General features: G+C 40.4%; 3 protein-coding genes across 3 annotated transcripts; 2 read left to right on the forward strand and 1 right to left on the reverse strand.

Annotated features, from left to right (window-relative positions):
* The first annotated feature begins 16,779 nt into the window (after nt 1-16,779).
* On the forward strand, nt 16,780-17,873 carry LOC109216588. The gene has a single exon (XM_019380751.1). It carries the CDS (start codon nt 16,866-16,868, stop codon nt 17,793-17,795), a length of 930 nt encoding a protein of 309 aa, XP_019236296.1. The 5' UTR covers nt 16,780-16,865; the 3' UTR covers nt 17,796-17,873.
* Nucleotides 17,874-23,638: 5,765 nt separating this feature from the next.
* On the forward strand, nt 23,639-24,641 carry LOC109216589. Its single transcript, XM_019380752.1, has one exon. It carries the CDS (start codon nt 23,710-23,712, stop codon nt 24,580-24,582), a length of 873 nt encoding a protein of 290 aa, XP_019236297.1. The 5' UTR covers nt 23,639-23,709; the 3' UTR covers nt 24,583-24,641.
* Nucleotides 24,642-34,833: 10,192 nt separating this feature from the next.
* LOC109216590 (NADH dehydrogenase [ubiquinone] 1 beta subcomplex subunit 2-like) lies at nt 34,834-39,159 on the reverse strand. Its single transcript, XM_019380753.1, has 4 exons — nt 38,960-39,159; nt 35,712-35,757; nt 35,575-35,622; nt 34,834-35,052 (listed from the first exon to the last, which is right to left on the reverse strand). The coding sequence occupies exons 1-3, from the start codon at nt 39,061-39,063 to the stop codon at nt 35,575-35,577; spliced, it is 198 nt and encodes a 65-aa protein (XP_019236298.1). The 5' UTR covers nt 39,064-39,159; the 3' UTR covers nt 34,834-35,052.
* Nucleotides 39,160-72,089: the final 32,930 nt, after the last annotated feature.

Consider the following 72,089-nt stretch of genomic DNA (forward strand, 5'->3'; position numbering starts at 1 on the left):
CTTCCCTAATCTCCCCCTATTGCACTTACACTTACTCCTAGACTCTAAGTTCTACCCCCCTCCTTTGAGCCTTGCTTTGGGACCTTGAGCTCCCTCTGAACTTGGACATTTGAGGGCTGGCCCTTCCACACTGCACTATGATTCTGTAATGGTATTTGGGGTGTGAGCATTGCCTGGAGTTCGTGAAGCTCCTTGGAACTTTGACACATCCCAGATAAGAGAAAAGCTTTGGAAATCTGCTCTTTGGAAGTTGGTTTATTTCATGTATCAGACTAGGAGTCTGAATTAGGCTCTCCTTGGTTGGAATTTTAATTTTTGATGTAATTTACTTTTTCTGGATTCATTCAAGTTGTAATAACTTTGTAATAACTATGGGGCGTATAGTAAAATGGGGAGGGTCTCTCATGTTATGCATGTGGGGCAGATATCATGTTTTAGGTTTTATTCCTGCAATCACATCATCTTCGTTTGTGTATCTGCATATAGATATCCTACTTATAGGTCATTTCATTATACATTTAGAAATCATGTCTATAAGTTACTCACATCTACATTTAGAAATCATGTCTATAAGTTTATTCACATCTGTATTTAGAAATCATGTATGTAAGTTTATTCACATTTGCATTTAGAGATCATGTCCATAAGTTTATTCATGTCTGCATATAGAGACCATGACTATAGGGTTTTCTGCACTTCTACACATCATTTATCACTAGGCAAACGGTTTGGAGGCCCAAATAACAAAATGCACTCTAGATACCATGTCTATAGGAATCCTGCACTCTTACAAATGTTTTAAAATCAATCACGCTTAGAGAGCATGCCTATAGGAATAACTAACTGAATCTGAATCGTCCATCTCGCTTGTATGTCTAGAATCAGTGGTAAAGTTGTTTTAAAATCTGCAGAACTTTTATTTGTTTCTAAAATCAATAATCCTCCTTAAAAATCAATACGCCTTCTACATTGTTAGATATCATGGTTACAGATCTCACCTAGTCAAGCCACTAGGTAATTAACTAACTACACCAGTCTTTAATAATTACAGCCATCAGGAAAGTCTAATTTGGACTTCTTATCTGAAAATATGTGATATATCAGCCACCCTTCCTTCGTTAAGTTTAATTAAAGACCTAACCAGTATTTGAAGTCATGCTATTGCATTTAAGTGAGGAGGCCTGTCTGAGCCCTAATTATTGTTTGTCTCCCCCTATTTGACTATATGTTTTGATTGTCGCCTAGATTTTTTATCCTTTCTTGAACTTCTGAAAAGCCCCAATTCCTTTCCCTTTAGGACTAGTAGTTCCAATGCCTCTGGAACTGATAGGATCGGGATGGGTAATAGCATGCAATAAGTAACGATACTATTCCGCGCTTTAATACCTTAACGGGGTGGGAAAGGGTAGACATGGAGATGATGATCACACGATAACACCACGCGTACGATTAGTTACCGGGTGTTGCGTGGATGATCCGTGTATTTTTACAAACCTAGGACCCCCTTTTCCTTTATTTATTATTTTAGATTGTCAATTTTCAGAATTCTGCATTTCGTTTTAGTCATTAAAATTCCCCTTTAATTTTCGCACTGACCTCTCCTCTAAAATCTTCTGCTCATTCCCTTCCTTGTTTGATAATTTGTATTCATTACTTGATCCTATTTTCCTGCATTTAGACATTCTTGCCAATAACTAGGAAGTCACCTATTCAAATTTCAGCATGTTTAGTAACCGTTATACATACCTACTTGCAGTCTTTATGTGAAATTGTCTTGTAGGCTTATTTGCTTTAAAGTCACAATTGTAGCATGGCCGGGAACCACACTAGTGGATCTTGAGGGGTGCCTAACACCTTCCCCTCGAGATAATTTCTAGCCCTTACCCAAACTCTGGTTATTCAACTCAAACCCTTCTTAGTGTCCTAACGCACTTAATCATTAGGTGGTGACACTTCAAACTCCAAAACCCAATTCCCAAAAGGGAAGAGAGTTGTCCTCCCAAATATCGTAAACCCGATTTTGCCTTTTAAAGAAAAAGGGGGCTTCGACACACCTCACATTTTTGGAGAGCAGTTCAGCGAGAGATGGGCACACGGGTTGAGTTGAGCACAACGTTTCATCCTTAGACGGACGGGCAGTCCGAACGGACTATTCAGATTTTGGAGGATATGCTCCGAGCTTGTGTTATTGACTTTGGAGGCTCGTGGGATCAGTTCTTGCCTTTAGCAGAGTTTGCCTACAACAACAGCTACTAGTCGAGTATTCAAATGGCTCCTTATGAGGCTTATATGGTAGGCGGTGTCGGTCGCCGGTTGGATGGTTTGAGCCGGGAGAGGCTCGGTTGTTGGGTACGGATCTAGTACAGGATGCCTTGGACAAGGTCAGGATCATTCAGGATAGGCTTCGTACAGCTCAGTCCAGGTAGAAGAGTTATGCCGACTGTAACGTTCGTGATTTGGCATTCATGGTCGGTGAGCGGGTATTGCTTCGGGTGTCGCCTATGAAGGGCGTGATGAGATTTGGAAAGAAGGGCAAGCTTAGCCCTAGGTTCATTGGCCCGTTTGAGATTCTTGATCGAGTGGGGGAGGTGGCTTACAGACTTGCGTTGCCGCCGAGCTTATCAGCCGTACACCCAGTGTTTCACGTGTCCATGCTTCGGAAGTATCACGACGATCCATCCCACGTGTTAGACTTCAGCACTGTCCAGTTGGACAAGGACTTGTCCTACGAGGAGGAACCGGTAGCTATTCTAGACCGGCAGGTTCGTCAGTTGAGATGAAAGAGTTTTCCTTCTATTCGTGTTCAGTGGAGAGGTCAGCCTGCTGAGGCATCGACCTAGGAGTTCGAGTTCGATATGCGGAACCGTTATCCCCATCTTTTCCACGACTCAGGTACTTCCTTCTTATGTCCGTTCGAGGACGAACAGTTGTTTTAGAGGTGGAGGATGTGATGACCCAAAAAGTCATAACTTATTTTAGAAACAAATTCAGCATTCCGAGGCCTAAAAACCTCCTTTTACCTCACCTCGATTTGCTGCGCAGTCCGGGCGCGTAGCCGGAAAGCCATTATATGAAAATCTGTGGAAAATAATGAATTTTGCCTTTAAAATGAATTTAAGTTGACTTCGGTCAATATTTTGAGAAAACGGACCCGGATCCGTGTTCCGACGATCCTTGGAGGTCCGTAAGGAAATATGGGACTTGGGCGTATGCCCGGAATCGAATTCCGAGGTCCCTAGCCCGAGAAATGAATTTTTAAAGAACAATTGTTTTTGAAAAATACATGAGTTTTTGAAAATGAAATGTGTTTGAAATTTGATGGTATCGGGCCCGTATCATGGTTCCGGAGCCCGGTACAGGTCTTATATGTAATTTAAGTTGAGCTTGTGAAATTCGGTAAGAAACGGAGTTGAAATGACATAAATTGGACCTTATTTGAGAAAACTTGAAAATTTGATATTCTTGAGTGATTTCATGATTTTGATGCTAAATTCATAGTTGTTGATGTTATTTTGGTGATTTGAATGCACGAGCGAGTCCGTATGAGGTTTTAGGGTTAGTGTACATGTTTGGTTTGGAGCCCCGAGGGCTCGAGCGAGTTTTGGATAGGCCACGGAGTGAAATTTGGACTTAGGGTGTTGCAGATTTGAACTGGTGTGTTGCAGGCCTGCAGGCTTCGCACTTGCAAAACCTGGCTCGCAAATGCGAGTTCGCAAATGCGAAGTCGATGTCCCCTGTTGTGGCCAGTCGTCGCAAATGCGACTCCTCTATCGCAAATGCGACTTTGCATTTGCGAGAGGTCTATCGCAAATGCGAAGAAGACCTGAAAACTGACTTGGTCGCAACTGCGACATTTTGTTCGCAAATGCAAGCTTAGCAGACTTTTGGGTTCGCAATTGCGAACCCTGGTCGCAATTGCGAAATCAGAGACCTGTAAATCCACACTTAGACGCATTTTCAGCCATTTTTCACATCTTCTCAAAACATAAACTCTCTTGGGCAATTTTCCAAAGAAAACTTCTTCTCCAAATCAATTGTAAGAAGTTTCTAACTAGTTTTCTTCAATCCTTAAATCTTTTCACATGATTTCAACTCAAAATCAAAGATTTTCATGGGGAAAATTGGGTGTTTTGGGTAGAACCTAGGTTTTTAAAATTTTGGGGATTTGGACCTCGATTTGAGGTCCGATTTCAAAATTAAATTATATATTTGAGTTCGTAAGTGAATGGGTAGTCGGGTTTTGGTTCGAACCTCGGGTTTTGACCATGTGGGCCCGGGATCGATTTTTGACTTTTTGGGAAAAACTTTAGAAAACTTATTTTCATGCATTAGAATTGATTCATTTAGCATTTATTGATGTAGTTAAGTAACTTGTAGCTAGATATGAGCGAATTGGTGGTGGAATCAAGAGGTAAAGATATAGTTGAGGCTTGAACTGTGTACGAGGTATCGAGGTAAGTGTTTGGTCTAAAATTAGCTTGAGGGAATATGAGTTTGGTCTTATATGCTATGTGTTATTTGTTGATTACGACGTATAGGCATGGTGACGAGTATCTATACGTTGGTGTCAAGCATGCCCGTGAGTCTTATGTTGTGATTAATGTGACTCCGTTTGTATTTTTCATGTTTAATGTGGTGATTGCTATTGTTGAGCAAGGTTTGTGGAAAGAATATTGGTATTTGTATATTGAAGAGCGTTGGCTCAAGTTGCAAAGTGATATGTGAAAGTATAATTGGCAATTTAACCTAATAGAGCATTGGTTCAAATTGTGAACCAAATTGTGAGGTAAATGTGAAAATGAGAAGAGGATTATGGTATTGATCCCTTGCCGGGACGTTGTGGCTTTTGATATTGTTTTATTATGATTCATTTATTCCTTGCCCTTATTATTTGTGTTTGTTGTTTGGGTGAGGAAGAGTGTAAAGTACGAAGGGTGATGCCGTGCATTGTTTTGGTGAGAGAGTGTTAAAGCACGAAGGGTGATGCCGTGTATTATTATTTCGTGAGGAAGAGTGTAAAGCACGAAGGGTGACGCCGTTCCGCACGATGTACCATTCCGTGCCGATTATATTGAATTTTATGGTGAGGATGAGAGTAAAAGCACGAAGGGTGATGCCGTGCAGTTTATATTGATTTTTATGGTGAGGATGAGAGTAAACGCACGAAGGGTGATGCCGTGCACTTGTTTGATTTCTGATTCTTGTTGATAATTGAATTTTGTAGTGTTCCATACATTTGCTTGCTGTCCTCTTGTTGTCATTAGATATTTCCCCGCAACATGTTTTCCCCCTCCCATCCTGTAATATATATATTTCTGCTTTTATTTTCCGTTGTACATTATTTATCTGCACAGGTTTATTTGGTAGTCTGGTCCAGCCTCGTCACTACTTCGCCAAGGTTAGGCTAGGCACTTACCAGCACATGGGGTCGGTTGTGCTGATACTACACTCTGCACTCTTTTGTGCAGATCCCAGTGCTGCAGATTTCGGACCGCAGTGAGATTTTCCGCTTCTTGATTATCAGGCGACCCGAGGTAGTCCTGCAGGCGTCCGCAGGCCTTGGCGTCTCCCTCAATCTATTTTCCTGTTTCTGTATGTAATCCTAGAGACATTGTTTTTGTTATTTCTTTCAGACCCTTATTTGTAGTAGTCTTAGACAGTCTGTGAAGTTGTGACACCAATCTTGGGTAGTTTTGTTATGGAATGGTATTAGCAGTACTATTAAACTTGAAATTTATTCTTCCGCTTGTTAAATTTTGTTGATTATAAATTGTTGGCTTATAACTGTTAACAAATTTAAAAATGGAAACAAGGCAAATAATTCAGTTGGTTAGCTTGCCTAGCTTTCACTAGTAGGCGCCATCACGACTCTCGAGGGTGGGAAATTTGGGTCGTGACAAAAAATTTGACCCCCCGGATTGGGCATTGCCTTATATAAAGGCATTAAGGGTTTTGAGAATTATCATTCAGAAATACTCCAATTTCGTGATAAATTTTTCTTGTTGTTAAATTCTCAAGCTTTGTTCATAATGTCTGAAGAGCGAAAAGTAAGGGTTTCATTATATTGGGAGGGGAGAGTGAGGTTGTTGTGGCGAATAACTCAATGAGCTATAGTTTATCTCCACAGAGTCATGTTAAGTTGCCACTTACAATGCAGTACGATAGACTGGTATTGTTGTTATGCAATAAAATGAGATTGAGCAAACGTTCAGTGAATCTTAAAATAACCGGAAGATATTCGTATTCTGTGACTCCGCAGGGGTTTGCTTGTTATTCTGAGTTTAACATCGAAGACGATGAAACTCTGAGATATTTTTTGGGGATTCCAGATGAATACAAGGAATTTATTGTGATAAAATTGTTGGAAATGTATGTCAAGGTTGAAGACGTTCGCAATAATGAGATTGCGCAGAGCAGGGATAACCCTCAATCATCGGGTGGTTATTCTGGAGCAGTTTTATCCCAACAGGTTCCGGCTGAAAGAGTTTGGCCGGATCTAAACTTATCTCCGCGGGCAAACGAGGAGCGAGGAAATAATTTCTCTCCTATTCTACATAATCCACAAGACGACTGGTAAACTTTAATTTTCCTTTCTGTTACGATGTTTATTTTTTGTTGAATTGAATTTGTATTAACACTCATATATTCCACAGGGGGTACCGTCCGAATATAAATTTTACAAGTTATGACCCCACGCCCAGTTGGAATATGCGTAGGTTTGGCGTGTTGAATCACGGTGGTCCATTCGGGAGTCATCACCAACAGGATAATGTCCATCATGGAATGTCAAAACAGTACGACTTGTAAGTGAAGTGATATAGCTATATGTAAAGTATTTATCAATTTGAGTAGCTTATAATTTTGTTCTTTTTGTGCAGTGAAAACGAGTGATGGTCCTGACCCCACTCAGTTGCCCCTAGACGATGTATTTACTCGTGATTTGGCAGATGCGTAGAGTCAGGAAGATAATAGTGATTATGACAACAATGCCGATGAGTCTGGTGATGACGCACCCTTCCCTGACGAGGGTGATGATGAGGAGGAAGTGAATGTCGAACCTGAGCTGACGAGGGAGCATGCTCCTCCACCTCCCGTTAGACCAAGAGTGTACGAGTCCCACGTGCCGTTTAATGAGCGGCATATTCCCTACCTTGATAATTTGCCAAGTATGCCGAATGTGGATGCCCTCACAAGGGATCTTGACAAAATTCGGTCAGCAATGTGGGATGAGTCTAGACCAACGGTGCTGGCAAAGGGCATGTATTTTCCCGATAAAGCTCGCCTATCCAGGGCTTGTAAAATGTACAACGTAAAAGAGTGTCGTGAGATGATAGTATGGGAGTCAACTCCGAAGGTATACAAGGCCATGTGCCGTAGATACTTTATGGGTTGTAACTGGATGCTGTGTGCGAGCAAGAAGGAAACAGGGTTGTGGAAAGTGGGTAAATATATTAGCACCCACAATTGTGAAATGGACACATTCAATGAGAATCACTTCAACTTGGATGTTGACTTGATTTCTCTTGTCTTGATTCTACACTTGGAAGTGTCCATTAGGTACAAGATCAAAGAGTGTATTACATCCGTCCACTAGGAATATGGGTGTACTATAACCAAAAGAAAGGCATATCTCGGGCGCAAACGTGCATTTGAAATTATTTATGGTGACTGGGATAAGTTATTTTCATCTCTACCCAGGTACATGGCCGCAATGAAACACTTTAACCCCGGGACTGTTGTTGAATGGAAGCATGAGCAGAGTCCAGGAATACCGGAATACATATTCAGATACGTGTTCTGGGCATTTAAACTAGCAATTGATGGTTTTGTGCATTGCCGTCCGGTAATTTTCATAGACGGTACTCATGTCTATGGAAAGTATGATATTAAGCTGTTGATCGCAGTTGCAGTAGATGCCAATGGACAAATATATCCACTGGCTTTTGCCATTTGTGCCAATGAAAGCGAAGATACGTGGACGCTATTTTTAAACCACTTGAAGCAGCACGTTGTCAAAATATCATTAAGGTATTTGTCTAATATCTGATCGGCATGGTGGTATTTTAAGTTCTGTACGGCATTTGCCTGAATGGAAGGAACATTATGCATACCACCGTTACTATGTGAGGCACCTGAAGTTCAATTTCCAGAAGAAATATCCCGACAAGGACTTGCATGATTTAATGTGGATGGCTGCAACTAAGCACCAGCAGTGCAAATTCAGAAGGCGCATGGAATCGATCCGGCAGTTAAACGAAAGAGCCTATAATTGGTTGATGGGACATGAGCTTCACAAGTGGACATTGCATGCTGATGGTGGCAGACGATGGGTAGCCCTGACTACAAATGTGTCGGAGTCATTCAACGGGTTGTTAAAGTCTGCACGTGGATTGCCTGCCAGTGCCATGGTCCGGATGACATTCAAACAGATGGCGAAGAGGTTTGTTGAAAGGCATAGAGCTGCATCGGAATTGATGGACAGGGGTGTTGAATTTATGCCAATACCGGTGAGAAGATTTGAGAAATACAGGAGGCGACCACATTGGCATTCATATTTACAGTATGATCACGACCGGGGTATTTTTGAAGTTCGCACCGCTATTCGCGAACACCGGGATAATAATCTACACACCATAAATGAAGCCAGCAGGTTATGTTCATGTGGGAATTGGACCATCTACCATATGCCGTGCTCACATGCCATGAAGTGTTTTCAACAAACAGGTTTAGGGGCAACCAACTATGTTGATAGGCAATACAGTGTTGCTGCATACGTAAACACATATAGTGGGCAGTTGCAGCTAGTGGGTGCTGAGCAATATTGGCCGCCGGAACCATTTAAAATGCTGTGTAACAAGGACTATTTGCGCAAGCTACAAGTTCAAAAGAGAAAGCGTATACGGAACCAAATGGATGTTGGTGATACCGTTTATGCGCGTAAATGTGACATATGCTCGCAAACAGGACATGACCGTCGTAAATGTCCTTCAGCTGGTCTGGGTGGCGGTGGTAATCCAGTTCCTGGTGCAAGTTCGTCTAATGTACCCAACTATCAAGGATACACCTAGTGTTTTGTTTTCGTAATATTTTTTGTAATAAGTGTCTGTACTTGTTTATGTTGCAAGATGTATCAAATATGTTCCACAGCCTTGTTACATCTTATTGATATTTAACTTTTTTCAGTTGAGTACATTAATGAATTTCTCCTTCCCGTTCATGTAATCAAAAATAGTATTGGATTAAAAAATGGAGAAATATTAAAGTTCACTTTCGAGTTTCACTCTAAAATTATTAGAAAACTACAATGTCAGAGAAGGAAGATGTTTGATAAATAAGTGAATATATATAGCGCGGTTAAATACTGCATTTTGTGTGTTGTCTTGTCGTTCTAAAAAGCTGCCCGACTGCGAAAAAGTTGTTTCGTTTTAGAAAGAATCTTTAACACGCCATATATACCGCGGTTAAATACTACGTTTTGTGTGAATATATACAGCGCGGTTGGAACATGACCTTTTGAATTGGGATGATGATATGATAGTTCCAACATTCAACTTATTGGTGTTAGTAAAGAAGACCAATATAAAGATTGAAATTTCATAACATAATACTTCAAGAGAAAAAAGTACAACAACCATAACTAAAACAACATACATGAAAATAAAAGATAATAAAAGGATAAATCAACACAAACACATCCTAGTAGAAAGTAAAAAACGGATTAGTACAAACAGGATATCCGTCTCCCTTCACTTGAACATTAAAGATAGCACGCAGTGGTGAAACATCAACCAACGTAAATTTGACGACGAAAGCTCGACTGATAAAATTCTCCAACACAAAAAGTCTCCAGCCTACCTTGAACCTTTTTTGATCACCAACGCTCATATTTACATACCACTCTTTGCCACGATGGTGAAGAAATGCGTATTCTAATATTGGAGGAAGATGCTTGCAGATTTTTCTTGAAATATACTTTTATAAAAAAAGCATTACTATTAAGTTTCGAAAAATATGAAACTGAATAAAGATATACAATACTGATGTATATATATTTTCTGGAGTTAAGGTATAAGAAATAAAAGTATTTTATGTTAAAGAAATAAAGTTTAATGTACATAATAATTTACCAGATCGTGGTTGTCTGTAACAGCCCAGCCCGCTAGTGATATTGTCCGCTTTGGGCCTAGGCTTTCACGGGTTTATAATGCGTCATTAGGGTTTAAGGCTTGTTAACTTTTATACCCAGCATCACTCTTGTGTTTTTGCCTATGTGGGATTCTGTCTAAAGTCTGAGGTGTCACATACACCCCCTCTTATGGACTCAGCGTCCGCCCTACCGCATGGGATTTGCCTAGACTCAGCCCTAAGGTTTGCCCCGCCTAACCGGGATTTGCCTAAACTCAATTGAACTCTGACCCACCATCGGCATGGATTACACAAGAGTGGCTCTGATACTATCTGTCACAGCTCAGCCCACTAGTGATATTGTCCGCTTTGGGCCTAGGCCCTCACGGGTTCAAAACACGTCGCTAGGTTTAAGGCTTGTTAACTTATATACCCAACATCACTCTTGTGCCGATGTGGGATTCTGTCTAAAGTCTGAGGTGTTAGATTGTCGACGCATGAATCAGTCATAACCACTTCAAATGTTGGAGGATTCTCTTCTTCATTATCACTGCTAGTAGAAGAGTAAGATAGGGCATCACTGCTAGTAGAAGAGTAAGATAGGGCTCGTTTGGTAGAGGAAGAGGAATCCATAGTTTAGTGTTTGAGTATGTTTTATGTTTTGAGTATGCGACTATATATTTAGGGACACGCATAGATTTGTGCGGTTAAATACTACATTATGTATGAATATATATAGTGCGGTTGAATACTACGTTATGTGTGTTGTCTTGTCGTTCTGAAAAGCTGCTCGACTGCGAAAAAGCTGTTTCATTTAAGAAAAAGTCAATATGTATAGCGTGGTTAAATACTACGTTTTGTGTGTTGTCTTGTCGTTCTGAAAAGCTGACCGACTGCGAAAAAGTTGTTTCGTTTCAGAAAAAAATATTTAACACGCTATATATATCGCGATTAAATACTACATTTTGTGTCAATATGTATAGCGCATTTAAATACTACGTTTTGTGTGTTGTCTTGTCGTTCTGAAAAGCTGACCGACTGCGAAAAAGCTGTTTTGTATCAGACAGAATCTTTAACACGCCAAGCATATCGCGGTTAAATACTACATTTTGCGTGAATATATATAGCGCGGTTAAGTACTACGTTTTCTGTGTTGCCTTGCCTATAAATAACGGGTGCATTCTAGTTATTTTCTGCGCTTAACAATAACCAATAGCAAATATTTCCATAAAAGCAAGGTTTCTTTTTTTACGCTTTAACAAATGTCTGAACCCCTTTATGTACCAAGGTGCGAGTGCGGAAAAAAATGCATGATGAAAGACTGTTGGGATTATGGTGAAGTTGGACGCCGCTATTGGATGTGTATGAACAAGTTTTATAGGGTTCCCGACGAACCTGTTTGCAATTTTGAGTTATGGATTGATGAACCCTGTCAGCAGGAATACTACAAAGAAAAGTTGCAGTATCTTCATTATTTGACCAGAAAACAGTGGTAATATGAACGACAATACAAACGAGAAGTTGCGGAGTTGAAGGAGAAACTCAAAGAGGTGAAAGAAGAAAAAAATAAGCTGGAAGAAAAATTTAAGTGGTTGGAGCAGAGAATACTAGGCGGTGGTGACTAAACAATGACATGTATGTGTTGAGCGTAGTAGTATATCTTTATGTTTCCCGTGTCATGTATTTTCATTAGTTGTACTGAATTTAAGTTATGTTAAGTTTCTATGTTTGTGTTTGTGTTGTTGTGTTAAAATAAAGAAGAAACGGGGTAATAAAAACATAATGCGCATATTATGTAAGCATAAAAAATTATTGTTATTATTTACATAAAATACAATAAAAGAAAATCAATGTGTCTCACAGCCTGTGTGCTTCAATGTAGCCGCTGGCCTGAGGCGCATCCCCTCCCGCTCGGATACACTATCAGGATCATCCTCATCACGTCGCCTCTTTATATGAGGATGCGCTGCAGCATGATCATCAGTAGGGCTGGCAGGATGGGTAGAAGGGGCCGTCGGTCCATCAGCAACCTACAAAACAATAAGTAAGCTCAGTATATGAAAATATATATTAGTAATATACGTGTTAAGTCAAAAATATTTTCTTACCATGATCTCGTCGGGCTCCTGAATATAAGCATTCGTGGTGTCCTACTCAGCATCGCACAAAGTGGCCTCCGTGACGGGATGGGATGAAGCCTTAATAAGAAAATTAAAAATTAATTTATGGCGAATCAATGAGAAAAAACAAATTAAAATTTAATAGTAATACAAACATACCTGCGCCTGTGATAGATCCACAACACCCGTCGATGATGAGCCAAAACTCAGCTTGCGCCCACCATCCACGTCTTGGGTCGGCCGATCCTCAGCTGCGTACGATGGGCCTGAAAAGAACTGCTCCCAATCTCCGGTGAAGCTCGTGCCCGTAATCAACAATGGATCTGACGGGGTCACCTACGATGCTGGCAGCGCCAGCTGAAGGCTGTACGAAGGCATGCTGCTGGGATGCTCGTCTAGCTGAGGGACGTAAGCCGGCATATCAGCTCCAACCTCCTCATCAGGTGCCTCAATAGGTGCCTCAATGCTCCCTTGCTGGGGACCACCACCTCGCCGGCCCCGACGACCCCGTGGGGCACCCCTACCTCGTGGGACAGCCCTGCTTCGTGCCTATCCCTTCGGGCGTGTGACAGGCCTACCCCGATGGTAGTGCTCTGGCGCCACATAACCAGGGTCGTGATCTAAGCGCTCGTCCTCTCTGGCTCGATGCAGTGTCCGGGCAGCCAGCTTTGTCACCTGCCGGCCATACTCCTGCAAAGAGACCGCAGGATCGCCAGCATGCTGCTGCATCTGCAGTCCCAACTGGTGGACTAAATGGAGACCAATAGCCTGCAGAACATGTAAAATATAAATTACAGAACGATATATCAAAGTTATAAGTAAGAATACCAAATAACATACTAGTGCCTCGTGCCTCCCGGCGTACGAAACGTACCGACCGCCAGCTCGATGGTTGGGGTTCCCGATAATAAGTCCGGTAACGCCGCGGTACCAGGGCATATATTCATGCTCAGTATCCTGCAGACTCGGTGAAGGGGGGGGGGGGGAGGAATCAGGTCAGCTCGCCGGTCCCATGTATCGATCTGCTCCTCTAGCTATACCAAAAATACATCATCCACCCTGGTACGATCATCCCGTTGGTAATGTGTGGTCTCCCAGGTGGGCGGTGTCGGTACGAGCTGCGGCCTGCCAAACTGGCAAAGTACCCGCTCTGTGGCATGATGCTCCACAAAATCAAGGCAGAACAACGGGACGAAAGCGCCCCACATAAGTCGGCCGGTCGAGCAATAATCGGGCAAGCCAGCTATCATCGCGTCGCTGTATGGCGTCCAGATGAACTATTAAGGAAGAACAGAAAACGTCAGTATACGCAACTTGTGTTTGAAGCAATGACAATTAAACTTAGATATACATTTACCTGTGCGCCATCCAGCAAATCCAATATATCTCTGCACAAGGAGAGATTATGATGAGCCTCGTTTTCGTGCGTATGTCCCCGTCGGAGTACCCACCTCCTAGATAGAGGGAGAAACTCCGGTGGCACAACCAGAACTAATGGTGGTAGAGGTGGCTGGAACTGCAGAAACCACTCCCAGGCCCAAACCTAACATAAAAACTTGACGTCAAATTTAAGATATATTTTTACTAGGTATGTTAAAATGAATAGAGTATTCGGATATGTTGTCACCTGTAGCAGCAGCAAGAATCCAGCAACCTCACACTGGGTGCCCATGCTCGCCTGGCACATGCATCTGTACAAGTAGGCGAGAACAGCCCCAGCTGCACTGGGATAAATCATCTAGCCGCTCAAGATGATGAAGAAATCTCAAGCTGACTAGGTTCCCCGAAGTGTTGTGAACAAGACCCCTCCAAACAACAGCAGTAGAAGCAACCTCGTATACCGGTCAACATGATAATCCGATGTATCGTTATCGATCTGAGGATGCAATGCCTCCAACCACAGTCGAATAGTCGTCAACGAAAAATGACTGGCCCCATGCAGTACAGTCTCATACTCTGGCCGGAAAGCAGTGAGCCGCTGCAGCGTGTCCAGCTGCACACGTGTCATCTCTCTCATGCCAGGTGGTAGTGAAACGGTCAGTCCATCAACGAGCAGCCCATACAAAACCTCCACGTCCTGCAGTGTGACGGTGGCCTCGCCAATGGGCAGGTGGAAAGTGTGCGTCTCCGGCCTCCACCGCTCTATCAGGGCCGTGATCAAAGACCAATCGAGCTGTAGCCGCCCGATCTCAATCATCCTGTAGAAACCAGTGTCCCGCATGCACGCGACTACACAAGCATGGAGAACTCTGTCATGCAGAAAGTCCCACATGTCGTCCACTCTCCTAGCGCGGAGAGTCTGGGTCAGTAACTCACCCTCCCATATGTGGGCGGACCTATGGTCGCCCTGTAACGAGAGTAGTTCATCGCTAAAAGGTCCAGGATGAATAGGCGGCGCCTCCATGTCGTCTACTGTAAATTAAACAACACTAATTACATGTTAGTTTTATAATTTTATATGTTTGTTTTTGGATTAAATAATTAAAATTTTATAATTAAATATTGACATATGGTTTCTAGGCTCCATATTTGGAGCCCAGTAGCACCAATTCTTCAATGTGTTAGTTTTATTATAATTTTTTTGTTTTTGGATTAAATAATTAAAATTTTATAATTAAATATTGACATATGGGTTCCGGGCTCCATATTTGGAGCCCAGTAGCACCAATTTTTCGATGTGTTAGTTTTATTATAATTTTATATATTTGTTTCTGAATTTAATAATTAATTTTTATAATTAAATATTGACATATGGGTTCCAGGCTCGATATTTGCGGCCCAGTAGCACCAATTCTTCGATGTGTTAGTTTTATTATAATTATATGTTAGTTTGTAAATTAAATAATTAATTTTTATAATTAAATATTCACATATGGGTTCCAGGCTCGATATTTGTGGCCCAGTAGCACCAATTTATCCTGAATTCTTCTATTTGTTAGTTTTATTATTTTACGTGTTAGTTTTATAATTTTATATGTTTGTTTGTAAATTAAATAATTAATTTTTAAAATTATATAATATTTAATTATTAAATATTCATATATGGGTCCGGGCTCGATATTTGCGGCCCAGTAGCACCAAATATATATTGACTATAACTGGACGGAGTTTGTGTTTGATCTATCAGTTATTTTGACGTATTTTTGGGTATAAGAGATACTTAAACTACAGGGAAACTACGCTAAACGACACTACATTTTACTACGCTAAAAGGCACTACATTATACTACGGTAAAAGGCACTACATTATACTACGCTAAAAGGCATTATATTTTACTACCCTAAAAGGTCCGATTACTAGTGTTTAAGCAAATTTAAATCAGATAAACACAACAAATACATTGTAATCACAAAAATACATATAAAACAGTAATAGTAATTTATTAACATTTTTACTAACAAATAATAACAATTTCACAATTTTTATATTTTTTTTACAACATTAATATCTTAGTCCGGATAAAAATAACATACCAATTTAATCGCAAAAAAAAATACAAAACAACATACAACACATTCAAAACAACTAATATGCATTATTTATACGAGTTTGGACATAAACTAAATCGGAATACCTCGATTTATGTTTTTCGGAAAGTTGAAGATATGAAAATTTGACCCCAAAACAAGCAACCCACAACAATATAAGGCTTGGCTAGGATGTGGGACCAACAATATCTAATTTTTACGGGACAGGTGGGGTCTACACGAGCTTTTTTTGTTGTTAATGGAGGGGGGGGGGGGAGCGTTTTTTTAAAAAAAAATGAAGAAGAAGACTGGGCAGAACGTGGGGGAAAGGGAAGGGATTTTGATATTTATCTATATAAACGCGGTTCATTGCCGCGCTTTATGTAAAACGCTGTAATGAACCGCGTTTTATATACCAGTCTTTTCAGCTCCCTTTAAATCGGGTTTATTACCGCGTTCTATATAAAACGCGGTTAATAGCCGCGTTTTACCTTAGCGGTCCAAACGGCCGTTAACTTTTTTTTTTTACACTTAAAAACGTATTTTGAGTAAAAAAGAACCACATTTAGGTTTCGGACTCTTGTTTATCCCATCTTGAATCTTAACCCAAAAGAACTTTGGGCAGGGTTATGCAACGACACATTTTATGAGTCGGCCCGTCTTGACTAGCCCAAACATCCCGTTAAACATCCCTGCATCTTACTATTCGACTTACACCTTTCCAAGAAACAGTCTCACAAGCTTACTGTTGTATATTGGACTACTAAATTAGATGAAAGGACTGGTACACTGAACCGTACAAACATCTTAGACCCTTGGCATGTGAGCTGATCACATTAATCTCAAACGTGTGCAATTGATATAAATTAGATATGACAGGCTTTTAAGATCCTTATTGCTCCCTGAAATCTTTAAAAACATGGTAGTTGTGGAATATTAAAGTACTACATTATTAAAAACTAAGTACATGGATTAGACAAAAGGCGGAATAGGAGGAGCATTCAGAGGATCAGAGACATTATATGCAGTTTGAATATAAATAAACTTTTAAACATTTTGGTCTAAACCATTCACCAAGAAACAACCTTTCCTCATCCACATTCTTCATAAAATCACCAATCTGCCCTAGAAAAGTTAAGACAACAGCTTCAAATGGAAAATCAAATGACGACAAACCTCGTTCGTTCCACGAGTTTGCCTACAGCAACTCATCCTCTCATTGTCAGTGCAGAGGAGCAGTTGCAAAGGTTGAAGTCATCTCAAGGAACTTCCACTTCTTCTCATTCAACAATATGCCAAAGATTGGACGGACTCAGAAAACTGTACGATTGTGTTGACGATGTCCTCCATTTGCCACTTAGCCAACAAGTTCTCTCCCATGAAAAACATGTTAAATTATTAGAACATGTCTCTAACGATTCCCTCAAGGTTTTGGATACTTGTAGCATCACTAAAGACGCTTTCTCACAGATGAAGGGACGTGTTCAACTACTCGAGTCATGTCTACGTAGAAAAAGAGGTGGAGAATTTAGCTTATCAAATGAAGTGAACGCATACATGGCATCTAATAAGAAACTGAACAAAGTGATTTGCAAATGTTTCAAAGATTTGCATAAGAAAGAAAATGATCAGACAATAATAATAGAGGATTCTGACCTTACATCATTGGTTAGTCTAATTAAAGGACTTGAAGATGTTACTCTTACAGTATTGGAGTCAGCTTCATCTTTCATTTCCTATACAAAGATGAAATCAAAGCAGAATAGTTGGTCTTGGGTGGTCTCTAAGCTGTTGAAACCAAAGAGAGTCTCATGTGAAGGAATTGATATCTCTGAAATAGAGAAGTTAAACATGGAGTTGTTGCTTCTTCTACGAAACGAGAAGATAGATCATTCACAGATTCTAAGTGCACTTAAAAAACTGCTGGTATTTGAGTCAAGCATTCAAGAACTAGAGGATGGGTTGGGAGCTATCTTTAGGCTTCTCTTGAAAAATAGAGTTTCCCTTCTCAACATTCTTCACTACATATGTGCTATGTTTAGTATATGGGGTTCCAATCTTGTGTATACTATTTTATCCTAGAGAGTACAAGAAATGTTACCATTTTCAGCTTTGGATGTACATTTTTGTCATATGGAATACAGCAAGTGTAACAAATTTTGTCAGCAACTATTCTTCAATATTCTTCAGATAATATTTACCTATATTTTTACTATCTTTTAACCTTTCCTTCTTTTAGGGATATTTTTTCTCTTCTTTTAAAATTGATCTCAAAAAGATATAAAAGGGAATTTTGGCTTTTAAGGGTAATTTGAAGAAGATATTGGTTTTTATTTCTGGGTTTTTTCTCCCCCTATTCTCTTGGTTCCGTGAGTGTTTGCGTGTTTTGCAGGTATCACTTTTGGGAGGTGCACGCACACAAGCAGTACAGTAGCAACTATACATCGGGTTTCGCAGCATCGGGAGTATACATAGTCGAGAGTTCCAGGTTCTATTCGCGGGAATTGGTACCTCCCGCCTCCTTTTTCTCTGTCTCCTGTGTTAATTACTTTGTTGTCGTAGTATTTCGTACTAGTCTAGTCAGTCTAGTGGGCTTGTAGCTACTATTTGCTCCCTTTGTTGTTCTGTGTGGTGTTTTTTCTCCTTTTTCATTTTTAGACCTTCGTAGGTATAGAGACTGCGGTTTGTAATGGTAGAGTAGGCTCATGTCCTCGGGGAGGGGGGTAGGCAAAGGGTCAGGGGGTGGGACGGGGCCCAAAGGGGGTAAAAGGAACAAGGTAGCCTGTAGGTTGAGAATTGGATCGTGGAATATAGGGACGTTAGCGGGTAAGTCTATAGAGCTCCAGAAGAGGAGGGTCAATATAGTATGTGTGCAGGAGACTAGGTGGTAGGAACAAAGGCGAGGAATGTAGACGGTTATAAATTGTGGTTCTCCGGAGTCGTGAAGGGCAAGAACGGATTGAGCTTTTTGGTGGATAGGGAGCTTAGAGAGTCGGTGGTAGAGGTTAGACGGGTGAATGACAAATTGATGGCGATTAAGGTAGTAGTTGGAGGGAGCACTCTGAATGTCATTAGTGCTTACGCGCCGCAAACGGGCTTAGACGAGGAGGTTAAAAGGCGTTTCTGGGAGGCGCTGGATGAGGTGGTGTGGGGTATTCCGCCTACGGAGAAGCTATTCATAGGAGGGGATTTGAATGGTCATATTGGGTCGTCTGCTGGTGGCTATGGTGAGGTGCACGGTAGCTTCGGCTTTGGTGATAGGAACGAGGGTGGTACCTCACTGTTGGATTCGCTAGAGCTTTTGAGTTGGTGATCATGAACTCTATGTTTCCGAAGAGGGAGGAACATTTGGTTACTTTCCGGAGTATGGTGGCTAAGACTCAAATTGACTATCTCCTCCTCAAGAGGTTTGATGGGGGGTTGTGCGAGGATTGCAAGGTGATCCCGAGTAAGAACCTTGCAACTCAACATAGGCTCCTGGTGATGGACATCGGTATCTTTATGAAGAGGAAGAAGAGGTTTGTACGGGGTCAGTCGGGGATCAGGTGGGGAGCCTTGTCTAAGGATAATGCGTAAGAGTTGGAAGGGCGGCTGACGAATATAGGTGTGTGGAAGAGTGGTGAGGACACTAGCGCTATGTGGACGACGACGGCAGATTGTATAAGGGAGGCAGCAAGAGAGGTGTTGGGAATTTCGAAAGGTTACTCTGGCAGGCATCGTGGCGACTGGTGGTGGAAAGACTTGGTCCAAGGTAAAGTAGAAGCCAAGAAAGCGTCTTACATTAAGTTAGTAGAGAGCACCGACGAGGATCAGAGGAGAGCGAACAGAGAAAGATATACGGAGACTAGGAAGGAGGCGAATTAGCGGTCACAGAGGCTAAGACTGCTGCTTTTGGTCGGCTTTATGAGGAACTTGGGGGCAAATGTGAGGACAAGAAGTTATTTCGGTTGTCCAAAGCGAGAGAGAAGAATGCTCGCGACCTGGATCAAGTGAGGTGCATCAAAGACGAGGACGGTCGAGTATTGATGGAAGAGGCCCAAATTAGACAAAGATGGCAATCGTACTTTCATAAACTTCTGAATGAAGGGGGGAGGGGGGGAAACATCGTGTTAGGGCAATTGGGGCACTCCGAGAGTCACCGAGACTTTAGGTATTGTAGGTGCTTCAAGGTTGAGGAGGTCGTGAGTGCGATGGGTAAGATGAGTCGGGGCAAAGCGACCGGACCAGACGAGATTCCAGTGGAGTTTTGGAGATATGCGGGTAGAGTAGGCTTGGAGTGGCTGACTGGGTTGTTTAATGTTATCTTCAGGACAAAGAGGATGCCTGATGAGTGGCGGTGGAGTACAATGGTTCCGGTATACAAGAACAACGGGATATCCAGAATTGTAACAACTATAGGGGTATCAAGTTACTAAGTCATACCATGAAAGTTTGGGAGAGGGTGGTGGAAGGGAGGATAAGGAGGGGGGTGTCTATATCGGAAAACCAGTTCGGGTTCATGTCGGGTCGTTCTACTACGGAAGCTATCCACTTTATGAGGAGGTTGGTAGAACTATACAGGGATAGGACGAGGGATTTGCATATGGTGTTTATTGACCTAGAGAAGGCGTATGACAATGTCCCTAGGGACGTCCTTTGGAGGTGTCTGGAGGTGAAAGGTGTGCCGGTAGCTTACATTAGGGCGATAAAAGATATGTATGATGGAGCTATGACTCGGGTTAGGACTGTGGGAGGTGAAGCAGAGCCTTTCCGGTGGTTATGGGGTTACACCAAGGATCTGCGTCAGCCCGTTCTTATTTGCTCTAGCGATGGACGCACCATATCCAAAGGGAGATGCCATGGTGTAGTTGTTCTCTAATGATATAGTTTCGATTGATGAGACGCGAGGCAGCGTTAATGGGAGATTGGAGGTATGGAGGCGAGCCCTGGAGTCTAAAGGTTCCAAGTTGAGTAGGACTAAGATGGAATATGTGGAATTTAAGTTGAGCGGCGCGACGGGGGAAACGGATGTGGAAGTCAGGCTTGACTCACAGGTCATCCTCAAGAGTAGGGTGTGCATTTGAATCGGTTTATCGATAAATCGAATCGATTATTTATTATCGGTTTATCGATTTATCGATTTCGATTTCGAAATTTTCCTTATCGAGTTATCTATTTCGATTTCGATTTTGTCCTCTTCGGTTATCGATTTATCGATAAACCGATAAGATATACTAAAAAGACAAATATACCGTTATTCTATAATACCCTTTCTTCTCTCTTCCGTCTACAGTTTAAAGGGTTAATTAATCGTTGGAATAAGAAAGTAGAGGCAGAGTTGCACAGACTTTTGGAAGGAAAAAAGAAAAATCATTTCAGGTATTCCTCTTCCTCAGAATATATACTATATAGGAGTAGTAATATTTTTCCTCCTCTGTCTCCTGCTGAAATATTTATTTTTCTTCTTTCATCTCTTAAGTGATAGAAAAGACTTGTGCTTTTGCTTCAAGTTTGGATCTTTCTGTGTTTCTTATTCTGAATTTGTTGTAGATAGTGGTTTTAAATGTTTTATAATCAACTGATAAATATGAAAATTAGACTCATGGTAGTATTCAGTCTTTTACCACTAGATAGTTTGGTGAGTTACAAGATTCTTTGTACCAACAAAACCTACATGTTTTTGTTTTTTTTCAGATTTCTGTTAAGGGGTTACATGAAAATTACTGATTTAGATCTAGGAAAGTATGTTAATTTTTCTTGGATTTTCGCGGGAAATAATTTACCCTTATTCTATATTCTATAATTTTTATGTTATAAACGGTGTTCGTCTTATTTTAACTTCTTTTTATCCATATTAGTTAGGCGTGTTTATAGCAATATACTTTCCGTGGAATCCCGCAAATTTTCTTATTGGTTAATCGATAACCGAATCGATAAGCCCCAAAAATCGATAAATCGAAATCGAAAAAATCGAAACCTTATTGAAACGATAGCGATAAGCATATGTACAAATCGATAATCGATAAGTAATTATCGATAAGGGTCAAAATCGAATCGATAAATCGAATGCACACCCCTACTCAAGAGAGAAAGTTTTAAGTACTTAGGGTCAATTATCCAGGGAGATGGGGAGATCGACAGGGATGTTACGCACCGTATTGGGGTGGGGTGGATGAAATGGACGTTAGCGTTTGGATTTCTGTGTGACAAGAATGTGCCACCAAAATTCAAAGGCAAGTTCTATAGAGCGGTGGTTAAACCGACCATGTTGTATGGAGCTGAGTGTTAGCCAATCAAGAATTCACGTATCCAGAAGATGAAAGTAGCAGAAATGAGGATGTTGAGATGGATGTGTGGGCACACTAGACCGGATAAGATTAGGAATGAAGATATTCGGGAGAGGGGAACGTGGCTCCGGTGGACGACAAGATGCGGGAAGCGCGGCTTAGATGGTTCGGACACGTGCGGAGGAGAAGCCTAGATGCACCGGTTAGGAGGTGTGAGCAGTTGACTTTGGCAGGTACGAGAAGAGGCAGAGGGCGGCCTAAGAAGTATTGGGGCAAGGTGATCAGGCAGGACATGGCGCAGCTTTAGATTTCCGAAGACATGGCTCTTGATAGGAACATGTGGAGGTCGAGCATTAGGGTGGTAGGCTAGGGGGTAGTCGAGAGTTCTTCCCTCTTTGTATCGGGTAGTCTGTTAGAGTTTTGTTTAGGTTTGTTAGCGGTCTACGTTGTGTTCACATTGTTGTTTTGCATGGTTTTGTGTTATTGTCCTTTCACTTATTCGTTGTTGTTATTTTCTTTCTGGCATCTTTTGTTGTTACATGCCTTTTCTTTTGTTTCTTTTATGATATTATTGTCTCTCCTGTTGAGCCGAGAGTCTCCGGGAAACAGCCTCTCTACCCTTTTCGGGGTAGGGGTAAGGTCTGCGTACACTCTACTCTCCCCAAACCCCACTAGTGGAATTTTACTAGGTATGTTGTTGTTGTAACCTTTCCTTCAAAAACAAACTATTGTAGAATCACTAGTTGTATGCTAATGCTTAGTGCTAAAACATGAAGATCGTTAATATCCAAGGTAGAAATGACATCAGGTAGCCACTTAAAGGGATGTCATTTAGGAATCAGCCGGTGCATCCTGAATTTTAGTTTTCCGGTTCAATTTTTTGGGACAAAAATTGTCCTGAAGTTAAGATTTTTAGTTAAATTTTTCAGGACAAAATAAGTACTGGCTAATCTCTAAATACCATCCGTGAGAATGACTATTTGTGCACTTACTAATCTGTGTTATGGCCTTTCTTGCAAAACTTTCCAGGATAACTTCAAAAGGTAGTTTAAACGGACCTTCCACTCCAAGTGTGACAATCCTAAGGAAAAAAATTTCCAATTTAATCATACTTCACATTCCACCTAAGCATGTTATAATGCCATTTCCAATAAACAGTCGCACAAACTTCCAGACACCACTTGTGGGATTACACTGGATTTGTTGTTGTTTGTAATCGCACAAGCTTAATATTGCATATAATGAATAGATTCAAGGACTAGTACACAGAACCATACACAAATCTAGCCCCTTGGCATTTGAGCAGATTACATATATCTCAAACGTGTACAATTAATATAAAATAAATATGACAGGCTTTCAAGATTCTTATTGCTCCCTCAAATCTCTAAAATCAGCTCAAATGTATAATTAATGACGCTGCAATCTTTTGCTTGGAAGCTTGGTGGTGTCCCTGCAGGTAGTTGAAGAATATATAAGTATCATATATGAAAACTTAATGTACATGAATGAGATATAAAATTGAAGGAGCATTCAGAGAATCAGAGACATGACAACTACGCTAAGGGTGTGACGATATTATCTTTGTTTTCATTGCCTTCTCATATGTATATATATATATATACTGCTAACAGATTAGTCTAAACCATTCACTAAAGACACAACCTTTCCTCAGCCACATTCTTCAAACTCATCAATCTGCATTAGCAAAGTTAAGACAAGAGCTTCAAATGGAAAATCAAATGGCGACAAACCATGTTCGTACCACGAGTTTGCCTACTGCAACTCATCCTCTCATTGTCAATGCAGAGGAGCAGTTGCAAAGGTTGAAGTCATCTGAATTAACTTCCACATCTTCTCACTCAACAATATGCCAAAATTTGGATGGTCTTAGAAAATTATACGAATGTGTTGATGATGTCCTCCTTTTGCCAATCAACCAACAAGTTCTCTCCCTTGAAAAACATGCAAAATTACTTGAACAAGTCTCTGATGTGTCCCTCAATGTTGTCGATACCTGCAGCATCGTTAAAGATGCTTTCTCACAGATAAAGGGACGCGTTCAACTACTCGAATCATCTCTTCGTAGAAAAAGAGGTGGAGAATCCAACTTATCCAATGAAGTTGATGCATATTTGGCATCCAATAAGAAACTAAACAAAGTAATCAGTAAATATTTCCGAGATCTTTTGAACCACACAGAGAAGAATTACACAATAGTGATAGACGACTCTGACTTAGCATCATCGATTAGCTTAATCAAAGGAGTTGAAGAAGTTAGTCTTACAATATTGGAATCAACTCTATCTTTCATTTCAAATCCAAAAATAAGATCAAAGGCAAGCGGTTTGTCTTTGTTCTCTAAGCTGTTGAAGACAAAGAGAGTGTCATGTGAAGGAGCTGATATCTCAGAAGTTGAGAAGATAGACATGGAATTGCTTCTTATTCAAAGTAAACAGAAAGATTATTCACAAATACAAAGTGTACTTAAAAAACTCGAGATATTTGAATCGAGCATTCAAGAATTAGAGGAAGGATTAGAAGCCATGTTTAGGCACCTTGTAAAAACCAGAGTTTCCCTCCTCAACCTTCTTAATCACTAATCATGTATCTCAATGTTTGTTAATACACTGTAATTATAGAGAATTCAAGGAAATGTCACTTGTATATATAAATTTGTTCTCACACCAATGGCTTCTCTGGTTCTCTCTCTGTAGAAAGTAAAGAAGAGCAACGTATGAAAATTTCCTTTCTCTGTATATTTTCTGCTGTACAAGGCCAAGGTATAAATACAAGAAGAAAAGGAATCTAGGCTAAAACAGAAATGCCAAGTGGCATGCACCTAATGGCTAAGTTATAACTGAAAAATTTCTACACTATAACTAACCTGTCAGATAAATACAAGAAATATAAAATGCTATTTACAGGGTGTATATATCTTGTTCTCTGATATTCCAGAACACATGACCTTGGGCTGCAGTAATTATTTTAAGCCATGTAGATAAGGCAGCCCAACATAAATGAGGCCCAAATCTTCTCCACAGATCAAAGAGCAAAACCCGATCCAAATATGTATATACAAAGGCTGAGAAATATTGGACATAGACCAGAACCTAAAACACTTCATCTCTCAACTTTCTTTGTCAGAAACTTGTAGAAATCGACTAACACCAACACCCCCCCTCAAGTTGGAGGGGGAGGTACGAACACCCAACTTGCCCAGTAGATGATGATGAAGTGAGCCTGTTAGAGGCTTAGTGAAGAGATTGGCAAGCTGAGAACTAGAACGAACAAAAGAGAGAGAAATTAGCCCAGCAAGAAATTGTTGTTGCACAAAATGACAATCAATTTCAACATGTTTTGTCCGTTCATGGAAGACCGGATTTTTTGCGATATGGAGGGCAGCTTGGCTATCTGAGTGAAAGGGAACGGGCAAAGAAATGGGTATGGAGAGATCGTCGAAGAGGCGGACCAACCAAGTGAGTTCGGCGACAACACGCCGCATAGAACGATATTCGGCTTCAGCAGAACTGAGAGAGATGGAAGACTGCTTCTTGGACTTCCAGGAAATCGGGGAGGTACCTAAGGAGATATAAAATCCACTTACTGACCGGCGAGATTCCGAGCAAGTCCCCCAATCAGAGTCACAAAAGGCGAGTAGCTAAAAAGAAGTTGAAGCAGACATAAATAGGCCAAGACCGGGATCTTTCAAGAGATATCGAAGCACCCTAAGTGCTGCATCAAAATGAGGCTGTCTGGGGTCTTGCATGTACTGACTTAAGTGCTGCACTGTGAAGGACAAATCCGGTCTGGTATGAGTAAGGTAATTGAGTTTCCCCAGCAAATGTCTGTACAAAGTCGGGTCTTTGACTGGATCCCCTGTTTTGGCCAACAAACGCACAGAAGAGGCAAGGGGAGAGGAGACAGGACTCAAATTCAAAGAGTCAAATTCCTGCAGTAGATCTAAAGTGAACTTCTGTTGAGAGAGAATCAAGCCTTCAGGTTCTCTAATCACTTCCATGCCCAAAAAGAAATGTAAGTCTCCAAGGTCTTTAATTTTAAACTCCTGATGTAGGAAATCCTTTAGGGCATGTAACTCTGTATTATCATTTCCTGTTAAAAGAATGTCATCGACATAAACTGCAACTATAGAAATAGATGATCCTGTCTTTTTGAAGAAAAGTGAATAATCATTCATGGAATGAGTGAATCCCTTAAAATTTAGAGTTGTAGTAAGTTTAGCATACCACTATCGTGAAGCCTGACGAAGCCCATAAATGAATTTTCTTAGTCTACAAACATGATTAGGAGAGGGTGGTGTAAGTTCAGCAGGAAACTTCATATAGACTTCTTCATGTAAATCACCGTGTAGAAAAGCATTATTTACGTCCAACTGATAAAGGCCCCATCCCTTTTTAACAGCAGTAGCTAAAATACACCTAATTGTGGTCATTTTAACCACTGGTGAGTAGGTCTCATTAAAATCAATGCCTTCCTTCTGGATGTCCCCCCTTATCACTAACTTGGCTTTCAATCTCTCCACTGTCCCATCAGAATGCTGCTTAACTTTATAAACCCACTTACATGGCAAAGCTTTCCTTCCTTGTGGTAATTCCACCATTTCCCAAGTTTGATTGTGTTCTAGTGCCTCAATCTCCTTTGCCATTGCCTCCTGCCATCCTGGATGATATGCAGCCTGTGTAAAAGAGACAGGTTCTTGTATATTTGAAAGGGAGTTAAGCATACGTTGGTTAGCACAAGATAGACCACTAAAGGAAATAGAAGAAGGAGTAACAGGTGTGAGAAAGCAAGAGCTGCTCATATCTGTGAGTTGCAAGGCATTGCAGATATAATCTTTGAGATAAGTTGGAGTGATGTGAGGTCTAGAAGACTTTCTGATTAGATTCTCCATCATAGGTTCAGTTCTAGGAGAAGAGAAGAGAGGTGGAGGACTGGTGGACTGAGGAGAGGGACTTGAACTATGTCTAGAAGGAATATGTGATGAGACTGGGATGGTAAGAGGGGATGGAGCAGAAGTAGGGTGAGAAGGTGTAGATCCTGGAGAGATGGTGCTGTGAAGGTGAGAAGTGGATATATCAGGGAGTGGTACAACTGAAGAGGGCAAGTGAGCTGCAGGTAGGATAGGTGTAGAAGAAGAGTGTGAAATAGAAGCAAATGGGTAGAATTCCTCATGAAAAACTACATCCCTGGAAATGAAAGTTCTCATAGTTTTAAGGTCAAGCACCTTGTAACCCTTCTTACCATGTGGATACCCTAAGAATACACAAGCAACTGCCCTTGGATCAAATTTAGTTCTGTGGTATGGGGTAGTAGAAGCAAAACACAAACAACCAAAACACCTCAAAAATGAATAGTCTGGTTTGGACTTAAATAGAATCTCATAAGGTGTTTTAGAATGCAAATCCTTGAAGGAAACCTATTGATTAAGAAAGTGGCAGTGAGTAGACAATCCCCACAATAGGCCTTAGGCAAATGTGATTGAAATAATAGGGCCCCAGAAATCTCTAGTAGGTGTTTATGCTTTCTTTCTACTACTCCATTTTATTGAGGAGTGTGGACACAACTGGTTTGGTGAATAATACCTTGGGATAGAAAGAATTCTGATTGCAGCTTACCATTTCCTAACTCAAAGGGATTGTCAGACCTTATAACTTTTACCTTAGTGTGAAACTGTCTTTCGACCATTGTTAAAAAGGATTTCAAAGTGGTGAAAACATTAGACTTTGTACTTAACAAGTAGGTCCAAGTGCCTCTGCTAAAATCATCAACTATGGTAAGGAAATAACTAAAACCATCATGAGTAGGGTTGTTATAAGGTCCCCAGGTATCCACATGTATTATATCAAACACTTTCTTGGTAGAAATGGTGCTTAAAGGAAAAGGTAACTTTGTCTGTCTTGCCATAGGACAAATAGTACAAGGAGTAGAAAAAACAGAACACTTTGGAATATAGTCTGATGAAATGTTCTTCATATTACTCAATGGCATATGGCCTAATCTATAGTGCCATAGCTTTTCTTTTACATTTGGATCAGCAAACACAAAACAAGAATTAAAAACAGGACTAGAATGTGAATTCCTTTTGGAAACAAAAAAAACTAGTTGACTTAGATAAACTCTTAGGAACACCAGCTGAATGGCTTGATTTGAGAATGTAAAGTCCTCCCTCTTCTCTACCAATCTTCATAGGGCTCTTCAGTGAAGGGCCCTGCAGTAAAAAACAAGAAGAAGGGGTGAATAAGACATATTTCCTGAGTTGTCTGCATAATTTATGCACAGATAAGAGGTTGAACCTGAAGGATGGAATATATAGAACATCCTGTAAAACCACATTAGGTAGTAATGAAACAGAATCTGAATGAGTGACTTTGACTCTATAGGAATTAGGGAGTTTTACCATGAGAGGTTTAGGTAAAGCTTTAAACTCAATGAAGAATTTTCTAGAAAAACACATATGCTCTGTAGCTCCACTATCTAATATCCATGAATTGCTGTCAATTTGAAAAAAACAGGCATAGGAGTCAAAAAATTTAGCTATACCAGCACAACTCAGATTGGCTGAAGCATCAGAAGTGCTTACTCCCTGCTGTCCCAACTTCACCTGTTGAAGAAGTTGCAACAATTCTGCCACATTCTCCTGGGTGAGTGCCTGAACATTTTCTGCATTGTTTGTTGGTTGGACTCTTGCTTCTTCTGAGTTAAAAATATTGTTTGCTTGCACATGGCCTCTTCCTTGAAATTTCTTCTGATTTGTGAACTTAAAGTCAGTAGGGAAACCATGAAGCCTATAACACTGCTCTATGGTATGACCTGGGTTTTTGCAATAAGCACAAATCCCATTTCCCTTCTTAGACTGAAATATACCCTTATGTCCTTTATTATCTTTGAACTTACTGAAGTTTGCTGATTGAGTGGCAACATTAAAAGAGGCTGAATCACCAGGATAAACAGGTGTAGCATGGATTTCCCTTTGTTTTTCATCCTGAATTACAAGGGAATAGGCTTGACCAATATTAGGGAAAGGTGAGGTTAGCAAAATGTTGCTTCTGACACCAATGAATGTATCATTCAAGCCCATCAGGATCTGCAGTAGCCTTTCATCTTGATGTGCTTTCTGTGTTTTAGCTTTAGCTCCACAGTTGCAATCACACGCACAGACAGAAAAGGTGTTGAGAGCATCAAGTTCATCCCATAGGCTTTTCATTTTAGTGAAATAGGTAGATACACTAGTGTTACCTTGCACAAAAGCATTGAGTTCCTTTTGCAATTACAACTTTGCTCCATTTGTCTGACCAAATCATCCTCCAGGTCACTCCACAAATCTTTTGCACTTTGGGAGTAGAGGACAGATTCAGCTATCTCTTTTGACAGGGAGTTCAACAACCAAGAGAGCACCATGTCATTGGTGCGAGCCCAAGCCTTTTGAAGTCCAGAATCTGCATCAGGGACAACTAGGGATCCATCAATGAACCCTAGTTTGTTTTTGGCTGATAGAGCAATGACAACTGCTCTCCTCCATCCTCCATAACTCTTGCCATCAAAAACTGAAGATACCGGGTTCATGCCTGGATAATCTGAAGGGTGAAGGTAGTAGGGGTGAGCTGAGTCTATAATCCCTGCTCTAGTAGGAGTTGCTGTAGCAGGAACATCAGTAGCAGAAGCAGTTGAAATAGGGGTTTCAGGAGTACCCATGATTGATTGTGTTTAAGAAAGGAGAATGATGAAAGAAAATGTATTGAATTATGAGCAGATCATACCTGCTCTGATACCATGTAGAAAGTAAAGAAGAGCAACGTATGAAAATTTCCTTTCTCTGTATATTTTTTGCTGTACAAGGCTAAGGTATAAATAAAAGAATAAAAGAATCTAGGCTAAAACAGAAATGCCAAGTGGCATGCACCTAATGGCTAAGTTATAACTGAAAAATTCCTACACTATAACTAACCTGTCAGATAAATACAAGAAATATAAAATGCTATTTACAGGGTGTATATATCTTGTTCTCTGATCTTCTAGAACACATGGCATTGGGCTGCAGTAATTATTTTAAGCCATGTAGATAAGGCAGCCCAACATAAATGAGGCCCATATCTTCTCCACAGATCAAAGAGCAAAACCCGATCCAAATATGTATATACAAAGGCTGAGAAATATCGGACATAGACCAGAACCTAAAACACTTCATCTCTCAACTTTCTTTGTCGGAAACTTCTAGAAATCGACTAACACCAACACTCTCAGTGTTTTTGTTATTCAGATTTGAAAGAATGACTTTACCACACAAGATTTTTAACATTAACTTGTTAGTATTGAGTGGCCAAATTTTAAGTTGAAACTATACAACAACAACAGCAACAACAAGAACTACGCCTCAAACTAGCCTGTAATTTTGTCCAGTATAAAATAGCGCACGAACATAAAATTACTAATCGTATATTAAAACTTGATGCAACAACATGAAGATCAATTAAAATACTTTCAGCAAATGAGAATTTTTTTCATTTCAGCAAATGAGAATGTTTTTCATGATATGAAAAAGTATTTTTTTATTTTAACAAAGAAATACTTTCTTTTCATATAGAAAAAATATTTTTTCCCATTTCAACACAAAAGTATTTTTTTTTCGTGATGTAAAAAAATTATTTTATTTTATTTCAATAAAATAAGTACTTTATTTTCATGTTGTAGAAAGAGTACTTTCTTTTTCAACCAATAAAAGAGTATTTCTTTTTAGTTATGGAACACAAATTTCAACGTTATTTTTGCGTAAAAAAATAGAGCAGCACATTAGTTCCTTTGGGTTTGTGTGAATTTTAGAGACTTGGGGGAAGAGGTTGGGGGGAGGGGGGAGGAGAGTAGCATAAAATTTTCCTAAAAAATTATTTTCTACTCTCTAACCTAACACTAGAAAAAAAATTTCGGAAAATATTTTCCACTCACCAACCAAATAAGGAAAAATAAGTGATAAAACCACTCATTTTCCATGAAAATTATTTTCTAGGAAAATATTATACTTAGGGTGCTTTCCTTTAACACTAACTGACATGTTATTATAGCTATACTAATAATGTTGTTTGTATGGGTGGGCGTTCGGGCAATTCGGATTGGATATGAAAATTTCGGTTTGAATTTTTCTATTTTCGGATTGAGGCAATGTGTTGGGATCAAACTGGGTTTGTTGTTGTTGTTGTTGTTGTCGGATTGAGGCAATGACGACAATCCAAATCCAATCCAAAAAAACTCAGATTGGATTTTAAGTTTATTCGGATTAATCGGTTTGGATATTTTGGATTTTCGGTTTTGAGCTTATAACTTGAGATGTTTCTTCTTTATACAATAATGAACATCTAAATGAAGTATTCTTGTTAATTGCCTAAAAAGTTCCTCATTTTCACCGCAATCATCCAAATAAATAATTCAAGTAATGAAATCATCATGAAGGAAGTACAAAAAAGACATTGGTAAGGCCGATAAGAAGTAGCATTAATAGTAATTAAATCATGTCCAAATAGAAAGTATTCTGATAGTAACTTAGTAATTATTATTGAATATATGAGATTATATCGAATGGTTAGGATATTAGACTTGTTACTATTGGCATATGAATAATGGACTAAATATAAATTATAAAAAATTTGGATTTTCGAATATCCAAAAATCTGACGTACCAAATCCACCATCCAATCCGAAATCCAAAAATTTTAAAAATTAAATCCATAATCCAAAAATTCTAATAATTCGGATTTCGGTTTTGTCCAAGCTATGCCCACCCCTAGTTGTTTGGATTGTTTTGCATCATTTTACTATTTATCACTCTTTTTATTCCCCGGCCTCATAAGAAACGAATTCCAGGTAGGTCAACGCATCATGTTCGGGAAAAAAGAAGAAGAAGAAGACCAAGAACTTATAATGTTTGTTTCCCTAAAAGACAACGAGAAAATATAGTCAATGTTGGAAGAATTTTCTTGGAAGCTCTCCGCACTTATGCATGGTTAGAATATAATCTTAATGGAAGATGTCATGTCTTAATTAACAGAGAAAACAAAAACATAAACAGTTGTAAGTACTCTAAAACCATGTTGAAGTTCGCTAAATCATGTTGCTTAATTATTAATGTTTCATAATGCCCCCTATTTAGTCTTCAATATTTTTGCAAACATGTTATTTGTCTGCACGCAACAATTTAGTTAAGCACCACTAAGGATTGCGGATAGATAAGATTCCTCCACCCTTAACGAGTAGTATCGGGTTCGAGTCTTGAAATTGAAAAATGATAAGGAGCGCTTTCCTCTTTAGTGAGTCCTATACGCGCAGCGAATCTGAATTAATCGGGGCCCCAAAGTACAAGATATTTTTGGGAAAAAACAATTTAATTAAGCACCAGACTGGCGTTGTTCTTCCCCCTCGTGCATGCATCTTATTAAATAACTGTTCTAACTTAATTGTACAACAATATCTTACAAAAATATACTATCGACTAATCAATCATATTTATATTTTTCTTCCTTCTTTTGTATTTCCCTTTTGGGAGGGAATTTCCTTGGGGACAATACATTTAGCTGTTGCCAATTAGAACACAAGTAGTATCCGTAGTCCGTACAAAGAAGGATCCTTCGTGTCCTTTTCCCTTAGAGATCACGTTCTAATCCCTTTCTACATAAACTATAAAAAGGTTACAAGTGCATGCAAAGCATTAATCTAACCAGTCTCATCCCAATTCAAAAGTTTTTGAAGTTCAAACCTAGCCATTTTCTAGTCTATTTCAAGAAATTGCACGAAAAGAAATACAATGGCACTACCAAATTTTGATGCTCTAAGAGACATGCAAGACTCAGGCAACGACTTATTGCTTCATTCACCATTGGTCAAACGAGAAATCGCATACCACGGACAAGAACAATGGGTCCTCGAACTTTCTGAGACAACGAAAGAAGTTGAAGAAAGAAATCTTGAAGCGTTTGCATTCCTTAAAGGGAATGAAAAGCTCGAAACTATCATTAGGCTCGAACCAGAGATCAGTGAAAGACAATGAAAATAATTAAGTGGTACTTGTGAATAGGGGTGTACATGGACCGGGTTGGTTCGGTTTTTATCAAAATCAAACCAAACCAACTATATCGGTTTGGATTGGTTCGGTTTTGTCGGGTTTTTCGGGTTTTCGGGTTTTTTTGTTACATGAATATTATTTCATCTTACTTTGTTAAAATTATAGATAAAGCTTTGATAAGTGAATATATGTTTAGTAAATATTGAAAAAATTGACAAACATATGATCTATTAAAATATTCTAATGGGAGAATTTTTTTAGTAACACATGATAGTTATTTTCTTAGTCGTCTAACAATAGTTGTTCATTAATGTACGGTTTCAAGGTTAAAACATGAGAGGATCCCAAATCTTTCTATATTTTCTAAAGAAAATTCAATATAAGATCTTAAAATATAAGTAAAATTTATATATTTATATGTCGGTTTGGTTCGGGTTTTATTACTCAATACCAAACCAAGTCAAACCAAACCTAGTCGGGTTTTTTAATCGATTTGGTTTGATTTTTCGATTTGGTGTGGTTTTCCGGTTCGGTTTGAACACCCCTAGTTGTGAATGTGCTAAGGGAAGTGAGAGTTGCTACTATGTCTATTGTGGAGTCATTGATGTCACTTATGTCAACGCCAAGTCCGAATAATAAGAAATCAAATAAAGGGTATTTTGGATCAAAGTTAATGACAGTGAACAGCTTTAGTTCATGGGCTAAATGTGATGAAATGACTCTGCAATATGCGAATAAAAGATTGGAACCAGTGGAAATTGCCATCGAAGATCTTGAAGGAGAATTAGAGTGTATTATTCGACGGCTTATTTGGACAAAAGTGTCGCTTCTCAATATACTCACATATTAGAAATGCCAGTATAAGATCACTGCAGAGCTCAATTGAAGCAATGACTGCAGATGGTGAATCTAATACTGGATTGATATTCTGAGTTTAGATTAAACTAATTGTAACTGATTAGACTTAGCTAATTGCATCACTCAATTCTTTTATTTGTTTCTCAATAAAATATAGCTAATCCCTTTTAAATATATTAAACGCCTTCCTGTGTCTTCTTAATTCTAAACTTGAAGATACTATAACTTAACTCTCCTGTTGTTCATTTCTTATTAAGCATCACTACTTTAGGAGCCTTTGATGTTGTCCCAAAATGTCTTAACTTTTTAGAGGACAATTCAAATTTAGGTTACGAAGGGGAGCCTTAGAATAACGGTAAAATTATTTCTGTGTGACCTACAAGTCATGTGAAACTAGCCACTAACGCATGCATTAGGATAGACTATCTACGTCATACGGACCCGTGTGGTGCAACCATTCCCCAGACACTAAATGCGGAATGCAAAAACGTGCAACCATTGCCCGGACTCTAAATACGAAATGCTTTTTGCACCGTGCTACCTTTTTTTTATTATTATTAAGGTTACACGGTTCTTATCCATTTTGATACAAATTCTACTTATATACTCACACGCGCTTAAATTTAACTTTTAACCTACTAGTACAGAGCACTGGTAATGTTAAAAATTAAATCTTCATATTAACATCATCTGCTACTGTTAATGTTTGATAGAAGGCTTCTTTAGAATTGAGTCAATTGACGCTACAAATATAAAATACTAGAAAGCGTCAACTAGTTCTATTTAAACTAATCCATGAAATTACGCTTGGCATTTTCGATGCACATTCTCTATATCCCTCAAAAGGCATACACCATCACCCTGTTAAGGCGCCCAACAATGCACCACTCTGAAGTTAAATCAACAAAGAGAACTGAACAGTGCAAAAGAAGCAAAGCAGTTCAATCATAATGCAAAATATGATTCAAGAGTTGATTAAACCAAGCATCTTATGAATCAAGTGACATCCATAAAAAGTTCTCCAGTTTATAGGATTTATTGAACACAAAACACAACTGTTTTGAAAGATATTCATTAGAATTTCCAAGAAAATACATCGATATTGAGCATATTGGTTTATAATCCTGCCACAGCTTCCCCAGCACATCTGCAAAATCAATTAGCATGATTCAGCAGAATGGCCTAGTTAAACAAAGTGGACGATAGCTCAAGACTTTGATGGTTAATAGCATCCTACTTGAAGATAACCTACATCTCAATACTAGCAGTAAACATTTGATCATATGCAAATGAAGTAGAGATTGTGCAAAAGGTTGGAATATGCTGATGGTGGTGATATGATCTGGCAGCAATCAAGCTAATCAGATGAACCAGTCATTCTTCTGAAGAAAACAATATTGACATGAATCTCCCTATGATTATTTTTTCGACAAAATAAGGAATAATCTCTTTGCTTATATAGTTACCAATTCCCAACTAGTTGCTGTTTTGCAAACTTCTTCCTAATGTCGTTTAAATGAAGATAAATGTTAAGTTATTGACTAAACAAAAGGTTTTGGATGAGAAGCATCATTAAGCACAAAAAAAAAAATAAGACGGATCTAACCAGCCAGCATAATGTGAGAAAAACCACATTCCATAGTCACAACTAAAGTAGCAAAAACATTACCTAATGGTCATGACCATGGCCATGGCCGTCCCAGGGATGCCTCCAGCCCTAAGCAGCAAAAATCATATTAACAATTACCTAAATGGTATATAACCAAACGAAAAGGTCGGAAATGATGAAACAATATTGAGGCTCACCAACACTACAGGACCATCTTGTTTGGCCCGGTAGAGAACCCAAAACCTGAAACAACAAAAAGATTATGGTGTTAAGGTATATACCAATTAACTCAATACAAACCTTGTAAACAAGTATACCAATATATAAAGCTCTCCCATTATTATACCACAAAAATGCAGACTACAGTTCATACACCGTTCTCTATATATTAGTAATGAGTTTTCCTACCAATATTTACAGAGCATATTAGCACATTAGTTTATACTTGAGGGATATAGCATTTAAGATATCTGTCCTGCTGCATACCTTCTGGCTATTGCTTACCAGATGATAAACCAAAAATGCAAAACTTTAGGGAAAGGCAGCACTTCCAGTGCTTCAAAAGTTTCAAAATTAGCAGTTCAGATAACGTCAGGTAAAGCCATATTTCGCAAGTTAATCCCCAATCAAATTGGTATAAGCCTCTCATCATATTGCAGCAGGAACATTAATTTTGAAACCATATTGCAATTGGTATAAGTACCAGATCTTTGTTATTCCACGTAGTGTTATTCTTACTACTGTATTAGTACTATTCTTGTATTTCTTATTTCTAGATCTTAGTTATTACACGTAGTGTTTTTGTTTATTTCTTGTTGTCATTATTGGTTGCTTCCTATTCACTGTTCTTAAGCCAAGGATCTATCAGCCTTCACAAGGTAGGGGTAAGGTCTGCGTATACACTATCCTCCCCAGACACCGCATGTGGGATTACACTGGGTTTGTTGTTTTATTTATTTATTTATTGCAATTGGTATAACTCCGCATGGGGTGAACTTGGCCATATTGCCAATCTCAACCCCAGACAAAGGAGGGTTGTAGTAGCTTGATGGCCAGCGTGAAAATAGTCCATTCTTGATGAATCTTTTTCTTTTGATAGGTAAGATAAATATTTCATTACTACAAAACAGCACACAGGAAGTACTGATATACAAATGCACAACAAACACGCTAAGCATATAGAGTACTTACAAATCCAATCATATCATCTCCCTCATATATATTTTTGTTTACAACAAAAAGCTAACTTCTGTAAGCATATAAAATTCAGTCTATGAATAGCCAGAGCTATCCCCTCGAGGAATCTTCAATTCCTTTCCATCTTTAAAGTCCACTGAACACAAGCTGGAACAGCGAACAATATCACTTCAATATAATTCCAAGTTCATCACATGGCCATGTAGAGACAATATCACTTCAATATCCAACTCATGAAAAAGTGTCAATTCAATAGACACTCAAAATACAGGTTGTCCAAATGAAGCAAAACGGATAGAGTATTCATATAGTCGACCCTAACTAGCTTGGGATGTTATTGTTATTGTTGTATTGTAATTGATCCTTTTTTCCCAGACACTTTTTCGTGAGGAAGACTAATGCTCAATGCTACTTGCGTACATTTATGTGTGCCACATTACAGACAATATAATGCTAAACATATGCACTCACTATACGAGCCTTGTAATTGTCTTAAGTTTAATACATTTAACAGGTCTTAACCAGTTGGAGCTAAGCACAATAGATAAATCAGTTGAACTTCGTTCAGAGTAAATGTCATCCTCAACACTGGAAAAAACACATTTCAAAATATAAACTTTCCTTGTAGACATGTATTTTATATAAGAAAAAGAGGTAATCACTTCATTGTGCATTTTCTTAATCACGCATGATCAACCCAGGCCATCCAGAGCGGCATTGGAGGGGTATTGGGAAAGAAAAAGAAAGAAGATGTTGCAGTAGTGGAATCGAGAGCTTGGTCCAGGGGTCCATCACCATATTATCACCAACCTCGACCTCATCCCCAAACCTACCCACACACCCATATGGCCCACCGCAACACTACTACCCACCTCATGTCCCCCATTTCTCTGTCCACCATGCCCAAACATACCCCCAACCTCCTACCCATGCGCAATGGCGCGCACCCACCCCACAAAATACTTACCCAGCTCAAAACACTTACCCACCCCCAAGAGCCAACAGAGACCCCACTGGAACCGGTTTTCGACCCAACCCTGCATCTAAGAATGATAGGCTGCAGAAGAAGAAGACTTTCACTCCGTTGGGTGAATCTTACACTGACTTATACCACAGATTGAGACAGTTGGGCATGTTGAGTCTGATTGAACCTAAATTCCCAAATCCTCCCCCAAGGAATCTGGACCACTCTGTGAGTTGCGAGTATTGCTCAGGTGCTCCGGGACATGACACAGAAAAATGCTGGCATTTGAAAACGGCCATCCAGGAGCTCATTGACACCCGCCGAATTGAAGTGCAAGCCCCAGAGACGCCTAAGTTATGTAATATCCCAGGGTTCAATTTTAGAACATAAAACAATTCGGCGAATTAAAATTGGGCATAAATCAGACCATGGAGAAGATAAGGGGGCATGAAACCTATAATTAACACAGTAAACTATACTCTTTTTTGATAAGTAGAACATGTAAACTACACTCTGAGATAACCGAATCACGCCTCGCTCATCCTTGTGATAGCAACTTGTAATACTTCAAAGCCAATAACTTTAAGCTACAATCTAGTTTTTCTTCTAACTCGCTCATCCAACAGTAGATCGTTATGCCCCTTGACCTGATAAAACTGACAATTTCTTTACTTTGAAAAGCAACTCAATATGCCGTTATCTCAAACCTTGGGAGCAAATTACAATTTCACCCACATCAAGGAAGCAAGAGATGATTAAAGAGCAAGAAGGATTCTTCACTCAATAGCACATGAATGCAAAACAAGCAGCATCATATCTTAGCCAATCAAACCCCAAAATGTCAACCAAAAACAAAAATTATCAACACATGTTGCTATACACTTCCACATATATAGTTCAATGCAGAGAAGAACAACAAACCCCACAGAGAAAGATTCAGTTTTAACTCAAAGACCAAGCACAAATCAGATTGATTAACAAAAAATCAAACATCAATCAACCAATCTAACTACACCTCAATCTCAAACTAGTTAGCGCCAGCTAAACAAGTCCTTCATATTCATTTCATTTCAACAACGAGACCATAAGTATCTAAGGTAAAAACCTACTACTCATTTTGTTCCCCTTTCATAAGGTTCTCCAATTTCAATTCCAAGCAGTCTAATCTAATTCGTAGATCTATGATCCAAAAACATTACAATATCAAATTCATAGCTCGTAAATTCAATCGAAAAAGATAAAATGAAATGAGAAGGGAAAGAGGGTAGGGTTTGGGGAAATTACCACATGACGGCACACAATCCCTTTCCGGTGACACTGTGCCAACGCTTAGGCTGATGAATAGTAATTCCTTTGTAGGTCACGCCATGTCCGTGTCCACCTCCCATCTCTCTTCCTTTCTCCAAAATGCTTCAGTTCTCGCAGTCGCTGAATCGGTGACTTCTAGAGCTTTCCGAATAAACTGTTAGAAGAAGAACTATTCGGGTTATGGGCCTGTTTTCTCTTCCAAAAGAGTGAAATTAACCACAAGTCCCTGATTTGTTTTAAGAAGTCAATTTAATCCATCGCTTTTGATTATATTACTTTTAATACTCCTCTTATTTGGTCGATGTTAAAAAATAAATATTTGAATAGAATTACTACTTAATTTACGGTTTGGACATAACTTCACTTGAAAAAGTATGTCAAAATTAACGATTTGTGAGTTGAAATATTTTTTTATTTGAAAAACTTTTTCATACAATTATGGTGTTCGGACTAGCTTGCGTTTTTGATCACCTCGTGTTTTTGCCTCCGATGAAATTTGAATCTTAGATCGCATGGTTCGCAACCAAGCTCATTGACAACTAGACCACACCCTTGGATACTATTTTGAAGGACTGAAATACCCCGAAGAACAATTTAGGCACAAGCAAGAAATTTAGCAAAAGATATATAGAAGAATTTTATTAAACTAGGGAGAGAACTTGGTAGGAGGGTTTTTCACAACTCATAAACTCTTGAATCTCTCTACATCATAGTTACCTCTCCACAATAAAAAAATATGTAATAGCACCCTATTTATAATACTACAAAACCAAATTTGACTATAATCTAGAAAACTTATTCCTACGTGATTTTGATCGTGAATCCTAATTAGACATAAATTAAATAAACTAGTAAATACTAAATCCTAGACAACTTAGGAATACTAATTAATCTTAAGTTTAATTTCCAACAACCTCCCTTAAACCAAGATCTTCAAACTTGAGCATGCCATGAGTAACATCAAGCCTTGTAGAAGTCAAGTACCTTAGACTCTCCACCAATTTCCTTAAAAATGTAGCATCAACAAAATCACGAGTATCATCTTTAGTTAACTTCAATTTCTCTTCAATACTGGTCATATATGATTTGGATATAACCTTGGTAAATTCCTTCAAAATATCATCAACATATTTTTCCTTTACTTTGAAATCATCTACTTCTCTAATTGCCTTGTAGTTGGACTTGTATACCCATTCAACTCCAATTGAACATTCTATAGGTTGTAGAGTAATGCCACCAATAGATATATCGCCTTGCTCCTTGAAACATGTAATCTCGAACAATGGCATAAAATTTATTTCATCTTCAATATCTATAATCATGTGTTGTAGTTCTGGATCCCAAGCTATTTTTGTCTCAATCTTGTGCAGATCATCAGAGACTTTTTCTTGATGAACCATCTTGCTTTTTTCGTTAATAGGTTCATCTTCAATACTATCAAATAACTTTTGAAGTAAAACACCAACCTTTTTGTACTGGCATCCCTTGCAACTAAATCATCATTTTTAACAACCGGAGAAATTTTTGGCTGAATATTATTTGACTTCCCTTCGCATTCAATAGAATCTCTATCACAACAAAAATTATATGTACCTTCTCTTCTTTTCTCGTCTGTTTCTGAATTTTGGCCTTCTTGATTTATCTCCGCCATTATTGGTGTGCCTTCTTTTCCTTTTGGTTGTTCATCCTTTTCTTGCGATTCCTCCTCCAATGTCTCATCTTTCTGTTGATTCAGTGATTTCTCGTATGTCACCAATTCGCATTCTAAATCAACAAGTCTGAGAGTGCTAAGATCTTCGAAAGCCTCAAGAATAACTTTCTTGTTGTTAAACTTTAAACTGAGAGACTGCAATATTTTTTCAATAGTTTTAACTTCTTCCAATACTTCTCCATTGGTCCTTAAGCAATTGACTATTTCTTCAATTCTTGTAAAATATTCTTTCATGGACTATGTTGGTCTCATGTAAGCCAACTCAAATTGACTCCTAAATTCTTGCAGTTTCTCCTTCTTTATGTCAGCAGCTCTTCGATATGACTTCACCAAGATTTTCCAAGCCTCCTTTGATGACTTTGCATGCAAATATCTCTTAGATACATACAATTCGACCTTGATGGCGAGATAGTAGCGTGCCTTATAATCTAAATGTCTCTTCTTCTCCAATTGTGTAGCTGCATCACCTGTCAACGTTGTGCCTTCTAGGGGTTCCTCAAATCCTTCATCAATGGGGGACCATAATCCAATAGCCTTAAAAAAATTCTTCATCTCTTGATACCAAATTTCAAAATTATTTTTGCCATCAAACACAAAAACGGGACAATTAGATAATAAGTATCCATAATTTTGTTGGATCTCCTATCGGCTCTAACAGAATCTCACATAAGCTTTGATACCAATTTGAAGGATTGAAATACCCCGAAGAACAATTTAGGCACAAGCAAGAAATTTAGTAAAAGCTATATAGAAGAAATTTATTAAACTAGGGAGAGAACTTGGTAGGAGGGTTTTTCACAATTCATAAACTCTTGAATCTCTCTACATCATAGCTACCTCTCCACAATAAAAAAAATATGTAATAGCACCCTATTTATAATACTACAAAACCAAATTTGACTATTGTGATGACCCAAAAGGTCATCACTTGATTTACAAGTCAATTCTGTGTTCCGAGGCCTTAAAAATCTCCTTTTATCTCACCACACCAGTGAGATAAAAATGCTAATTTTGTCTTTAAAATTGAATTTAAGTTGACTTCGGTCAACATTTTGGGTCAACGGACCCGGACGCGTAATTTGACGGTCCCGTAGGGTCCGTAGAAAAATATGGGACTTGGGTGTATGCCTGGAATTGAATTTCGAGGTCCCAAGCCCGAGAAATAAATTTTTGAAGAAAATTGTTTAACTGAAATTATAAGAGTTTTTGGAAATTTAAATGTGTTTGAATTTGATGTATCGGGCCCGTATTTTTAGTTCTGGAGCCCGATATAGGTCTTACATGGTATTTAAGTTGAGCCTGTAAAAATTGGTAAGAAATAGAATTCATATGATGCGAATCGGACCCTCGGTTGTGAAATTTGAAACTTAAGAGTTCTTGAGATTTTTCTTTGATTTTGATGCTAAACTTGTAGTTCTAGATATTATTTTGGCGATTTGATCGCACGAGTAAGTCCGTATGATATTTTTAGGTTGGTATGCATGTTTGGTTTGGAGCCCCGAGGGCTCGGGTGAGTTTCGGATGGGGTTCGGGGTGTTTTGACCTTAAGATTTTCTGCTGTATTGCTGCTTCTGGTGTGCTGGTATTTTGTTCTACGCGTTCGCGAAAGGACTCTCGCGAACGCGAAGAGTAAAAGTTGTCTGAAGGAAATTCCTTCTACGCGAACGCGAGGCACAGGTCGCGAACGCGGAGCGTTGGAGGAGTTACCCTTCGCGAACGCGACCTGGCTATCGCGAACGCGAAGGCCATTAGGGCAGGGACCTGGGGGAGGGGTGGAATACTCATCGCGAACGCGTCATGTGGATCGCGAACATGGAGGTTNATCACGCGAATGCGATGGGTATCACGCGAACACGAAGGCTTGTGGCCGCTGCATCTCGCGAACGCGACAGACCCTTCGCGAACGCGAAGAAGGTCTGCCCAGCGATTTAAAACAGAGGCAGAACGGGATTTAAGCCATAATTTCATATCTCCTTCCCCAAAATCAGACCTTAGGCGATTTTTGAAGAGCAAATTCAACACCAAACCATAGGTACGTGTTCTTAGACTCATTTCTTTCATTTTTTCATCAACACCCATTAGATTTCTAGGCCTAAATCTTATTCTTCCATGGTAGAATTAGGGATTTTGGGTAGAGTTAGGGCTTTTTGAATAATTGGAATTTAGACCTCGTTTTGGGGTCGGATTTCGAAACTAATTCCATATTCGGGCTCATGGGTGATCGGGTTTTGGTCCGAACCTCGAGTTTCGACCAAGCGGGCCCGGGGTCAATTTTTGACTTTTTGGCGAAAATGATAGAAAACCTAAAATTAAGCATTGAGTGTGAATTCTTTAGCATTTATTGATGTTGTTAATTAATTTGGGTTAGATACAATTGAATTGGAAGTGGGATCAAAAGGAAAAGCGGTGTTTTAGGCTTGAGTTGGCCGTGGAAGTTCGAGGTAAGTATTTGGCTTAACCTTAGCTTGAGGGAATAGGTATTGTGCCTTATTTGCTATGTGCTAGCGTAGTGTACAACGTATAGGTGTGTTGACGAGTATCTATACGTTGGTGTCAAGCATGCCCGTGAGTCTTAAATTGGGATCGTTGTGTTTCTTAATAAGTACTACAAATGCCTAAATTGTTGATTATCCATGTTGAGCAAGAATTATGATTATCTTCTTGGTGTTTGTTTATTATTGAGCATTGGCTCCAGTTGAGGTTCATTTGTAAAGTTAATTGTTGGTACAAGTTTGGTTATAGCTGATTCCCTTGCCGGGACATATTTAATTCTTATTGTTGATTCCCTTGCCGGATGTATTTATTCTTGTTGTTGATTCTGTTGCCGGAATGTTGTTGTTGCTATTGTTTGGGTGAGAAAAGAGAGATAAAGAACGAAGGGTGATGCCGTGCACATTCATACTTATGCATATGGTGAGGAAAGAGTGATAAAGCACAAAGGGTTAGGGGTGTTCGTCGGTCGGTACGGTATGGTATTTAGACATTTCGGTTCGGTATTTTCGGTATTCGGTTTCTTAAAATCCTATACCAATACCGTACCTAATTAAATTCGGTATGGTTCGGTTTTTCTCATTTCGGTTTCGGTTTATTCGGTTCGGTAACTTCGATTTATTCGGTTTGAATGCTAACTAGTGCATAGAGCCATGACTCTAATATTCTTAATTAAAGTACTGAAAAATACAAAACTGAAAATGTTTGTTGACAAAAATTTTGTCCAAAACTAGCAAATATCGACCCAAATAGAGAAAATTGTACACAAAAGAATATTTGATCATTAGAAATGTCTTGTTACTTGTTTAGAGTTAATTGATGAACTTAGAGAATGTAGGAAAGTTAAATTATAGATATTTTATATTTATGTTATAATTGATAATATGTGTTTTGTGTAATATAATATATATTTCGGTATGGTATTGGTATTTCGGTATTTTATTTTAAAATACCAAATACCATACCTAATACCAATTTTTTTTAAAACTTAAACCAAATACCATACCAAATACCAAAATACCGTATACCAAATACCAAAATTTTCGGTTTCGGTATGGGAATTCGGTATTTACCAAATTATGCACAGCCCTACAAAGGGTGATGCCGTGTACATTTACATTGATATTGATGTATATGGTGAGGAAGAGAGATAAAGCACGAAGGGTGATGCCATGCATAATTCTAATATTTACATGGTGAGGAAGAGATATAAAGCACGAAGGTGATGCCGTGCACATTTTCATTATTTGATTGCATTGATGAGGATTGAGAGTAAAAGCACGATGGGTGATTCCGTGTACTTATTGCCTGTTTGTTATGATTTCTTGTTATTGTCGGTTCAGGTGCCTTAATTGTTTTATTCTGTTATTACTATAATTCTTGATGTTGGTATTTCCCCCATAGCATGTTACCCTTCCCCGGTTACTTTCGAATTTCTTCTATTACTGTTATTCTGCTAGATACTGTTTAACTGCAGGTTATGTTGTTTGTTGTGTCCTAGCCTCGTCACTACTTCGCCGAGGTTAGGCTCGACACTTACTCAGTACATGGGGTCGGTTGTATTCATACTACACTCTGCACTCTTTCGTGGTTGCTGCCTCCAGTCCATCGGAGACCCGAGGTAGTCCTGCAGGCGTCCGCAGGCCTTGGCGTCCCCTTCCTATCTAGTTTCTTTCTGTTCTTTTCTATTTCAGAGACAGACATGTACTTTGTTGTTCAGACCCTATTTGTAGTATTCTTAAATAGTCTGTGAGATTGTGACACCAGTTCTGGGTGGTTTATGTTTATGGATTCGTATTGGTATTAGCTAAATTGTTAAATTTTGTTCTTCCGCATTATTATTTCCGCTGATTATTATATGCTATCCTGAAATCTTTAAGAGATTAAGAATGAAAAGGGTAAATTAACCGGAATAGTTGGCTTGCCTAGCTTTCTCTAGTAGGCGCCATCACGTCTCCCGAGGGCGGAAAATCCGGGTCATGAAAAGTTAGTATCAGAGCTCTAGGTTGCTTAGGTCTCACAATTCACGGACAAGCTTGGTAGAGTCTGAGGGATCGGTACGGAGACGTCTGTGCTTATCCCCCGGAGGCTACAGAGTTAGGAACGGTTTCACTTCTATTCATTTCTGTGGTGCGGTTTGGTTTCTCAATGCTAATTGAACTTCTACTCTGTTCTTTCGCAGATGGCGAGAACACGTGCTTCTTCATCCGGTGATCAGCAGCCCGAGCCCCGAGTGGCAGCTTCTACGAGGGTCAGAGGACGAGGCCGTGCTAGAGGCCGAGGCAGGGGCAGAGCTCAGCCCAGAGCAGCAGCACCAGCACCAGCGGCGGAGCATCAGGTAGAGTTTGATGATGAGGTTCGTGGCCCAGACGNTTTTATTACCCTGTTGGCTTATATTGATTTATTGGTGCCTTATGGTGCACCTTGGTTGGTCTCGCTGAGTAGTTTTCACTGGTGAAGTTTCATAATCGTAGTGATATTCCATTGTGTGGATTGAGGTATAAGTAATGTGGGGGATTTGAGTTAGCTTGTGAAACTCTTGTCTTTATTCTTTTTGTGTTTGGTGCTGATATATATATTGGGATCGGGTTGCACGCCGCAACAGGAGGAACACGGGTGAAATGTGATTGTCAGGTGGGATCGAGTTGCACGCCGCAACAAGGAATAATAAGGGTGGACAGGTGGGATCGGGTTGCGCACCGCAATAGGAGCAATAAGGGTGATATGTGTTGAGGAGTAATAAGGGTGGACATGTGGGATCGGGTTGCACACCGCAACAAGGAGGAATAAGGGTGAATATTGATACTGTTGTTGTTTATATGTTGGGATCGGGATGTGCGCCGCGTCAGTCGTTATTATGTTTTCATTTCTGTTAAGGCCCGTTACTGTGATGTTGAAACACCCTTAAGGATTGGTTATAGCTGAATACTAGTAGAACAAGTGGGTTCCGGATTTATTTTATGCTAGTTATTGCTTATTTTACATTCTATATTTCCTTTCTGTTTAGTATAAACTGTTGCAGGTTGTATATGTTGCATGCCCCGGCGTAGCCTCGTCACTACTTCGTCGAGGTTAGGCTCGGCACTTACCAGTACATGAGGTCGGTTGTACTGATACTGCACTCTGCACTTTCTGTGCAGATTTTGGAACTTGTGGCTGATCGTGAGGTTGGTTGCTATCACTGCTTCCCAGAGACCCAAGGTAGTCCTGCAAGCGTCCGCAGGTCCTGGCGTCCCCTTCTATCCTATTTTATTTTTGTTTTATCTACTTCCGAGATAGATGTAAACTTTTCGTTCAGACCATTATTTGTAGTATTCGTAGACTGTTTTTGAGCTGTAACGCCGGTTCTGGTTGTAAATTATTACGATTTTGTTATTAGTATAAAGATAATCTTTTAAATTGTATTCTTCCACATTTATTTCCGTTGATTTACTTTTGTTCAGCTTTGATTATTAAAAGATAAAGGAAAAAGGTGAAATAGTCTGTAACATTGGCTTGCCTAGCGAGTACAATGTTAGGCGCCATCACAGTCCCGACGGTGGGAATTTCGGGTCGTGACAAGTTGGTATCAGAGCTCTAGATTGCTTAGGTCTCACAATTCACGGACAAACTTGGTAGAGTCTGAGAGATCGGTACGGAGACGTCTGTGCTTATCCCTAGAGGCTACAGAGTTAGGAATAGTTTCACTTCTATTCATCTCTGTCGTGCGGTTTGATCTCTCAATGCTAATTGAACTTCTACTCTGTTCTTTCGCAGATAGCGGGAACGTGTACCACTTCATCAGCTGATCAGTAGCCCGAGCCCCCAGTGGCAGCTCCTACGAGGGTCAGAGGACGAGGCCGTGCTAGAGGCCGAGGCAGGGGCAGAGCTCAGCCCAGAGCAGCAGCACCAGCACCAGCGGCGGAGCATCAGGTAGAGTTTGATGATGAGGTTCTGGCCCAGACAGTTCCGGTGGACCCAGCTCAGGTCCCAAAGGGGTTCATCGCTACCCCGGTACTCTAGGATGCTCTGGTCCGTCTAGTGGGCCTTATGGAGAGTGTCGCCCAGGATGGCCTACTTCCTGTAGCACCAGCTGTCTCTCAGGCTGGGGGAGGAGCACAGACTCCCGCTACCCGCACTCCGGAGCAGATGGCTCCCCAGTTTCAGACTCCAGTAGCTCAGCCAGTTGGAGCAGTTCAACCGGGTGTAGTAGCTAAGACCAGTGATGGAGCAGCTATGTCTACCGATGCTTTGTGGAGATTGGACAAGTTCACCAAGATGTTCACTACTACTTATGGTGGTACATCCTCAGAGGATCCCCAGGATTATTTAGACAGCTGTCATGAGGTACTTCAGAACATGGGGATAGTGGAGACCAATGGGGTCGATTTTGCTGCTTTCCGTCTGTCAGGTTCCGCCAAGAAATGGTGGAGAGATTATTGTTTGGCCAGACCAGCTGGATCACCAGCTCTCACTTGGGACCAGTTCTCGCAGCTATTCCTCGAGAAGTTTCTTCCCGTCACTCAGAGAGAGGAGTATCGCAGGCGGTTCGAGCGTCTCCAGCAGGGTTCTATGACTGTCACCCAGTACGAGACGAGGTTTTTATTTGGCTCGTCATGCTCTTCTGATACTCCCACCAAGAGAGAGAGGGTGAGGAGGTTTATTGAGGGACTCGCTCAACCTATTAGACTGCAGATGGCTAAGGAGACAAGGTAGCGAGATTTCTTTCCAGGATGCGGCCAATGTGGCCAGGCGGGTTGAGATGGTTTTAGCTCAGGGGAGCGGTCAGGGGTCTGATAAGAGGCCTCATCATTCTGGCGGATTTAGTGGTGCCTCGTCTGGAGGCAAGGATTCTTTTGGTAGAGGCCATCCTCCTAGGCCATTTCAGTCAGCACTTCAGGCTTCTTACGGTGCTCCAGGTGGCCGTGGTTCTCATATGCAGTATTCTAATCAGTTGCCCTACAGTGCACCACCAGCTCCTATCAGTGCACCTCCGCTCCAGAGTTTTTAGGGTGGTTATCCAGGCCGTCAGGGTCAGTTTAAGGGTCAGCAGTCTCAGCAGCCGAAGTCTTGCTATACTTGCGGCGATACGAGGCACATTGCTAAGTTTTGCCCTCGAGCCTCTAGCAGCTCTCAGCACCAGGGTTCTCATGCTATGGTTCCAGCACCGGGTGTTCCACCGCCCGCTCATCCAGCTAGAGGTAGGGGTAGAGGTGTTAGAGGTGGAGGTCAGGCCGCTAGAGGTGGAGGCCAGGCAGCTAGAGGTGGAGGCCAGCCAGTATGAGGACGTCCTAGGGATGCAGTTTAGAGTGGTGGGGCCCAGCCCCGATGTTATGCTATGCCAGGCAGACCTAAGGCTGAGGCCTCCAATGCAGTTATCACAAGTACGGTTTCAGTGTGCAGTAGAGATGCCTCAGTTCTATTTGAACCAGGGTCCACATATTCTTATGTATCATCTTATTTTACCCCTTATCTGGTTGTGCCTTTTGATTCTTTGAGTGCTCCTGTATATGTGTCTACACCGGTGGGTGATTCTATTGTGGTAGATCGTGTTTATCGTGCTTGCGTGGTCGTTATTGGGGGTCTTGAGACCCATGTAGATCTCCTACTTCTCGATATGGTGGACTTCAATGTCATTCTGGGGATGGATTGGTTATCCCCTTATCATGTTATATTGGACTGTCATGCCAAGACCGTGACCTTAGCATTACCGGGGTTGCCTCGTTTGGAGTGGAGAGGGACTCCTGGTCATTCTACCAGTAGGGTGATCTCATATATGAAGGCTCGGCGTATGGTTGATAAGGGATGTTTGGCCTACTTGGCGTATGTTCGTGATTCTAGTGCTGAGATTCCTTCTATGGATTTTGTGCCCGTTGTTCGTGAGTTTCCAGAGGTGTTTCCTTCAGACCTGCCAGGGATGCCACCCGACATGGACATTAACTTTTGCATTGATGTGGCTCCAGGCACTCAGCCCTTTTCTATTCCGCCATATCATATGGCCCCGACAGAGTTGAAAGAATTAAAAGAATAGTTGCAGGACTTGCTTGATAAGGGCTTCATTAGACCTAGTGTCTCGCCTCGGGGTTCGCCGGTATTGTTTTCTAAGAAGAACGATGGATCGATGAGGATGCGTATAGATTGTCGGCAATTGAACAAAGTCACAATCAAGAACAAGTATCCATTGCCGATGATTGATGATTTGTTTGATCAGCTTCAGGGTGCCAAAGTGTTTTCGAAGATTGATTTGAGATCTGGCTACCATCAGTTGAGGATTAGGGCATCCGATGTCCCTAAGACAGCTTTTCGCACTCGGTACAGGCATTATGAGTTTTTAGTGATATCGTTTGGGTTGACAAATGCCCCAGCAGCATTCATGGATCTGATGAACCGAGTGTTCAGGCCTTATTTGGATTCCTTTGTGATTCTTCATTGATGATATTTTGATCTATTCCCGCAGTCGGGAGGAGCACGAGCAGCATTTTCGAGTCGTTCTCCAAACTGTGAGAGACAGTCAGTTGTATGCCAAGTTTTTGAAGTGCGAGTTTTGGTTGAGTTCAGTTGCATTCTTGGGCCACATTGTATCGGCAGAGGGTATTCAGGTGGATCCAAAGAAGATAGAGGTAGTCAAGAACTTGCCTCTACCCACATCAGCTACAGAGATCCGGAGTTTTTTGGGTTGGCGGGTTATTACCGCCGATTTGTGGAGGGGTTTTCACCCATAGCAGCCCCGATGACCAGGTTGACCTAGAAGGGTGCCCAGTTTAGGTGGTCGGACGAGTGTGAGGCGAGCTTTCAGAAGCTCAAGATAGCTTTAACTACGGCGCCAATGTTGGTTTTGCCCACAGGTCCAGGGCCATATACAGTATATTGTGATGCATCTCGTATTGGACTTGGTGCGGTGTTGATGCAGAATGGAAAAGTTATTGCATATGCTTCGCGGCAGTTGAAGATTCACGAGAAGAATTATCCAGTTCATGATTTGGGGCTAGCAGCCATTGTCCACGCGCTGAAGATTTGGAGGCACTACTTATATGGCGTTTCATGTGAGGTGTTCACGGATCACAAGAGTTTGCAATACTTGTTCAAGCAGAAGGAGCTAAATTTGAGGCAGAGGAGGTGGTTAGAGCTATTGAAAGACTATGATATCACCATCTCGTATCATCCGGGGAAGGCCAATGTAGTGGCCGATGCTTTGAGTAGGAAGTCAGCCAGTATGGGCAGCCTTGCGTATATTCCGGTCGGGGAGAGACAGCTTGCTTTGGATGTTCAGGCTTTAGCCAATCAGTTCGTGAGGTTGGATGTTTCTGAGCCCAGTCGTGTGTTAGCTTGCATTTTCTCTCGTTCTTCATTATTTGAGCGTATCCGAGATCGGCAGTATGATGATCCTCATTTGCTTGTCCTTAGAGACACAGTGCGGCACGGAGGTGCCAAGCAGGTCACAGTTGGAGATGATGGAGTTTTGAGGATGCAGGGTCGTATTTGTGTACCTAATGTGGATGGACTTCGTGAGTTGATTCTAGAGGAGGCCCATAGTTCACGGTATTCTATTCATCCGGGCGCCATTAAGATGTATCAGGACTTGCTGCAACATTATTGGTGGAGGAGAATGAAGAAGGACATTGTTGCCTATGTAGCTCGATGTTTGAATTGTCAGCAGGTAAAGTACGAGCATCAGAGACCTGGTGGGTTGTTTCAGAAGATTGAGATTCCTGAGTGGAAGTGGGAGCACATCACTATGGACTTTGTTGTTGGACTCCTACGGACTCAAAGGAAGTTCGATGCAGTATGGGTTATTGTGGATAGGCTGACCAAGTCAGCGCATTTCATTCCTGTGGTGATTTCCTACTCTTCTAAGCGGTTGGCAGAGATCTATGCTCGGGAGATTGTTCGTCTTCATGGTGTGCCCGTGTCCATCATTTCTGACCGGGGTACGCAGTTTACCTCGCATTTCTAGAGGGCAGTGCAGCGTGAGTTGGGTACGAGGGTCGAGTTGAGCACAGGATTTCATCCTCAGACGGACGGACAGTCTGAGCGCACTATTCAGATTTTGGAAGATATGCTCCGAGCATGTGTTATTGACTTTGGAGGTTCTTGGGATCAGTTCTTGCCATTAGCGGAGTTTGCCTACAACAACAGCTACCAGTCGAGCATTCAAATGGCTCCCTATGAGGCACTATATGGTAGGCGGTGTCGGTCGCCGGTTGGATGGTTTGAGCCGGAAGAGGCTCGGTTGTTGGGTACAGATTTAGTTTAGGATGGCTTGTATAAGGTTAAGATCATTCGGGATAGGCTTCGTACAGCTCAATCCAGGCAGAAGAGTTATGCCGACCGCAAGGTTCGTGATATGGCATTCATGGTCGGAGAGCGAGTGTTGCTTCGAGTGTCGCCCATGAAGGGCGTGATGAGATTTGGGAAGAAGGACAAGCTAAGCCCTAGATTCATTGGCCTTTTTGAGATTCTTCGGAGAGTGGGAGAGGTGGCTTACGAGCTTGCGTTGCCACCAGGATTATCAGCTGTGCACCCAGTGTTTCATGTATCCATGCTTCGGAAGTATTACGGCAATCCATCCTACGTGTTAGACTTCAGCACTGTCCAGTTGGACAAGGACTTGACCTATGAGGAGGAGCCGGTGGCCATTTTAGACCGGCATGTTCGTCAGTTGAGATCGAGGAGTTATCCTTCTGATCGTGTTCAGTGGAGAGGTCAGCCTGCCAAGGCAGCAACCTGGGAGTCCGAGTCCGATATGCGGAGCCGATATCCCCATCTTTTCCCCGACTCAGGTACTTCTTTTCTATGTTCGTTCGAGGACGAACGGTTGTTTTAGAGGTGGAGGATGTGATGATCCAAAAGGTCATCACTTGATTTACAAGTCAATTCTGTGTTCCAAGGCCTTAAAAACTTCTTTTTATCTCACCTCAATTTGCGTGCGCGGTACGGGCGTATATCCGGAACGCTTTTATGTGATGATTTGATAAAAATGCTAATTTTGTCTTTAAAATTGAATTTAAGTTGACTACGGTCAACATTTTGGGTAAACGGACCCGGACCCATGATTTGACGGTCCAGGAGGGTCCGTAGAAAAATATGGGACTTGGGCGTATGCCCGGAATTGAATTCCGAGGTCCCAAGCCCGAGAAATGAATTTTTGAAGAAAATTGTTTAACTAAAATTATAAGAGTTTTTGGAAATTTAAATGTGTTTGAATTTGATGGTATCGGGCCCGTATTTTTAGTTTCGGAGCCCGGTATAGGTCTTATATGGTATTTAAGTTGAGCCTGTAAAATTTGGTAAGAAACAGAATTCATATGATGTGAATCGGACCCTCGGTTGTGAAATTTGAAACTTAAGAGTTCTTGAGATTTTTCTTTGATTTTGATGCTAAACTTGTAGTTCTAGATGTTATTTTGGCGATTTGATCACACGAGTAAGTCCGTATGATATTTTAGGTTGGTATGCATGTTTGTTTTGGAGCCCCGAGGGATCGGGTGAGTTTCGGATGGGGTTCGAGGTGTTTTGGAATTAAGATTTCCTGCTGTATTGCTGCTTCTGGTGTGCTGGTATTTTGTTTTACGCGTTCGCGGAAGGACTCCCGCGAACGCGAAGAGTAAAAGTTGTATGAAGGAAATTGCTTCTACGCGAATGCGAGGCACAGGTCGCGAACGCGGAGCGTTGGGGGAGTTACCCTTCGCGAATGCGACCTGGCTATCGCGAAGGCCATTAGGGCAGGGACCTGGGGGAGGGGTGGAATACTCATGGAGAACACGCCATGTGGATCGCGAACGCGGAGGCTGGGGGGAGAATGCCTTTGCGAACGCGATGGGTATCACGCGAACGCGAAGGCTTGTGGCTGCTGCGTCTCGTGAACGCGACAGACCCTTCACGAACGCGAAGAAGGTCTGCCCAGCGATTTAAAACAGAGGCAGAATGGGATTTAAGCCATAATTTCATATCTCCTTCCCCAAAATCAGACCTTAGGCGATATTTGACGAGCAAATTCAACACCAAACCATAGGTATGTGTTCTTAGACTCATTTCTTTCATTTTTTCATCAACACCCATTAGATTTCTAGGCCTAAATCTTGTTCTTCCATGGTAGAATTAGGGATTTTGGGTATAGTTAGGGCTTTTTGAATAATTGGAATTTAGACCTCGTTTTGGGGTCGGATTTCGAAACTAATTGCATATTTGGACTCGTGGGTGAACGGGTGATGGGGTTTTGGTCCGAACCTCGAGTTTCGACCAAGCGGGCTCGGGGTCAATTTTTGACTTTTTGGGGAAAATGATAGAAAACCTAAAATTAAGAATTGAGTATGAATTCTTTAGCATTTATTGATGTTGTTAAATTAATTTGGGTTAGATACAATTGAATTGGAAGTGGGATCAAAAGGAAAAACGGTGTTTTAGGCTTGAGTTGGCCGTGGAAGTTCGAGGTAAGTATTTGGTCTAACCTTAGCTTGAGGGAATAGGTATTGTGCCTTATTTGCTATGTGCTAGCGTAGTGTACAACGTATTGGTGTGGTGACGAGTATCTATACGTTGGTGTCAAGCATGCCCGTGAGTCTTATATTGTGATCATTGTGTTTCTTAATAAGTACTACAAATGCCTAAATTATTGATTATCCATGTTGAGCAAGACTTATGATTATCTTCTTGGTATTTGTTTATTATTGAGCATTGGCTCCAGTTGAGGTTCATTTGTGAAGTTAATTGTTGGTACAAGTTTGGTTATAGCTGATTCCCTTGCCGGGGTATATTTACTTCTTATTGTTGATTCCCTTGCCGGGATGTATTTATTCTTGTTGTTGATTCCGTTGTCAGGATGTTGTTGCTGCTATTGTTTGGGTGAGGAAAGAGAGATAAAGCACGAAGGGTGATGCCGTGCACATTTTCATTATTTGATTGCATTGGTGAGGATACAGAGTAAAAGCACGAAGGGTGATGTCGTGCACTTATTGCCTGTTTGTTATGATTTCTTGTTATTGTCGGTTCAGGTGCCTTAATTGTTTTATTCCATTATTACTATAATTCTTTATGTTGGTATTTCCCCCATAGCATATTACCCTTCCCCCGTTACTTTCGAATTGCTTCTATTACTGTTATTCTGCTAGATACTGTTTAACTGCATGATATGTTGTTTGTTGTGTCCTAGCCTCGTCACTACTTCGCCGAGGTTAGGCTCGACACTTACTCAGTACATGGGGTCGGTTGTACTGATACTACACTCTGCACTCTTTTGTCCAGATCCCGGTACTGGAGCATACGGACCTTAGCTAGGGGTTGCTGCCTCCAGTCCATCGGAAACCCGAGGTAGTCCTGCAGGCATCCGCAGGCCTTGGCGTTCCCTTCCTATCTAGTTTCTTTCTGTTCTTTTCTATTTCAGAGACAGACATGTACTTTCTAGTTCAGACCCTATTTGTAGTATTCTTAGATAGTCCATGAGATTGTGATACCAGTTCTGGGTGGTTTATGTTTATGGATTCGTATTGGTATTAGCTAAATTGTTAAATTTCGTTCTTCCGCATTATTATTTCTGCTGCTTATTATATGCTAACTTGAAATTTTTAAGAGATTAAAAATGAAAAGGGTAAATTAACCGGAATAGTTGGCTTGCCTAGCTTTCTCTAGTGGGCGCCATCACGACTCCCGAGGGTGGGAAATCTGGGTCGTGACAAGTTGGTATCAGAGCTCTAGGTTGCTTAGGTCTCACAATTCACGGGCAAGCTTGGTAGAGTCTGAGGGAGCGGTACTGAGACGTCTGCGCTTATCCCCCGGAGGCTACAGAGTTAGGAACAGTTTCACTACTATTTATCTCTGTCGTGCGGTTTGGTTTCTCAATGCTAATTGAACTTCTACTCTGTTCTTTCGCAGATGGCGAGAATACGTGCTTCTTCATCCGGTGTTCAGCAGCCCGAGCCCCCAGCGGCAGCTTCTACGAGGGTCAGAGGACGAGGCCGAGGCCGTGCTAGAGGCCGAGGTAGGGACAGAGCTCAGCCCAGAGCCTCATGTAGAGTTTGATGATGAGGTTCCGGCCCAGACAGTTCCGGTGGGCCTTGCTCAGGTCCTAGAGGGGTTCATCGCTACCTCGGTACTCCAGGATGCTCTGGTCCGTCTAGTGGGCCTTATGGAGAGTGACGCCCAGGCAGGCCTACTTCCTGTAGCACCAGCCGTCTCTCAGGTTGGGGGAGGAGCACAGACTCCCGCTACCCGCACTCCGGAGTAGATGGCTCCCCAGTTTCAGACTCCAGCAGCTCAGCAAGTTGGAGCAGTTCAGCCGGGTGTAGTAGCTCAGATCGGGGATGGGGCAGCTATGTCTGCCGATGCTTTGTGGAGATTGGACAGGTTCACCAAGTTGTTCACTACTACTTATGGTGGTACATCTTCAGAGGATCCCAGGATTATTTAGACAGCTATCATGAGGTTCTTCGGAATATGGGGATAGTGGAGACCAATGGGGTTGATTTTGCTGCTTTCTGTCTGTTAGATTCCGCCAAGAAATGGTGGAGAGATTATTGTTTGGCCAGACCAGCTGGATCACCGGCTCTCACTTGGAACCGGTTCTCGCAGCTATTCCTCGAGAAGTTTCTTCCCGTCACTCAGAGAGAGGACTACCGCAGGCGGTTCGAGCGTCTCCAGCAGGGTTCTATGACTGTCACCCAGTACGAGATGAGGTTTATTGATTTGGCTCGTCATGCTCTTCTGATACTCCCTACCGAGAGAGAGAGGGTGAGGAGGTTTATTGAGGGACTCGCTCAGCCTATTAGACTGCAAATGGCTAAGGAGACAGGTAGCGAGATTTCTTTCCGGATGCGGCCAATATGGCCAGGCGGGTTGAGATGGTTTTAGCTCAGGGGAGCGGTCAGGGGTCTGATAAGAGGCCTCGTCATTCTGGCAGAGTCAGTGGTGCCTCGTCTGGAGGTAGGGATTCTTTTGGTAGAGTCCATCCTCCTAGGCCATTTCAGTCAGCACTTCAGGCTTCTCACGGTGCTCCAGGTGGCCGTGGTTCTCATATGCAATATTCTGATCAGTTGCCCTATAGTGCACCACCAGCTCCTATAAGTGCACCTCCGTTCCAGAGTTTTCAAGGTGGTTATCTAGGCCGTCAGGGTCAGTTTCAGGGTCAGCAGTCTCAGCAGGCGAAGTCTTGCTATACTTGCGGCGATACGAGGTACATTGCTAGGTTTTGCCCTCGAGCCTCGAGCAGTTCTCAGCACCAGGGTTCTCGTGCTATGGTTCCAGCACCGGGTGTTCCACCGCCCACTCAGCCAGCTAGAGGTAGGGGTAGAGGTGTTAGAGGTGGAGGTCAGGCCGCTAGAGGTGGAGGACAGGCAGCTAGAGGTGGAGGCCAGCCAGCAGGAGGCCGTCCTAGGGATGCAGTTCAGAGTGGTAGGGCCCAGCCCCGATGTTATGCTATGCCACGCAGACCTGAGGCTGAGGCCTCCGATGTAGTTATCACAGGTACGGTTTCAGTGTGCAGTAGAGATGCCTCAGTTCTATTTGAACCAGGGTCCATATATTCTTATGTGTCATCCTATTTTACCCTTTATCTGGTTGTGCCTCGTGATTCTTTGAGTGCTCATGTATATGTGTCTATACCGGTGGGTGATTCTATTGTGGTAGATCGTGTTTATCGTGCTTGCGTGGTCGTTATTGGGGGTCTTGAGACCCATGTAGATCTCCTACTTCTCGATATGGTGGACTTCGATGTCATTCTGGGGATGGATTGGTTATCCCCTTATCATGCTATATTGGACTGTCATGCCAAGACCGTGACCTTAGCATTATCGGGGTTGCCTCATTTGGAGTGGAGAGGGACTCCTGGTCATTCTACCAGCAGGGTGATCTCATATATGAAGGCTCGACGTATGGTTGATACGGGATGTTTGGCCTATTTGGCGTATGTTCGTGATTCTAGTGTTGTGAGCACGTGATTTTTGCCGTGCTTAAATTACTCCTATAGAATTCATTAAAATTAGAATTTTTCTTTTAGTATTTGAATTTTTAGGAATTAAGTGCATGATTTTGTGTTTTGTTTGCATTTTATGTGTATTTTTAGTTGTCATAGAAAATAAAAAAAATTACAAAATAGCATACTTGCATTTAGGACCCAATTCTAGATTTTTAGCTTAATTAACATAATTGAAAATAGGAGAAAATAATTAAAAATAGAAAAAAATAAATAAATATATAGTTAATTAAGAAAAGGGAAAGAATTTTTAGGCTGTTGTTTGGGCCATTGGAATCCCTGAGCCCAAAGCCAAAAAATCCCCAAACTGGACCAACCCGTCTAGCCCAGTCCACACCCCTTACCCGGCCTGTTCCCCCCTGTTAAGCAAAACGACGCCGTTTGGCGTCAAGAAATCTGGGCCATCCATCCTGTATAATCCGACGGCCATGAATTGGTCTTTGATTTTTAATAAAAGTGTCTAAATTTTCAGGAACCCTAGAGACCAAATGTCATCTTCCTCGTACCATGTTCAAACCGTCGCCCCTCCGCCGCAAGCCGCCACCGTAAATCGCCTCACGGCGGCGGCCGGCCTCCAAACTTGCCCAAATTTTCACCACAGATTCCTCCCTCCTTCCTCTTTCCATATCCACGCTTGAAATCCTTCGAATCCTAGCCGAAATCCTCAAATATATCAAACCCTAGGCACCGCCACCACCATGCATGGCGGCACCGCCACCCAAACCGTACCAAAATCATACCCCACAATCCCCAGGCCACCCTAAGTCCCACACTCATGGTTATTTCCAAAAAATCCCAACCGGATTTCTCCAATCCCACATCTAGGGTTTAGGCAAAGTCGGAATCGCAACTCATGGTTATCAGTGTTTAATGGTCCCAAAAAATGATATTATGTGTTTGTTTTGACAAAGAACAAACATATAATATTATTTCTGGGGCCAGATTCAAGTTAATGCAATTAGAGCCGAAATCAGTAAGCTTCTCAACCTCTTTTTCTTTCTTTTTTTTATGTGTTTGTTTATTTGTTTCTTTCTGAACAAATAGGTGTTCTCCTTCCAGTTTGAATTAGTTTTTTTTTAGATTTAGGTCTTTTGATTTTCATGTATCGTAGTCATATGGCTTAGTTCTTATTTGATTGTGTGTTTGTTTCAATTAATTGGCCCATGTTTGTTGCTGTTAACTTGATTCTAGTTTATTTCTGTTCATTTGCGGTTAATTTTTAGTCTATTGATTGCCATAGGTTATAGTATTAATCAGAATCGATTTGATTAGTTATATTGCTTATTTCAATTAGGTTGTTGTTTGGTTATAGCTGAGTTGATTTTGTTAATTGACCATGACTTAGTCGAAAGGTTAGTTTAGTTTTGACCTAGGTAGGTAATTTCAGGAGTATTCGGGGTTAGTTTGGGTATTCTTCAATAGAAAACAATGCTGTAGGTGAAGCTAGAATCTTCTAGGATCTTCCAAAATAGGACTTCAATTGAAATATCAATAACTTAGGGCAGTAACTTGAGAAACAAGTCAGAAAATAAAGGTCTAATTAGCTAAAACTGAAAATAAAAGAGGGACTAAAGGTGTGAACAAAAAATATGAGAGGATCCCTCAATTTTGCCTATAAAAGGCAGTCCCTACTGCCTTGTTTCACAAGTTTTGAGCACCTGAAAATTCCCCAAAAGTTTAGATCTGAAAATTCCCCCCAAAAGCTTCCACAAGCTTTGAACCTCTGAAAATTTGAAATTCAAAAAAAAAACCAAAATCCTAAAACTGTAGTTCAAGCAATCTGAAAAGTTCTTCCCTTAGTTTAGATCCTAGTACTTCAAAAAACCCAAAAACAATACAAAATTCCAAAAAAAAATTCTATTCTATTGAAGTTCCTTAGTTTAATTTCGAGTTCCAGCTGCTGATTCAAGTTTTCTAGCTTAGATAAGGATAGAAATGGTTTGAAGATGACTGGTGTTTGATTTCTGAAACTCAGAAGCTGTCCTGGGTTTGATTTCGATTTAATTTGGTTTTGGTCAAGTCTGTTTTGGTTTGTTTCCTGGGTTGATGGTCATCTGTGCTCTATTCCTGGGGTATAGTGGTGCAATTTTGGCTTTGCAATTGATCCAATTGTGGTGTTACTGCTGGTTTATCACGGCTGATTGTTGATTTGCTACTGCTAACTCCTTTTTCTTCCTTTGCCTTAACTCAGGTACATGTTCTGCTCCTGCCTTGCTGTAGAACTCAATTTAAGAGTGAAATAAAGGCCATGCATGACTTCTCATGTTCAACTATGTTCAATTAGTCTACTGTAGTCCCGCTATTTCTCATAGTTAAATGAATCTTCATTTTGTAATTAATTTGGAATTGATATGTGTAATTGTTAGAAATCAGTTTGTTAGCCTTATAACTGTTTAATTGGACTGTATGAATGACTATTTTCAGAGCTATATGGACATTATGAGTATGATGCTAGCTGTAAACAGTCTCAGTTTAAACTATTAGAATAGTTGTAGTTTGCGTTTCAGGTTGACTGCTTGATAACATTAGCCTCACTGTGTTTATCAAACGCTTAAGAGTGCCTATCAAATGTTTACTAGATGTAATATCAACACCATACTGTTTGTTTGAAATTGATTCAGGAACTACTTATGATTTCCAGCATTAGATTTCCATTACTCATTTGAGCCCAAAACTTGATGATTTCCTGGAAAACAATCTGCCAGTTAGCCTAAAACTGGGTTTGGTGCCTGAGGTCCATATTTGCAAATAAAAATGATATCTCTTTCTATGGGCCAGCGTCGAGGCCCTAGCCGCTGAAAGCTTCACTTTATTTATTAACGTTAATGGATCTGACCTTTAAAAATTTGAATTATAAATTTGGGCTTTCGAGTTAGGTAGCGAATTCAAATTAAGAGGTTCTCCCCTTTTGTTTGAATCCGGACTTGAACTCGAGGTCCGAATTTTGTAATGCTAATTAATCAGGCCCTTTTAGAGACAAATGCAATAGAAAATAATAGCTTGCTTTAGGGTATCCTTAAAATAAACGAGGTGCGTCGCGCCAAACAAAATGCATAAATCGCGTGGCCCTCAAATGTTTTAGATTAAAATACGTAGAATTTGGGACGTGCCATTTAGCGAATTTTCATGGCCTCCCGCAAAGTTAATAACGCGTTAGTCGCTTTAGGCGCGCTTTTTAATAATGTTATCTTCCTAAATACGGGTGTGCATTTCATGCAACCCAAATCCAAATTCCAAAACGTTGAATAAAAATGTGTCGAGGATCCGGGTGCATTTCATGTGACGTGATCCAAAAATATGTTTTTAAACGACGTTCACTTTCTTAAAAAATTTAACTAAAAGCGATAAATATTTTTAAAATTGCACTATAGGATAACATGTATAAAAAAATCAGATTGTAGCCATTTATAATAGTTTAAGAGACCGTGCTAGAACCACGGGATCCGAGGGTGCCTAACGCCTTCCCTCGGTTCAACAGAATTCCTTATTCAGAATTTTTGGTTCGCAGACTCCAATTGGGAAGTCGAAAATTTTCCTCGATTTGGGATTCAATAAACCGGTGACTTGGGACACCAAAAGCCAAACCTATCCCAAGTGGCGACTCTAAATAAATAAATAATCCATTTCGAATACTGTCACTTAAAATGGAAAAACTCCCTTATACATTTATCCCTCAGGGTATGTGTGTAAAAAGGAGGTGTGACAAGTGCTGAGATTCCTTCGATGGATTCTACGCCCGTTGTTCGTGAGTTTCCAGAGGTGTTTCCTTCAGACCTGCCGGGGATGCCACCCGACAGGGACATTGACTTTTGCATTGATGTGGCTCCGGGCACCCAGCCCGTTTCTATTCCGCCATATCGTATGGCCCCGCCAGAGTTGAAAGAATTAAAAGAATAGTTGCAAGACTTGCTTGATAAGGGCTTCATTAGACCTAGTGTCTCGCCCTGGGGTGCGCCGGTATTGTTTGTTAAGAAGAAGGATGGATCGATGAGGATGTGTAGAGATTATCGGCAGTTGAACAAAGTCACCATCAAGAACTAGTATCCATTGCCGAAGATTGATGATTTATTTGATCAGCTTCAGGGTGCCAAAGTGTTTTCGAAGATTGATTTGAGATCTGGCTACCACCAGTTTAGGATTAGGGCATCCGATGTCCCTAAGACAGCTTTTCGCACTTGGTACGGGCATTATGAGTTTTTAATGATGTCGTTTGGGTTGACAAATGCCCCAGCAGCATTCATGGATCTGATGAACCGAGTGTTCAGGCATTATTTGGATTCCTTCGTGATTGTCTTCATTGACGATATTTTGATCTATTCCCACAGCCGGGAGGAGCACGAGCAGCATCTTCGAGTCGTTCTCCAGACTCTCAGAGACAGTCAGTTGTATGCCAAGTTTTCGAAGTGCGAGTTTTGGTTGAGTTCAGTTGCATTCTTGGGCCACGTTGTATCGGCAGAGGGTATGTAGGTGGATCCAAAGAAGATAGAGGCAGGCAAGAACTGGCCTCGACCACATCAATTACAAAGATCCGGAGTTTCTTAGGTTTGGCGGGTTATTCATAGTAGCCCCGATGACCAGGTTGACCTAGAAGGGTGCCCTGTTCGGGTGGTCGGACGAGTGTGAGGCGAGCTTTCAGAAGCTCAAGACAGCTTTAACTACGGCGCCAGTGTTGGTTTTGCCTACAGGTTCAGGGCCATACACAGTATATTGTGATGCATCTCGTATTGGACTTGGTGCGGTGTTGATGCAAAATGGCAAGGTTATTGCATATGCTTCGCGGCAGTTGAAGATTCACGAGAAGAATTATCCAGTTCATGATTTGGAGCTAGCAGCCATTGTTCACGCGCTGAAGATTTGGAGGCACTACTTACATGGCGTGTCATGTCAGGTGTTCACGGATCACAAGAGTTTACAATACTTGTTCAAGCAGAAGGAGCTAAATTTGAGGTAGAGGAGGTAGTTGGAGCTATTAAAAGACTATGATATCACCATCTTGTATTATCCGCGGAAGGCCAATGTGGTGGCCGATGCTTTGAGTAGGAAGTCAGCCAGTATGGGCAGCTTTGCGTATATTCAGGTCGGGGAGAGACCGCTTGCTTTGGATGTTCAGGCTTTAGCCAATCAGTTCGTGAGGTTGGATATTTCTGAGCCTAGTCGTGTGATAGCTTGCATTGTCGCTCGTTCTTCATTATTTGAGCGTATCCGAGATCGGCAGTATGATGATCCTCATTTGCTTGTCCTTAGAGACACGGTGCGGCACGGAGGTGCCAAGCAGGTCACAGTTGGAGATGATGGAGTTTTGAGGATGTAGGGTCGTATTTGTGTACCTAATGTGGATGGACTTCGTGAGTTGATTCTAGAGGAGGCCCATAGTTCACGTATTCTATTCATCCGGGCGCCGCTAAGATGTATCAGGACTTGCGGCAGCATTATTGGTGGAGGAGAATGAAGAAGGACATCGTTGCCTATGTAGCTCGGTGTTTGAATTGTCAGCAGGTAAAGTACGAGCATCAGAGACCTGGCGGGTTATTTCAGAAGATTGAGATTCCTGAGTGGAAGTGGGAGCGCATCACTATGGTCTTCGTTGTTGGACTCCCACGGACTCAGAGGAAGTTCGATGCAGTGTGGGTTATTGTGGATAAGCTGACCAAGTCAGCGCATTTCATTCCTGTGGCGGTTTCCTATTCTTCTGAGCGGTTGGCAGAGATCTATATTCGGGAGATTGTTCGTCTTCATGGTGTGCCCGTGTCTATCATTTCTGACCGGGGTACGCAGTTTACCTCGCATTTCTGGAGGGCAGTGTAGCGTAAGTTGGGTACGAGGGTCGAGTTGAGCACAACATTTCATCCTCAGACGGACGGACAATCCGAGCGTACTATTCAGATTTTGGAAGATATGCTCCAAGCATGTGTATTGACTTTGGAGGTTCTTGGGATCAGGTCTTGCCATTAGCGGAGTTTGCCTACAACAACAGCTACCAGGCGAGCATTCAGATGGCTCCCTTTGAGGCACTATATGGTAGGCGGTGTCGGTCGCCGGTTGGATGGTTTGAGCCGGGAGAGGCTCGGTTGTTGGGTACAGATTTAGTTCAGGATGCCTTGGATAAGGTTAAGATCATTCAGGATAGGCTTCGTACAGCTCAGTCCAGGCAGAAGAGTTATGCCGACCGCAAGGTTCGTGATATGGCATTCATGGTCGGAGAGCGAGTGTTGCTTCGAGTGTCGCCCATGAAGGGCGTGATGAGATTTGGGAAGAAGGGAAAGCTAAGCCCTAGATTCATTGGCCCTTTTGAGATTCTTCGGAGAGTGGGAGAAGTGGCTTACGAGCTTGCGTTGCCACCAGGATTATCAGTTGTGCACCCAGTGTTTCATGTGTCCATGCTTCGGAAGTATCACGGCGATCCACCCCACGTGTTATACTTCAGCACTGTCCAGTTGGACAAGGACTTGACCTATGAGGAGAAGCTAGTGGCCATTTTAGACCGACATGTTCGTCAGTTGAGATCGAAGAGTTATCCTTCTGTTCGTGTTCAGTGGAGAGGTTAGCCTGCCGAGGCAGCTACCTGGGAGTCCGAGTCCGATGCGGAGCCGATATCCCCATCTTTTTCCCGATTCAGGTACTTCTTTTCTATGTCCGTTCGAGGATGAACGGTTATTTTAGAGGTTGAGGATGTGATGATCCAAAAGGTCATCACTTTATTTACAAGTCAATTCTGTGTTCCGAGGCCTTAAAAACCTCCTTTTATCTCACCTCAATTTGCGTGCACGGTCCGGACGTATATCCGGAACGCTTTTATGTGAAAATTTGATAAAAATGCTAATTTTATCTTTAAAATTGAATTTAAGTTGACTTCGGTCAATATTTTGGGTAAACGGACCCGGACCCGTGATTTGACGGTCCCGGAGGGTCCGTAGAAAAATATGGGACTTGGGTGTATGCCTGGAATTGAATTCCGAGGTCCCAAGCCCGAGAAATGAATTTTTGAAGAAAATTGTTTAACTGAAATTATAAGAGTTTTTGGAAATTTAAATGTGTTTGAATTTAATGGTATCGGGCCCATATTTTTAGTTCCGGAGCCCGGTATAGGTCTTATATGGTATTTAAGTTGAGCCTGTAAAATTTGGTAAGAAACAAAATTCATATGATGTGAATCGGACCCTCGATTGTGAAATTTGAAACTTAAGAGTTCTTGAGATTTTTTTTTAATTTTGATGCTAAACTTGTAGTTCTAGATGTTATTTTGGCGATTTGATTGCACGAGTAAGTCCTTATGATGTTTTTAGGTTGGTATGCATGTTTGGTTTGGAGCCCTGAGGGCTCGGGTGAGTTTCGGATGGGGTTCGGGGGTGTTTTGGAATTAAGATTTTCTGCTGTATTGCTGCTTCTGGTGTGCTGGTATTTTGTTCTACGCGTTCGCGGAAGGACTCCCGCGAACGCGAAGAGTAAAAGTTGTCTGAAGGAAATTGCTTCTACACGAACGCGAGGCACAGGTCGCGGACGCGGATTGTTGGGGGAGTTACCCTTCGCGAATGCGACCTGGCTATCGCTAACGCGAAGGCCATTAGGGCAAGGACCTGGGGGAGGGGTGGAATACTCATCGCGAACGCGTCATGTGGATCGCGAACGCGGGGGCTGGGGGGAGAATGCCTTCGTGAACGCAATGGGTATCACGCGAACGCGAAGGCTTGTGGCCGCTGCGTCTCGCGAATGCGACAGACCCTTCGCGAACGCGAAGAAGGTCTGCCTAGCGATTTAAAACAGAGGCAGAACGGGATTTAAGCCATAATTTCATATCTCCTTCCCCAAATTCTGAACTTAGGCGATTTTTGAAGAGCAAATTGAACACCAAACCATAGGTATGTGTTGTTAGACTCATTTCTTTCATTTTTTCATCAACACCCATTAGATTTCTAGGCCTAAATCTTGTTCTTCCATGGTAGAATTAGGAATTTTGGTAGAGTTAGGGCTTTTTGAATAATTAGAATTTAGACCTCGTTTTGGGGTCGGATTTCGAAACTAATTACATATTCGGGCTCGTGGGTGAATGGGTGATCGGGGTTTGGTCCGAACCTCGAGTTTTGACCAAGCGGGCCCGGGTCGATTTTTGACTTTTTGGGAAAAATGATAGAAAACCTAAAATTAAGCATTGAGTATGAATTCTTTAGCATTTATTGATGTTGTTAAATTAATTTGGGTTAGATACAATTGAATTGGAAGTGAGATCAAAAGGAAAAGCGGTGTTTTAGGCTTGAGTTGGCCGTGGAAGTTCGAGGTAAGTGTTTGGTCTAACCTTAGCTTGAGGGAATAGGTATTGTGACTTATTTGCTATGTGCTAGCGTAGTGTACAACGTATAGGTGTGGTGACGAGTATCTATACGTTGGTGTCAAGCATGCCCGTGAGTCTTAAATTGTGATCGTTGTGTTTCTTAATAAGTACTACAAATGCCTAAATTGTTGATTATCCATGTTGAGCAAGACTTATGATTTTCTTCTTGGTATTTGTTTATTGTTGAGCATTGGCTCCAGTTGAGGTTCATTTGTGAAGTTAATTGTTGGTACAAGTTTGCTTATAGCTGATTCCCTTGCCGGGACGTATTTAATTCTTATTGTTAATTCCCTTGCCGGGATGTATTTATTCTTGTTATTGATTCCCTTGCTGGGAAGTTGTTGTTGCTATTGTTTGGGTGAGGAAAGAGAGATAAAGCACGAAGGGTGATGTCGCGCACATTCATACATATATATATGGTGAGGAAAGAGTGATAAAGCCTGAAGGGTGATGCCGTGTACATTTACATTGATATTGATGCATATGGTGAGGAAGAGAGATAAAGCACGAAGGGTGATCCCGTGCATAATTCTAATATTTACATGGTGAGGAAGAGGGATAAAGCACGAAGGGTGATGCCGTGCATATTTTCATTATTTGATTGCATTGGTGAGGATTGAGAGTAAAAGCACGAAGGGTGATGCCGTGCATTTATTGCCTGTTTGTTATAATTTCTTGTTATTGTCGGTTCAGGTGACTTAATTGTTTTATTCCATTATTACTATAATTCTTTATGTTTGTATTTCCCTTATAGCATGTTACCCTTCCCCCATTACTTTCGAATTGCTTCTATTACTGTTATTCTGCTAGATACTGTTTAACTCCAGGTTATGTTGTTTGTTGTGTCCTAGCCTCGTCACTACTTCGCCGAGGTTAGGCTCGACACTTACTCAGTACATGGGGTCGGTTGTACTGATACTACACTCTACACTCTTTTGTGCAGATCCAGGTACTGGAGCATACGGACCATAGCTAGGGGTTGCTGCCTTCAGTCCATCGGAGACCCGAGGTAGTCCTGCAAGCGTCCGCAGGCCTTGCGTCCCCTTACTATCTAGTTTCTTTATGTTCTTTTCTATTTCAGAGACAGACATGTACTTTCTTGTCCAGACCCTACTTGTAGTATTCTTAGATAGTCCGTGAGATTGTGACACCAGTTCTGGGTGATTTATGTTTATGGATTTGTATTGGTATTAGCTAAATTGTTAAATTTCGTTCTTCCGCATTATTATTTCTGCTGCTTATTATATGCTAACTTGAAATTGTTAAGAGATTAAAAATGAAAAGGGTAAATTAACCGGAATAGTTGGCTTGCCTAGCTTTCTCTAGTAGGCTCCATCACGACTCCCGAGGGTGGACAATCCGGGTCGTGACAACTATAATCCAGAAAACCTATTCCTACGTAATTTTGGTTGTGAATCCTAATTAGACATAAATTAAATAAACTAGTAAATACTCAATCCTAAACAACTTAGGAATACCAATTAATCTTGGTTTAATTTCCAACATATTTCACTTTAAAAACTTCTCAAATCATATTTAAATTTCAAATATTGGAGCGCAATATTTACACATATTAATCGCTAAACCACTCTTTTCAAAGCGCAGACATATTACCTGGTTTGAACTATTTAATGGGACAAACATAGTATTTTAAAGCATAAAAGTATTTGAATTATTAGTATATCACGTCTTACATCAATACAATATTTTCACATACCTGGCGCAAGAGAAATACATTAAGCTCAAAAGTGAAGAGGGTGTGTTACATAAATAATACAAATAAATAAAAATGCCAAATTTCTAATAGTTTAAACATTTACAATTCAATATATATAACCTTGTCAATTTCCTCCTCTTAATTACTTTAGCCTGAAAAGTTCTTCCCGGAAAAAGTTGTAAAATGAAAATTTCAAAGTTTGAATCAATGGTCACGGTGACCGAGTTGTAGTAGCATAAGTTGAAGTTCGCTTATTAATAGAAGAATTAATTTTAATAGCCGCTCGCTTAATCGTTTAAACTAAAAATAGTTGTGGATATGTAATTTATATATAATAGGTATATAATCGTGTATAATTTATGTATACTAATTACGAAAAGTAAACAGTGAATCCGGCCGGCTAATTGTGGAAAGATCCCATTAATATTCATAAATGGCTTCTAGAGTAATATACTCCTATTGAGTCTTCAACAACTACTCCATTAGTAAGTATGTTACTCAAATGTTGGAGAATATAAGGGGAATAGAAGAAACTCATGATCAGAGGCGTATTCAGGATTTTAAAATCATGGGTGTACTATTTGAAAGTAGTGAAGGATTTGACATCCTTTGAACTTCCGGAGCTATTTATGAACTCGCGGATGGCCGAGTAGTACTAGAACTTGGCGCACCACTTTTTGACTTGGTGAGAAATCTATCCATTTCAATGTTAAGCATTATCATCCCTACAAAATTAAACATTTACACTTTTATTCAATCTATATTAATTCAAATAGAATAATATGATTCAAATCATAGAGTAATTCGATTTAAGGGACACAAATCAATTGGTTACTACATTAGATCAGTTTTCTCATTCATTGGCTTCATACTAGGACTCTTTTTTTGATTATTAGTAATTACTTCATTTTTAGAGAATTCTTAGCAGAAGTTCAAACTCTAGTTCTTAGCAGAGTTCAATCTTATGTTATCTTGGCCCAAAATACTAATAATTAGTCAGAAATTACGTTCACATAGCCCCTACTTAACTAAGCTCGATCAAGCATTTTCTCAAACACAATATGTGGGCAAATCAATACTGCCAATATTCAAGACTTTAAAGTCATAGCTCTCCCAAGAAATTGCATTCAACAGCTCAATCTTAGAATTAAACAATAATAATCACCAACAACAAGATAAAATCTTGTCAAGAGATTTGAACCTTGAATAGAAAGGGAAAAGAGAATTCCAAAAATTGCAAGAGGAGAAGAAAGTTCACCGAGTAAATTAAAATAAAGAGAAAGAAGAGAAACAGGGTAGTTGCATACCTGAGAAACTAAAAACACTATGTGGGGATGGGACTTTTAATTAAAAGCTCTTGATATTTAATTAAAAGTCAAAAGGAACTTTAGAAAAGAAAAAAAATATAAAAATTTAATTAAAAAGAAGCATGTGGAGATGCGGGTTCGAACTCTGGATTTGGGAGACAGAATGGGGCACTCAAACAACAATACACCAAATTAAGTAGTCAATTGAGCATGGGTGGTAACCAATATATTTATGTATATAACTGAAAATTATGTACTGTATATACATAGCGAGGAGAGCATGGGTGCATGTACCCCACCCCCTCCACATAAATCCGCCTCTGCTCATGATACAACTATTCACAACTTTAAACTTGTCATTAATGTACAAGAATATTAATTGCATCAATCTTCATCTTCTACTGATCTATTTTACTACTAAAACCTAAGGATATTATGATACAATTTCAACTAGACTATCGCACTGAAGAGGGGAGAAATTAGAAGAAACGTGTGTTCCAATTGCTTCTTCTATTTCAGCATCAGGTTTTGTTCTCAACAAACAGAGAATATATTCCATTAATTCATTCTCACAAGGAACTCTCAAAGGGCCATTGACTGTAGAACCATACTCCTCTTCAGCCATCTCAAGTAAAACTTTGAAAATTGGATGATTTAAATAGTACAATGGCACAACAAATCTCTTGCCTTCCTTTGTATACACAACAAATTGACCTTTCTTTCCTTTTCTCCACTTGGCTATGATGTTACTTAACCTTTTTGAAGGACTCTTCATGAGAATTCCTTAGCTCAATTCCTCAAAATCCTTAACAAATTGTTTGAATAAAAGTTGAAACAACTCGAATTCGCGAGTTTTTTGATGAAAGTAAAAGAGAAGAAAATTATGACTTTATCGATCACTTTTCTCGAGAAGTTGTTGGTCGAGATCGTGGAACTATAGCTGGAGAAGTAAGTATAAGTTGGTCCTAATTATAAGTGGAAAAAGCAAATATTGTAGTAAGAGAATAAGGTGGATGAGTTGTTTGTGGATGGAGGTAGAAAAAGGGATGGATTGATATAATTGTGAAAGTGATCTATTTATCTACATAGGTTTGCGTTATCCCAAGGGTGAAAGCCAATTTGATCAAGGTATAAATGCAAGTGCGAGATTTGTCTTGAAGTGGAGGTTATTTTTGGCTACAACTAGATACATGTAGAAAATTCCAAATTGCAATGGGCAGATTTATAGTTCAATATATGAGGTACGTGAACCTATGGTCTCTTCGATAAATTAGGTATTTTATGTACATATTTTCTAAAATTAATCTAATATTATTAGTTGGTACTCATATTCCAAAGAAGTTAAATGGTGCACTTGATTAAATGTAGAGTTATTTACCTAGAGGAGTAGGGATCAATTTTCACTTAATACCATCGGGTGATAGGTGCCTATTAAAATCACCTTCGTGAAATATAACGTGACTAGATTGCTCACGCGTTGCATGTAGATATAGCAATTTCTTACGTACTGATTCTTATTTTTATCTCATGAGTCATGAACAATTTCATATGTATATAACGAAATGGAATTGTTGAATAACTTTAGTTATTTTTGTTAAAATAAGTTTTCCATAATATCGTTCTAATTCTTTTTTCCCCACAATTTCCTCACCAATATGTCCTCTAAGGAAAGAGATGTAATTTATTTAAAACTTAAAACTTCATACAAGCAAAGTTGGCTAGCCACTACATGAAGGATTTGGAATCCACTACTTATATATATATATATATATATATATATATATATATATATATATATATATATATAAAATTTTAATAATAATCAAACCCAAAGGCCAAATAAAGATAGAACCGTTGAAAATGGAACATCGACCGTTAAAATATATATTTTCGCAAATGCATAAGTTAAAATTGCTATATACCATTGTTAACTATGCATGCAAAGTAGAAGTGTAACATATATTTTTGCAATGCATGCATTTTTTAGGAAAAATAAAACTTTAAGAAAGTATGTCTAAATGGATTTGTTGTTAAATTGCTTCCTCTGTAGAAATCTAATTAGACATATTAGACTGAAAACAAATTTGACTATGGGGGCAAATCTTGACTAAGAATATGTTTTCTTGCCCATTATCCAGTCAAGTCAAAATAGTTGAACAAATATAATACTTCTATAATATTCAAAGGTAAATTACCAAAGAATTTAAGTTCCCATCGGTCTTTATAACAGCCAATTAATAAACAACCTCGTCCTGCAGGTAAGTCATTTCCAATAAACAAGGAAATTAACATAATATAATTAGTTCACGTACTCTAAAGAAAAAATTAACAACTGACTTCGTAGCAAGGATAAAAAGCATTAGTGTAATACTGCCTCCGGTTCACAATAAGTGTCCAATTTACTTTTTTATTTTGGTTCAAAATAAGTGTCCAGTTATGTAATCAAGAAAGAATTCAATTTGTTTTTACAAAATAACCCCTATGTACATATCCCTAAAAACTTTTCTTACTCCTCACATTAAATGTTTAATTAGGGATAGTTTAGTCATATTAGGTATTTTTGTATAGGATTTAGTATTTTCTTAATGGGCGTGCTAAGCAAATTGGACACTTATTGTAAACCAGAGGGAGTAGTAGTCTTCAACTACTATTACATTAGTAAGTACTCCCTCCGGTCCAAAATAAGTGATTTTTTGGCCTTTTTTTTGTGGTCCAAAATAGGTGATTTTTTCAGATTTCAAGAATGAATTAATTATTTTTTCCTACATTGCCCCTGGAGTAAATAGTGTTGGAGTATCTGTTAGAAGTATTTATGTGAAGAGATAGCAACGGTTAATATGGTCAATTTCATTGCTAATTAATGCTAAAAGATGGATTTCTTAATTTGTGTGAAAACAGCTAAAAAATCACTTATTTTGGACCGGAGGGAGTATGTTATTGTAGAATATAAGGGGAACAGAAGAAACTCATGCTGATTACAACTAGTAAAGTATCTTAAAGTATCAAAACATTAAACTTGTCATTAATGTACAAGAATATTAATTGCATTAATCTTCTTTATTTTCTACTCTATTTTCTATAATATAATTAAGGATGTCATGATACAATTTCAACTAGAGTATCGCATTGAAGAGGTGAGAAATTAGAAGAAACATGTGTTCCTCTACATGTAGCAATAGAGGAAATTGCTTCTCCTATTTCAGCATTAGGTTTAGTTCTCAACAAACAGAGAATATATTCCATTAATTCATTCTCACAAGGAACTCTCAAAGGACCGTTTACAGTTGAACCATATTCCTCTTCAGCCATCTCAAGTAAAACTTTGAAAATTGGATGATTTAAATAGTATAATGGCACAACAAATCTCTTGCCTTCCTTTGTATACACAACAAATTGACCATTTCTTCTTTTTCTCCATTTGGCTATAATGTTACTTAACTTCTTTGTAGGACTCTTCATGAGAATGCCTTAGCTCAATTCCTCAAAATCCTTAACAAAATTTGAATAAAAGTTGAAACAACTCGAATTTACAAGTCGAATCCTTCACTTATTACTTTTCTCGAGGAATTATTGCTGGTCTAGATCGTGGAACTATCGTTTGAGAAGTAAGTAT

Source organism: Nicotiana attenuata, unplaced genomic scaffold (genome assembly GCF_001879085.1).
Source record: "Nicotiana attenuata strain UT unplaced genomic scaffold, NIATTr2, whole genome shotgun sequence".
Classification (NCBI taxonomy): Eukaryota; Viridiplantae; Streptophyta; class Magnoliopsida; order Solanales; family Solanaceae; genus Nicotiana; species Nicotiana attenuata.

Excerpts from the sequence above, each read along its gene's own strand:
- LOC109216590 (XM_019380753.1), bottom strand. The coding sequence starts at position 39,063 with ATGGGAGGTGGACACGGACATGGCGTGACCTACAAAGGAATTACTATT. Across the intron at positions 35,758-38,959 it reads GGATTGTGTGCCGTCATGTG|GTTTTGGGTTCTCTACCGGG; the intron begins GTAATTTCCCCA and ends TTGTTGTTTCAG. Across the intron at positions 35,623-35,711 it reads AAGATGGTCCTGTAGTGTTG|GGCTGGAGGCATCCCTGGGA; the intron begins GTGAGCCTCAAT and ends TTTGCTGCTTAG.
- LOC109216589 (XM_019380752.1), top strand. The coding sequence starts at position 23,710 with ATGGAAAATCAAATGGCGACAAACCATGTTCGTACCACGAGTTTGCCT.
- LOC109216588 (XM_019380751.1), top strand. The coding sequence starts at position 16,866 with ATGGAAAATCAAATGACGACAAACCTCGTTCGTTCCACGAGTTTGCCT.